Genomic DNA, 72,089 nt, shown 5'->3' with positions numbered 1-72,089 from the left:
CCGTTTGCGATGAAAATATCTGGGTCTATTTAAGTCTCCCTCCTTGAGCTTCGCCGACTCGTCTGCTCTAGTGCCAGCAACCCCCGAATCCACAAATCTCGATCCCCATTCCCGCACCCCCTTCTTGCAAAGATGATGTCGTGGAAACGCTTCGTGAAGGCCCGTACGATGGCCATGCCCCCCCCCCCGAGCGCAATCGCCTACGCCTAGAGTGCCGCCGCATCCGCATTGAGCGCGGCCGCTTATGCCGAGAGGGCGTCCGCGACAGCTGACAGGGCAGCTGCAATAGTCGAGACGGCTGCAGCTGCTGCTGCGATGGCGGCTGCAAACGTCGAGAGCGCTCGAGCTGCCGTCCGTGCCGCTGATGTCACTCTGGCCTGGGTCGAGGCCATCGACGCCAAGATCGAGGATGCACACGCCAAGATATTCCAGGCCACCTCAGACTCCAGCATGCAACCCACATCTGAAAAGGTGGCGGTGGCCATGGACCACCTGCTTCCTCATGAGGTCATCGAGCGGGAGCTGAAGATGCAGGAGGCGATGGAGATCGAGGAGCGCCGGGAGGAGGAGTTGCGCGTGGCCGAGGTCGAGGTATAGAAGAGTCTGTCCATCAAGGAATCGGCGGTGGAGTACCAACGCGAGCTCTCGCGCAGTCACTACTACGACTACTACAACCTTGAGGGCGGTGCCGAGGACGAGGACGAGGACACGGTCGACTTCAGCAGGGGGATGCGGAGTCCACCAACGGCGGTATGTCGCCAGAACAAGTCATCGACATCTCATCTCACATCGGCGATGCATAGGCCGGCGCGGCGGCGGATTTTTAATTATGCGTACTTAGGCTTTGTTTTAATACTAGTCTTTTGTTAGAGCAATGTTTAGGTCAACTGGCTCTGTGTAATTACTGAAATTGCTCGACTGAGTAAGTGTGGTCTGTCTGCTGTACGCTCTTTTGTGTGCCCAAATTAGCAAGCGGTGTTAAATTATGCAATGACATACCCGGGGAAATTTCCACCAAAATTTTAATTATCAAACTCATCCCATGCACGTAAAGCAGAAGAATCGGTTGCGATGCACACAATCGTTCAAAGTGAATGGTCCGGCAGCACCGCGCGTGTTCAAAGTGAATGTGCCCATGCCTTGAGACCAAAATTTGAATTATCAAACTCATCCCATGAGCGTAAAGCAAAAGAATCATTTGTGTTGCACACAATCGTTCAAATTGAATGGCCCGGCGACACCGCGTGCAAAGTGTCCCTCCACATTTCCAAAATTTTGGCATATCGCCAACATATCTACCCTGGCCCCCCTTCCCCTTTTCTCCCCGACCACAAGTCACATTTCCCCTGTTTCCTCCTTCCTTCATTCCTTTCTAAGCTATAGCCGCTTCCTCGCTCTCGCCATCTCGCATCCTACCATCGGGGTCGCCATGGTCTTCTTCAAAGACATCTCCAGCGGTTCCTCCTCTGGCGACTACTCCTTCACCACCCAGGTATGCCTCTCTTCTCTCTCTCGGGCTATGACTTGGAATGAAGGATTTTTACCCGGAGGTCGATTTGAGTCGTTTCTTCCTCTTGTAGCTCCCTAAGACCATCAGTGGCAACGAATGGAGCGGGGTGGCTGAAGATCTATCTGCTTGTGGTCACCATCAATCTCCATGCGTGAAGCTACTTGCGTTTGATTCTGTGGACACTTGGAGGAAGTTTCTGGCATGCACAGAGAAGGTTAGACCCTCTTTCGTTGTTACAAATCATTTGTTAGATGTGATTCAGACACTGTCACGGTCCCAACCCATTCATACCATACCTTCAACCAAACGCGGTGCCATTAGAAAGTGTCACAGTTTGTACCTAGTATCTTAAATTGTTGCCATCTCATCAGCGGTGCCATTAGAAAATTATTTGGCACCACTTCAGCAGTTTGTGCAACCAACTTTGGTCCACACATCCGAGCAGCCAAGCAGTAAAATACTAAATCTTTATGGCATGAAAGAACTGGACATCGGAGCAACTACGTGCTCCGGAGTCCGGGTCCCTGATTTTTTGTCTGCTACATTGGCTCGCCAGTTCAGGGCACCGTTGCGAGATGTAGCAACAGTTGTCTTTACACCAGTTTTGGCATACATAGTGGACGGCCTTAGTGCTATTAGTTCTATGTTACTAAATTTGTGCATGTACACACCTGTTAGTATCAATTTGTTGTCATCCAAACACTGTCGCTATGCTGTTGCAGTTATATTTACCTTCCTCATAAAATGTTCAATTTGTTATTTATTGTACATGAGTAAGAACTTGTAGCGTCGTTGTAGTTAATTATAGCTTCTGATGTTCCAAAATTTGGTTGTTGTCTCATTACCAATTATTTCATTTGCACATTGATCTTTTTGAGAAGATATATCATCATTAACATGTTTCTTTAGTTTTTTCAAAATAAGCATTGGTGATTTTCTATGTTGCTATAAACCCATTTCCCCTACAATTGTTACTGATCTAGTTTTAAATATTGTAGGATGAATGGAAGTGTTCTTACTTGGAGTGGGTTGATCAAGAGTGGCCACAGTCTTTGAAGATGTGCCTAACGAAGCTCTGGAGCATGTATGAGGAAGTGAACACAACTAGGCTTAGAGAAAGTCTTGTCAACGCTGAAGCATATTTCAAGATGCGGGATAAAAAGTTGAAGGTGGAGAATGAACTCAAATTTTTTTAAAGACTTTGCTAAGATGGTGTTGGCGAAGAAGGAGGCACTTTCCCAGTTGGCCCGTGCAAAATGGGTTCTTACTGAATTGAAAGTAGAGGTGGATAAGACGAGCCTGGATGATCTCGATTAGGGAAATGAATATATTGTTCTTATGAAGTTGAACTAGCTATATGTTGTACCGTGTTGTTTTCATGTAGCTACCGTACTGTGGTGTTATAATATATTTATGTGCCTGATATGAAATTGGCAAACAGTTGTTCGATATGAAATGTGAATTTGCGTAATACTAGAATTATTAATTATAAACTAATAAACCTGCTAAATGTGTCATGGACCTTTGCAAACAGTTCTAGCAGTAAAAGCGGTTACGATGGATAGCCCAATGCCACACAGTTTTCTTCATCAAATCGTGTGTGATATAGTTGATAAAAGCAAACAGTTAACCAAGGAAGATCGTGTGTGATAGTTACACCTTTCACACACGATCCTACACATAAAACCGTGTGGGATTTACGTCCGAACGAAAATGTTTTCCCTGGATTGACTGTGTGGGATGTACATAAGAACGAAAACGTATTCCTTGGATTGACTGTGTGTGATATACATATGAACGGAAATGTTTTTCTGGGATTCACCGTGTGGGATGTACATACCTACAGAAATGATTTTCTTAGATTACCGTGTGGAATGTACATACCTATGGAAATGATTTCTGGGATTCATCGTGTGGGATGTACATACCTACGGAAATGATTTCTGGGATTCACCGTGTGGGATGTACATACCTACGGAAATGATTGGGTTTCGATGCCTCACCCGAACGCACACGGCCCCATCCTGGGTCCCAGGAGGGCCTATCCCCAACGATTTCTTGGTCATGTGGGAAGGACACCCTATCACACGCACTCACTTGGCAACGGTTCCAAATGCCGTCATGGAAAGAGGTAAAAAACCGTTTGTTTAGGACCGACGCGCACCAGTGGATGAACCTGAACTTTCAAATCATCTGATGCAAGTGCTGATGAAGCCTTTGAAGCCAGGCCAAGCTCCAAGGACCATGTTCCTAGTGAAGGAATTGCTCTATGTGCCATTGACGATCTACAGAATATTGACCAAAACCCTCAGTCCAATCAAGGGCCACAACTCTCATGACGACGAAGTTGTTGGCATCATGAAGAATCTGCTGTTCAATATCATCCATGGCATTCCTATCAACTACCACGATTTCTTCATGAGTACTTTGGCCAATGTAGCTCTATCACCATTTGAGTTGAAGCCTTACGCTCCCTGGATTATGAGATTCATCAGATCAAGGTCTTCAATCAACTATTAGCCCGACTGTCAAAATCATCTCAGCTACTTGCCGCCTGTTGAAGTCCTCAAAAGGACTATTTCCTCAGCTGATGAGAAGGGCAAGGCTGCTGTCATTGATGAAGGCACTCGTTCATTGGATGGACAGTTTCTTAAAGCTACATCATATTCCACCAATGATGACTCTGCCACACATGATACTGCTGCAAATGCTTCAAAGCAATATCCTCAAGCCACTGCTCTGCGTGTAATGACTGATCGTGAGCTTCTCCTCAGTCTTCATCAGAAGGTCGATCGCAACCACAAGTGGGTCAAGCGTCAGTTTGGTTCAGTTCTTCAGAATATGATGATCACGCAAAACACTGTGAAGAAGAACCATTACTACTTGCATGAAGTTTTTGAACGCACTTTGGCCGTATTGTGTCACCTCTACGGTGATGACGATCTCAAGCAGATGGGCTTCCAATAGAACTTTCACTGGTCTCAGCCACCTTTGAAGAAATTCAAGAAGGTCAAAGTTCCTCACCTGGTCGCCGGTTCATATTCTTCATCGCGCAAGACGGATGAAGCCGAAGATTTGAACGACACCGCGACATGCCCTACTCCAACAGACGACCCCAACAACAATGGCGCTCCTCCATCGACATCATGATGATATTCTTCAGGGGTGTTAGTCCTCATTTTTCGTCCCTTTTGGTCATTCGATGACAAAGGGGGAGAAATTTGAGTTAGTCTTCCAGTGGGTCTCTATATATGGGCATTTTTTCGTTAAGTTACAACTCTTTCTCTTCTCAGGTGTTTGCTCTGATGAGTTGTAGACTTAAGTCCTATGGTGGTCTGATACTTATGCTCTGTTTTCTACATGCTATTTCCTCAAGTTCGTTAATGCACGCATGCTGAATTTCATCAGACACCATATTTCATCATGCATTCCAAATTCTTCATATCATATGTTAAATGCATGTATGAATTACAAGATATAGGGGGAGATCTCCATGATTCTACTCTACAATGTGCATTTGCTATTCAAAGCAAATTCCTCACATATGCACATCTTCAGGGGGAGTTCTTATATATCTTGCAATCAAATTTCTCAATATCAGTATTTACACTTCATATGTTTATCCCCGTTGAAAACATAACCTATATTGTCATCAATCACCAAAAAGGGGGAGATTGTAAGTGCATCCAGTGCCCGTTCGTGGTTTTGGTGTATTGAAGACTTATAGGTTAAGGGACTAATGAGTTTGTGAGTGTACACAAGTCTATGAGTCTATGAGGAGTTTGATATATAGGATGAAAGTCGACCCCTAAAAATGAATGTCTTTAGCTGAAGACTTTCAAAGTGAAGAAATTGGTGTGACCGTGAAGACTTGATATTCATGCGAGGAATATGAAGCGTGAAGACTTTTGTTTTCGTAGTTTCATTTTCTCTTTCTCGAGTCATAGGAAACACCATACTGTTAAAGGGGGTTGAGGTAAAACTAAGGAAAAGTTTCCAAGTGATGCTCATCTCAAAATCCTACACCTACCCAATCCTTTTGAGTGAAGCCATTGGGAATCCCATATAGTTCAGTCAATTTATTCAATGACAGAGACGAAGATCTTCTAGTCACCGAGGAATTTGTTCTGACCGAGGAGTTAGGAATTCACGAGTGTGAATTGCCTACAAGTGAGGAACATGATAGCCCTGAGGAATTTGATAGCTTAAATATCCGACCGTTGATGTGCTAGGCCCCAGTTTTCCCAAAATATCTTCCCACCTAACGGTCATATCATTGAAGGGCATTTATGTCTTATCATGTTGTGATGCTCCCTAGGCTATAAATAGCCGCCCCCTACAACCACTAGTTGGTTGGCTCCTCTGCGAGAAACTGACACTTGTCATTGAGAGCATCCCATACTCCGAGGACTTTGAGCAAAAATCATCAAGTGAGGAAAACCCAAACCCAAACACCTACAAACCCAAAGTGATTGAGAATCACTGAAAAGATTGTTCTGTGTGGAACCGATGCTTGTTACCTTTGAGGACTGCGCATCCTCAAGACGGTTAGGCGTCATGGTCTAGAGCATCCAAGAGGAAATTGTGGATCGCCGAGTGACCGAGTCTGTGAAGGTTTAGAAGTCACCTGAAGACTTATCACGAGTGATTGGGGGAGGTTTCTGTGATCTTAGCTCAAGGAGAATACGGTGAGGACTGTGTATCCTCGGGTTTAAATACCTAGCCGCTCCAACTAGATGTACGACTGTCACCGCAGTTGGAACTAGTCTACCAAATCATCATCTTCACCAAGTGACAGGTTCTATTTCCTCAACCCTTCCATTTCCTCATACATGTGTTGATGAACTTGATTGTTACTATTTGAAGACTTTGACTGAAGACTTTCTCAATGTCTTCAATCCTATTTCTTCAGCCAGTTTGTCTTCAGCCTTCTTATCCCGTGTTCACCCTACTTGTACTTTTTGCTTGTTTTCATTTCATCATGATGACTATGCTACTACTCTGTTATGCTTGCATCTGAGTATTTATTCCGCTACTTGTCGTTCGTGACTTAGGAAATTCCTCACTTTGAATTTCCTCAGTGACGAATTTGTAAAAATCGCCCATTCACCCCCCTCTTGTCGATATAACGCACTTTCACTTTTTTACTTAAAATTGTAGGAGAGGCTCCTAGTATGCTATACTAAATAATAAGGTATATTTACATGAGTGGGAGGAAAAGATCCCCACAAGATAGAAAGAGAAGAAGGAAGCAAAACGAAGAGTCTAAAGAGAATTTACAACAGAAGTGATGTAATCACCGAGATCAGGGGACACCCTATATTTTAACCAAAGTAGACCAGACTTAGTTCTTTCTAGCCAAGACCTATTTGTAGGTTTGATCTGGTTGAAGATTTCCTCCCTTTCCAAATATTCCAAGAAGTGATGGTGAAAATCTCAAAGAAAAGCCTACCAGAGTAGTTATCCTTTGCCCTTCTAGTGGCATCAATCCTAGATATGCCAAAAATGTATGGTATAACAATTTTTGCCCAGTAATTTTCGCTAAAAGGCAAGTAAATATAAGTGTTCAATGACATCTTCATCTCCAGCCATGCATCACACACATGTGTCACTATTGCTTGCACATAATTGTTAGTGCATTGATAGGTACTTTGTAAAAGGAGTACCTTAATTACCCCTAATTTTCATTAGGATCCAACTAAAAAGGGTGGGGAGGACAAAAGATGATGTGCAAGTTCTTGTTGCGCGCACGTACAATTATATATGAAATACATGCCTACAAATATTTGATGAATTGGAACTAACTTATTGTTTCCTATGTTACCACTATTACATAATTTATTCTATCCATGCAACATCCATTATCCATCCCCATGCCTACGCTTTTAATCATTGTTGCTCTCTTTCAGTTACCTTGTGTTGGAAATATGCCCTAGAGGCAATAATAAAGTGGTTATTATTATATTTCCTTATTCATGATAATTGTCTATTGTTCATGCTATAATTGTGTTATCCGAAAATCGTAATACATGTGTGAATACATAGACCACAACATGTCCCTAGTGAGCCTCTAGTTGACTAGCTCGTTGATCAATAGATGGTTACGGTGTCCTGACCATGGACATTGGATGTCGTTGATAACGGGATCACATCATTGGGAGAATTATGTGATGGACAAGACCCAATCCTAAGCATAGCACAAGATCGTGTAGTTCGTTTGCTAAAGCTTTTCTAATGTCAAGTATCTTTTCCTTAGACCATGAGATTGTGCAACTCCTAGATACTGTAGGAATGCTTTGGGTGTGCCAAACATCACAACGTAACTAGGTGGCTATAAAGGTGCACTACGGGTATCTCCGAAACTGTCTGTTGGGTTGGCATGAATTGAGACTGGGATTTATCACTCCGTATGACGGAGAGGTATCTCTGGGCCCACTCGGTGATGCATCATCATAATGAGCTCAGTGTGACAAAGGAGTTGATCACGGGATGATGTGTTACGAACGAGTAAAGAGACTTGCCGGCAACGAGGTTGAACAAGGTATAGGGATACCGACGATCGAATCTCGGGCAAGTATCATACCGATAGACAAAGGGAATTGTGTACGGGATTGATTGAATCCCCGACATTGTGGTTCATCCGATGAGATCATCATGGAACATGTAGGAACCAATATGGTTATCCAGATCCCGCTATTGGTTATTGGCCGGAGAGGTGTCTCGGTCATGTCTACATGGTTCCCGAACCCATAGGGTGTACACACTTAAGGTTCGGTGACGCTAGAGTTGTTATGGGAAATAGTATGTGGTTACCGAATGTTGTTCGGAGTCCCAGATGAGATCCCGAACGTCAGGAGGAGTTCCGGAATGGTCCGGAGGTGAATATTTATATATGGGAAGTCATCATACGGTCACCGGAAGTATTCAGGGGTTTGCCAGTATTGTAACGGGACCACCGAAGGGGTTCCAGGGCTCCACCGGGAGGGTCCACCTGCCCCGGATGGCCCTATGGGCTGTATGTGGAAGGGAACCAGCCCCTAAGTGGGTTGGGCGCCACCCACTAGGGCCCATGCGCCTAGGGTTGGGGGGAACACTAAGGGGGGCGCCCCCCTTGGCTTGGGGGGCAAGCCCCCTCCCCTTGGCCGCCGCCCCCCTCTAGATCTCATCTAGAGGGGACGGACCCCTTTCCCCTTCGCCCTATAAATAGAGGGGAGGAGGGAGGGCAGCAGCACCTCATCCAAGGCGCAACCCTCCCCCTCTCCAACACCCCCTCCTCCTCCGTTGAGCTTGGTGAAGCCTTGCCGGAGAACTGCAAGCTCCACCACCACGCCGTCGTGCTGCCGGAGCTCTTCCCCAACTTCTCCTCCCCCCTTGCTGGATCAAGAAGGAGGAAACGTCCCCGGGTTGTACATGTGTTGAACACGGAGGCGCTATTGTTCGGCGCTTAGATCGGAATCGACCGCGATCTGAATCACTGCGTGTACGACTCCACCAACCGCATTCTTGTAACGCTTCTGTATCGCGATCTTCAAGGGTATGAAGATGCACTCCCCTCTCTCTCGTTGCTAGTCTCTCCATAGATTGATCTTGGTGATGCGTAGAAATTTTTTGTTTTCTGCAACGATCCCCAACAGCGGCATCATGAGCTAGGTCTACGCGTAGTTTCTATGCACGAGTAGAACACAAGTTGTTGTGGGCATCGATTTTGTCAATTTACTTGTCGTTACTAGTCTTATATTGATTTGGCGGCATCGTGGGATGAAGCGTCCGGGACCGACCTTACACGTACGTTTACGTGAGATAGGTTCCACCGACTGACATGCACTAGTTGCATAAGGTGGCTAGCGGGTGTCTGTCTCTCCCACTTTAGTCGAATCGGATTCGAAAAGGGTCCTTATGAAGGGTAAATAGAAAATGGCATATCACGTTGTGGTTTTGGTGTAGGTAAGAAACGTTCTTGCAAGAAACCTATAGCAGCCACGTAAAAACTTGCAACAACAATTAGAGGATGTCTAACTTGTTCTTGCAGCATATGCCGTGTGATGTGATATGGCCAAAAGGATGTGATGAATGATATATGTGATGTATGAGATTGATCATGTTCTTGTCATAGGAATCACGACTTGCATGTTGATGAGTATGACAACCGGCAGGAGCCATAGGAGTTGTCTTAATTTATTGTATGACCTGCATGTCAATGAAAACGCCATGTAATTACTTTACTTTATTGCTAACCATTAGCCATAGTAGTAGAAGTAACAGTTGGCGAGAGAACTTCATGACAACACGATGATGGAGATCATGGTGGCATGTCGGTGATGATGATGATCATGGCGCCCCGAAGATGGTGATCAAAAGGAGCAAAATGATATTGGCCATATCATGTCACTATTTGATTGCATGTGATGTTTATCATGTTTTTACATGTTATTTGCTTAGAACAATGGTAGCTTAAATAAGATGATCCCTCGCTATAATTTCAAGAAAGTGTTCCCCCTAACTGTGCACCGTTGCGAAGGTTCGTTGTTTCGAAGCACAACATGATGATCGGGTGTGATAGATTATAACGTTCGAATACAACAGGTGTAAGCCAGATTTACACATGCAGAACACTTAGGTTGACTTGACGAGCCTAGCATGTATAGACATGGCCTCGGAACACGAGAGATCGAAGGTCGAACATGAGTCGTATAGTAGATACGATCAACATGGAGATGTTCACCGTTGATGACTAGTCCGTCTCACGTGATGATCAGACACGGCCTAGTCGATTCGGATCATGTATCACTTAGATGACTAGAGGGATGTCTATCTGAGTGGGAGTTCATTAAATAATTTGATTAGATGAACTTAATTGTCATGAACTTAGTCTAAATATCTTTACAATATGTCTTGTAGATCAAATGGCCCACGCTAATGTTGCCCTCAACTTCAACGCGTTCCTAGAGAAAACCAAGATGAAAGACGATGGTAGCAACTATACGGATTGGGTCCGTAACTTGAGGATCATCCTCATAGCTGCCAAGAAAGCATATGTCCTTGAAGCACCACTAGGTGAAGCACCTGTTTTCCCAGCAACTCAAGACGTTATGAACGCCTGGCAGTCGCGTAGTGATGATTACTCCCTGGTTCAGTGCGGCATGCTTTACAATTTAGAACCGGGGCTCCAAAAGCGTTTTGAGCAGCACGGAGCATATGAGATGTTCCAAGAGATGAAAATGGTTTTCCAAGCTCATGCCCGGGTCAAGAGATATGAAGTCTCCGACAAGTTCTACAGTTGTAAGATGGAGGAAACCAGTTCTGTCAGTGAGCTTATACTCACTATGTCTGGTTTACGCAACCATTTGTCTCAGTTGGGAGTTAATCTCCCAGATGACTCGGTCATTGACAGGATCCTCCAGTCGCTCCCACCTAGCTACAAGAGCTTTGTGATGAACTACAATATGCAAGGGATGGAGAAGTCCATTCCCGAGTTATATGCAATGCTGAAATCAGCGGAGGTGGAGATCAAAAAGGAACATCAAGTGTTGATGGTGAATAAGACCACTAGTTTCAAGAAGGGCAAGGGTAAGAAGAACTTCAAGAAGGACAGCAAGGGAGTTGCCACGCCTGGTAAATCAGTTGCCGGGAAGAAGCCAAAGAATGGACCCAAGCCCGAGACTCAGTGCTTTTATTGCAAGGCAAATGGTCACTTGAAGCGGAACTACCCCAAGTACTTAGGGGACAAGAAGGCCGGCAATACCAAAGGTATATATGATATACATGTTATTGATGTGTACCTTACCAGCACTCGTAGTAGCTCCTAGGTATTTGATACTGGTGTGGTTGCTCATATTTGTAACTCAAAAAAGGAGTTGCGGAATAAGCGGAGACTGGCGAAGGACGAGGTGACGATGCGCGTCGGGAATGGTTCCAAGGTCAATGTGATCGCCGTCGGCACACTACCTCTACATTTACCTACGGGATTAGTTTTAAACCTCAATAATTGTTATTTAGTGCCAGCTTTGAGCATGACATTGTATCTGGATCTCGTTTAATGCGAGATGGCTACTCATTTAAATATGAGAATAATGGTTGTTCTATTTATATGAGAGATATGTTTTATGGTCATGCCCCGCTGGTCAATGGTTTATTCTTATTGAATCTCGAACGTGATGTTACACATATTCATAGTGTGAATGCCAAAAGATGTAAGGTTGATAATGATAGTCCCACATACTTGTGGCACTGCCGCCTTGGTCACATTGGTGTCAAATGCATGAAGAAACTCCATGCAAATGGACTTTTGGAGTCTCTTGATTATGAATCATTTGACACATGCGAACCATGCCTCATGGGCAAAATGACCAAGACTCCGTTCTTCAGAACAATGGAGCGAGCAACAAACTTATTGGAAATCATACATACTGATGTGCGCGGTCCAATGAGTGTTGAGGCTCGCGGTGGTTATCGTTATGTTCTCACCCTCACCGATGACTTAAGTAGATATGGGTATGTCTACTTAATGAAACACAAGTCTGAGACCTTTGAAAAGTTCAAGGAATTCCAGAGTGAGGTTGAAAATTAACATGACAGGAAAATAAAATTCTTGCGATCAGATCGGGGGGAGAATATTTGAGTCACGAGTTTGGCACACACTTAAGGAAATGTGGAATTGTTTCACAACTCAGGCCGCCTAGAACACCTCAGCATAATGGTGTGTCCGAACGTCGTAATCGTACTCTGTTGGACATGGTGCCATCTATGATGTCTCTTACCGACCTACCGCCATCATTTTGGGGTTATGCTTTAGAGACCGCCTCGTTCACTTTAAATAGGGCTCCGTCGAAATCCGTTGAGATGATACCGTATGAATTATGGTTTGGGAAGAAACCTAAGCTGTCGTTTCTGAAAGTTTGGGGATGCGATGCTTATGTCAAGAAACTTCAACCTGAAAAGCTCAAACCCAAATCAGAAAAATGCGTCTTCATAGGATACCTAAGGAAACTATTGAGTATACCTTCTACCTCAGATCCGAAGGCAAGGTCTTTGTTGCCAAGAATGGATCCTTTCTGGAGAAAGAGTTTCTCTCGAAAGAATTAAGTGGGAGGAAAGTAGAACTTGATGAGGTATTGCCTCTTGAACCGGAGAGTAGCGCAGCTCCGGAAGATGTTTCTATGGTGCCTGCACCGACTAGAGAGGAAGTTAATGATGATTCTCATGAAACTTCGGATCAAGTTGCTACTGAACTTCGTAGGTCCACGAGGACACATTCCGCACCAGAGTGGTACGGCAACCCTGTCCTGGAAATCATGTTGTTAGACAATGGTGAACCTTCGAACTATGAAGAAATGATGGTGGGCCCAGATTCCAGCAAATGGCTTGAAGCCATGAAATCCAAGATAGGATCTGAGGGAGTCCTGGATTAGGGGGTGTTCGGGTAGCCGGACTATACCTTCAGCCGGACTCCTGGACTATGAAGGTACAAGATTGAAGACTTCGTCCCGTGTCCGGATGGGACTTTCCTTAGCGTGGAAGGCAAGCTTGGCGATGCGGATATTCAAGATCTCCTACCATTGTAACCGACTTTATGTAACCCTAACCCTATCAGGTGTCTATATAAACCAGAGGGTTGTAGTCCGTAGGACAGAATCAACTCCATACACAACAATCATACCATAGGCTAGCTTCTAGGGTTTAGCCTCCTTGATCTCGTGCTAGATCTACTCTTGTACTACCCATATCATCAATATTAATCAAGCAGGAGTAGGGTATTACCTCCATTGAGAGGGCCCGAACCTGGGTAAAACAAAGTGTCCCCTGTCTCCTGTTACCATCCGGCCTAGACACACAGTTCGGGACCCCCTACCCGAGATCCGCCGGTTTTGACACCGACATTGGTGCTTTCATTGAGAGTTCCTCTGTGTCATCGCCTTTAGGCCCGATGGCTCCTTTGATCATCAACAACGATGTAGTCCAGGGTGAGACTTTTCTCCCCGGACAGATCTTCGTCTTCGGCGGCTTCGCACTACAGGCCAATTCGCTTGGCCACCTTGAGCAGATCGAAAGCTACGCCCCTGGCCATCAGGCCAGGTTTGTAAGCCTTAACTACACGGCTGACATCCGCGGGGACTTGATCTTCGACGGATTCGAGCCACAGCCAAGCGCGCCGCACTGTCTCGATGGACATGATATAGCTCTGCCACCGAACAGCGCCTTGGAGGCCGCACACGCATCGGATCCGACCATTGATTCGGAGCCTGCTGCACCGATCGAGGATCAGCGGTTGGACGCTGCCTCAGGGGCTGCGATCTTAGAGGCGATTGAGCCGAACTCCAGCCCCGCACTCTGCATAGCCCGTGACTCCGAGGAGCCGGATTCCTCTCCGAGCTCCGAGCCCTCCGCGCCCCTGCCGATCGAATCCGATTGGGCGCCGATCATGGAGTTCACCGCCGCGGACATCTTTCAGCACTCGCCCTTCGGCGACATCCTGAATTCTCTAAAGTCTCTCTCTTTATCAGGAGAGCCCTGGCCGGACTACGGTCGGCAAGGTTGGGATACGGACGACGAAGAAATTCAAAGCCCACCCACCACCCACTTCGTAGCCACTGTCGACGACTTAACCGACACGCTGGACTTCGACTCCGAAGACATCGACGGCATGGATGACGATGCAGGAGACGAACAAGAACCAGCACCTGTAGGGTGCTGGAAGGCCACCTCGTCATATGACATATATATGGTGGATACTCCAAAAGATGGAGATGGCGATGGAACAGTGGGGGATGATGCAGCAAAAGCACCGGCGTCAGCGGCGCCGCTCTAAATCCCGCCAAAGCAAAAATGGTGATTCCGGCACGGGAGATAATACTACCCCGGATAGCGCCGAAGAACACCCATATCAGCAAAATTCGGCATAGGAAGATGGAGAAGCCATCCCTCACGAGAGAGCGGCAAACCGAGAGGTCGAGGATGATAACTATACGCCTCCCTCCGAAGACGAGGCAAGCCTCGATGACGACGAATTCATCATACCATCAGACCCCACTGAACAAGAGCGTTTTAAACGCAGGCTTTTAGCCACGGCAAGCAGCCTAAAGAAAAAGCGGCAACAGCTTAGAGCTGCCCAAGAATTGCTAGCAGACAGATGGACTGAAGACCTTGCGGCCGAAGAGTATGAACTCGAACGCCCCTCCAAGAGTTACCCAAAGCGCAGGCCGCTACCCCGATCAGAGGAGGAAGCACCTACATCACCAGCGCATGACATGGCAGACCGGCCACCTCGCGGTCGCGATAAAGAGGCCTGGCGGCCCTCCACCCAAGCCATGCCCCGACGCCGCTCAACTAAGGCACGGGAAAATGCGCCCGACCTGCGAGACATACTGGAGGATAAGGCAAGACAAACAAGATCGATCTACGGATCGCGCAGGCGCCCTACGGCACGTGACAATGATCTTCACTCCGGATACAACAAATCCGGCCGGGCCGAACACAACAGACATAGCTCTTCCGAGCTGCGTCGTGATATAGCCCAGTATAGAGGCGCCGCACACCCGCTATGCTTCACGAATGAAGTAATGGATCATAAAATCCCAGAGGGTTTCAAACCCATAAACATCGAGTCATACGATGGCACAATAGACCCGGCGGTATGGATCGAGGATTATCTCCTTCACATCCACATGGCACGCGGCGATGATCTACACGCCATAAAATACCTCCCGCTCAAACTTAAAGGACCGGCCCGGCATTGGCTTAACAGCTTGCCAGCAGACTCAATCGGTTCTTGGGAGGACCTAGAAGCCGCATTCCTCGACAACTTCCAGGGCACTTACGTGCGACCGCCGGATGCCGACGACTTAAGCCACATAATTCAGCAGCCAGAAGAATCGGCCAGACAATTCTGGACACGGTTCCTAACAAAGAAAAACCAGATAGTCGACTGTCCGGACGCAGAGGCCCTAGCAGCCTTCAAGCATAACATCCGCGACGAGTGGCTTGCCCGGCACCTGGGACAGGAAAAGCCGAAATCTATGGCAGCCCTCGTGACACTCATGACCCGCTTTTGCGCGGGGGAAGACATCTGGCTAGCTCGCAGTAACAACTTATCAAAGAACCCTGGTAATTCGGATACCAAGGATAAAAATGGCAGGACACGTCGGAATAAGCAAAAATGTCGCGTTAACAGCGACAGCAATGAAGACACGACAGTCAATGCCGGATTCAAAGGCTATAAATCCGGTCAGCAGAAAAAGCCATTCAAAAAGAATACTAAGGGCCCGTCCAGTTTGGACCGAATACTCGACCGCTTGTGCCAGATACATGGCACCCCCTAAAGGCCAGCCAATCACACTAACAGGGATTGTTGGGTGTTCCAGCAGGCAGGCAAGTTAAGGGCCGAAAACAGAGACAAGGGGCTGCACAGCGACGACGAGGAGCCCAAGCCGCCGAACAACAATGGACAGAAGGGCTTTCCCCCACAAGTGCGGACGGTGAACATGATATATGCAACCCACATTCCCAAGCGGGAGCGGAAGCGTGCGCTACGGGACGTATACGCGATGGAGCCCGTCGCCCCAAAGTTCAACCCATGGTCCTCCTGCCCGATCACTTTCGATCGAAGGCACCATCCCACTAGTATCCGTCATGGCGGCTTTGCCGCATTGGTTCTCGACCCAATCATCGATGGATTTCACCTCACAAGAGTCCTCATGGACGGCGGCAGTAGCCTGAACCTGCTTTATCAGGATACAGTGCGGAAAATGGGCATAGATCCCTCAAAGATTAAGCCCACAAGAACAACCTTTAAAGGCGTCATACCAGGTGTAGAAGCCAACTGTACAGGCTCAGTAACACTTGACGTGGTCTTCGGATCCCCGGACAATTTCCGAAGTGAAGAGTTAATCTTTGATATAGTCCCGTTTCACAGTGGCTATCACGCCCTGCTCGGACGAACCACATTCGCAATGTTCAATGCGGTACCACACTACGCATATCTCAAGCTCAAGATGTCATGCCCTCGAGGAGTAATTACGGTCAACGGAAACACCGAACGCTCCCTCCGTACAGAGGAGCATACGGTGGCTCTCGCAGCGGAGGTACAAAGTAGCCTTCTCAGGAAATTCTCCAGTAAGGCCATTAAAAAGCCAGACACTGCCAAGCGCGCCCGGAGTAACCCACAACAGGACCGCCTGGCACACTCTGAGCAAGCGTAGCAATGCGGCCCCAACCCCAGCTCTCGCGGCATAGTGAAACCAGTACCTCACGTACATAACTACGCCCTTGAAGTACCATGGGCACAGGGGAAGGGGCACAATAACGGCACGCCCAAAATACGGCTTAAAACGAACCAGGGGCTGCCGGATTCTTTTTTTAATTTTTTACTTTCAGGACTCCATACTTCGGACGACCTGTTCGGCAATTCGATTACCGCACAAACGATGCAAGATCCAGGGAGGCAGACAAGCCATGCCGCATTATGGAACTCCCAGGTGGTCTCTGTTACGAGAGGTATACCTGTTTTAAATACAATTCCGCGGCCTGCCCCTGTAAGGACATACTGAATAGTCCAATATCTTTTGCTTACCGCACTATTTGTATCGTTCGGCTTTGATAAATAGCCTTTCTATATACAATGCATAGCTTTTTGTCTATTTTTTGCATTATAATCCCCTTTATATATGTTCATTAATAACATGTTGCACCCATACACTGTGGTATGGCAAATACGCCAGGGGCTTCTGTACCCTTTAATATGGTGTGAGAAGTTCGTACACTTTCACAAGTGCGGCACCCCGAAGTTATAGCACTATATGCATCGGCTCCGAATCATGATTTGGTCAATAGTTGGGTTTGCCCGGCTCCTATGTTTTGGTGCCTTACGTTCCGCTCTATCGGCTAAGGTAGCACTAGGAGAACCACTGCGATTGTGCCCCGGTTGAGCTGGGTTAAGCATCTCAGTGGAGAAAGCTAAAATTGACTATCATGATGAGGCGAGAGACCGGTTGCTGTTCGAGAGGTTTTTTGAGTCCCTAAAGACTTATGCCGCTTCGAGCGAGGAGCTGGATGACCCCAGCCAAGGCGTGGATAGCGCCCTGAACTCGGTCTTCCGAACTAGGGGCTTCACCGAAATTTAAAATTATAAAGTTCTATGGCTAAGTGAGAGTGTTCAAGCATTATAGTCCGATTTCCTGGTTCGCCGTGCTGAGCGCCTCCCTCGAAGGACCCAACCATGGGAAAAAGAGCGCTCAGGTTTATCACCGAACACCCCAGCACTAGCGGCATGGTGGCAGAAGCCGACGACCGGCCGTCTCTCAATTTTTGATAAACGGCCGCACAGAAAATAATATTTTAAATTCAATAAGCATTGCTTAGCGCATATGAACAAGTTTTCAGCGCACAGGATAAACATGAGCGAGTTCATTCAAAAATTACATCCTTGGTACACTCATCCGCTACAAGGCGGGCACCCGCAAGAACATCCTTATAGTAGTTCTCGGGCTTGCGACGCTCCTTCCCCGGCGGCGGCCCGTCCCTCACAAGCTTCTCACCGTCCAGCTTACCCCAGTGCACCTTAGCACGGGCAAGGGCCCGACGGGCACGTTCGATGCAGATGGAGCGCTTGATGACCTCGAGCCTTGGACAGGCCTCCACCAGCCGCCGCACCAGCCCGAAGTAGCTCCCAGGCAGGGCCTCTCTGGGCCACAGCCGAACTATGAAGCCCTTCATGGCCTGTTCGGCCGCCTTGTGGAGCTCGACCAGCTGTTTCAGCTGGTCACTCAAGGGCACAGGGTGTCCGGCCTCAGCATACTGAGACCAGAACACCTTCTCCATCCAGCTGCCCTCTTCAGCTCGGTAGAATGCGGCGGCAGCGGATACGCTGCGGGAAAGATCTGCGAATGCCCCTGGAGAGCTCCGGATTCGGGTAAGTAACAAGTAGTTTACTTTTATATTTCTTCTTTGCATAAAGAATGCCTTACCCGCTGCTATCTTTTTCACCTCCTCCAACTCTTGGAGGGCCTTTTGGGCTTCGGCCTTGGCAGACTTGGCAGTCTCAAGGGCCGTCGCGAGCTCGGACGCTTGGGTCTTTGACTCAAGCTCCAAACTCTCATGTTTTTTCATGAGAGCCTGAAGCTCTTGCTGCACCTCGCCGACCTAAGCCCCAAGTTTCTCTCGCTCGGTGCGCTCCGCGGCCGTTTTCTTTTCGGCCTCAGATAGCGCCTGCTTGAGGGTCGCCACCTCAGTCGTGGCCCCTACAATAAGCAGTGCAATCCTGTTATTTTTTGCAATCACGCCTCTCTATAGGCACCCTTTTCAGTAAGGTATTTCTTACCTTCTTTCTCCTCGAGCTGCCGCTTGGCAAGGCCGAGCTCTTGCTTGGTCCGTCCGAGGTCCTATTTCAGGACACCCACCTCCGCAGTCAGTGCGGCGGTGGATAGCAGCGAAGCCTGCATACACATATTGACTCTTTTTGTTAGACTCCTGCGAAATTTACTAGATCCTCTAGCTTTTCTTCCCAAACGCCAAACAGAGCATCAGGGGCTACTATCTATGCGGTAATATTTTTACATATTTTTTACTTACCTCGAAGCCTGTTAGGAGGCTAGCGCAAGCTTCACCCAGTCTGCTCTTGGCGGACTGAACCTTCTGGATCACCGTACTCATAATAGTACGGTGTTCCTCGTCGATGGAGGTGCCTTCAAGCACCTCCAGCAGATTGTCCGGCACCTCCGGTTGGATGGAGGCTGCCGGCTCAGAAGGTTTGCTCCTCTTTGGAGGAGTTCGCCTGCCGCGGTCCGGAATCGTTGAAGATTCCAGCACGGTGTCTAGCTCAAAGCCGGACTTGGAGCCCTTAGGGGTCTGGTCCACTTTACTCCTGGAGTCCGGGAGGTCGCCTTGCGGCTCCTCCAGGACCACTTCTTCCTGCCCCGGAGCTCGTTGCGACGCCACTTCGGCATCATCTGCAGCGCGGGGGGAGACAACGGGCGGAACTGAGTTCATGTCCGAAGAATCCAGGGAGCCGCTCGACGACTCGTTGAGTTCGGCCCGGGGCGGGCTGCATGATCATATTCGACATTAGGGAAAGCTGTGCAACAAAAGGAATATCATGAATTACTCTGGTATCCGAACACTTACAATTTCGCCGGACACTTGGCTCTGTCCGGGCACTCCTCTTCATGCTCGTCGGCGTCGGGGGCGTAGTCTGGCGGAGGGGTTTTCCTCTTCTTGGACCCCTCGGCCTTCCCCCCTGGGGCGGCCTTCCTTTTCTTTCCTCCCCCCGCTGGGGGGGAGAGCTTTCTTCTTCCTCCTCCTCGTTTTCACGGGAGGAGGGCGCCTCGGACTCGTCGGATGATGAGTCCGACAACACCACGTTGCGGGTACTCCTTCCAGTCCCCGTGGTCTTCTTCTTCTTGGCCTTCTTCTCCAGCACCACATAAGGCGCCGGAGCCAGCAGCTTCACTAGTAGAGCTGGGGCTGGGTCTTCGGGCAACGGAGCCGGACAGTTAATCAGTTCGGCTATCGCCCGCCAAGCCTGTCAAAGGTAAAGGAGTTTAGATCCTGCATAGAGTCAAACTATGAAAAAAGCTGAACATCATGTAAAAGGTGAAGATAGCTTACCTCGCTAGCGTGATGCTGCGAGCTGTATCCGCGTCCTTGGAAGCGGATGCGGGAGCCGTGGCACCTTTGATTAGCACCTTCCAGACGTCTTCATACGTCGTGTCGAAGAGCCTGTTAAGGGTTCGGTGCTGTGCCAGGTCGAACTCCCACGGAGTAAAGTCCCGTTGTTGACATGGGAGGATTCGGCGAACGAGCATGACCTGGACTACATTTACAAGCCTGATTGGCTTGTTTACCAGGGACTGGATGCATGTCTTCAGTCCGGTCACCTCTTCCTCGTTACCCCATGATAGGTCCGTCTCTTTCCAGGACATAAGCCGCGTGGGGGGTCCGGATCGGAACTCGGGGGCTGCGGTCCATTTCGGATCGCGTGGCTTGGTGATGTAAAACCACCCGGCTTGCCACCCCTTTAGGGTCTCTACAAAGGAGCCCTCGAACCATAGGACGTTGGCAATCTTGCCCGCCATGGCACCTCCGCACTCCGCCTGGCTGCCGCTCACCACCTTGGGCTTGACGTTGAAAGTCTTGAGCCAGAGGCTGAAATGGGGGCGGACGTGGAGGAAGGCCTCGCACACGACGATAAACGCCGAGATGTTGAGGATGAAGTTCGGGGCCAGATCGTGGAAATCCAGGCCGTAGTAGAACATGAGCCCCCGGACGAAGGGGTGAAGTGGAAAACCCAGTCCGCGGAGGAAGTGGGGAAGGAATACTACCCTCTCATGGGGCCTTGGGGTGGGGAGAAGCTGCCCCTCCTCGGGAAGCCGGTGCGCGATGTCTTTGGACAAGTATCTGGCCTTCCTAAGCTTTTTGACATCGCCCTCTGTGACGGAGGAGACCTTCCACTTGCCTCCCGCTCCGGACATCGCTGGAGAAGGTTGAGATGGGAAGTGCGGGCTTGGGCGCTGGAGCTCGAGTGCGCAGGAGATGGATAGGCAAAGGAGGAAGAAGGCATAGGTAAAAAGGTGGATCCTTATCCCCTTATATGGGCAGACGCGGTTGTGCGTCCCCACCTGCCTAATAAAACTCGCTTGCCTCCCAAGCGCCATGGTAAACGGCGCGGTTAGGGTTACCCACGTCCGTATTGATGAGAATCCCGTAAAAAAGGCACACGATCTCTGCTTTGACAAGATGTGCCAAGGAAACCGCCTCGCAAAACATGCTGAGGTGGAAAAGTAAAAACGATTCGAGTAAAGGACTTGGCCGTAGTGTGATAGTGCACTGCGGAATGCGTCAGCAGATTTGATTTGTGTTAATATTATTCTCTCTATGGCAATATGTGGAAGCTTATTTTGCAGAAACGGACACTATTCTTGGTGTTTACAATCTTCTATGAAGGACTTGGAGGAGGAACCCGCCTTGCAATGCCGAAGACAATTTGCACGCCGGACTTGTCGTCATTGAAGCCTGGTTCAGGGGCTACTGAGGGAGTCCTGGATTAGGGGGTGTTCGGGTAGCCGGACTATACCTTCAGCCGGACTCCTGGACTATGAAGATACAAGATTGAAGACTTCATCCCGTGTCCGGATGGGACTTTCCTTGGCGTGGAAGGCAAGCTTGGCGATGCGGATATTCAAGATCTCCTACCATTGTAACCGATTTTATGTAACCCTAACCCTATCCGGTGTCTATATAAACCGGAGGGTTGTAGTCCGTAGGACAGAATCAACTCCATACACAACAATCATACCATAGGCTAGCTTCTAGGGTTTAACCTCCTTGATCTCGTGGTAGATCTACTCTTGTACTACCCATATCATCAATATTAATCAAGCAGGAGTAGGGTATTACCTCCATCGAGAGGGCCCGAACCTGGGTAAAACAAAGTGTCCCCTGTCTCCTGTTACCATCCGGCCTAGACACACAGTTCGGGACCCCCTACCCGAGATCCGCCGGTTTTGACACCGACAGGATCCATGTATGAAAACGAAGTATGGACTTTGACAGACTTGCCCGATGATCGGCAAGCCATAGAGAATAAATGGATCTTTAAGAAGAAGACAGGCGCGGATGGTAATGTGACCATCTATAAGGCTCCGCTTGTCGCTAAGGGTTATCGACAAGTTCAAGGGGTTGACTATGATGAGACCTTCTCACCCGTAACGAAGCTGAAGTCCATCCGAATCATGTTAGAAATTGCCGCATTCTATGATTATGAGATATGGCAAATGGACGTCAAAACGACATTCCTTAATGGTTTCCTTAAGGAAGAATTGTATATGATGCAGCCAGAAGGTTTTGTCGATTCTAAGAATGCTGACAAGGTATGAAAGCTCCAGTGCTCAATCTATGGGCTGGTGCAAGCATCTCGGAGCTGGAACATTCGCTTTGATGAGATGATCAAAGCGTTTGGGTTTACACAGACTTATGGAGAAGCCCATGTTTACGAGAAAGTGAGTGGGAGCTCTGTAGCTTTTCTCATATTATATGTGGATGGCATACTATTGATGGGAAATGATATAGAATTCTTGGAAAGCTTAAAGGCCTACTTGAATAAGTGTTTTTCAATGAAGGACCTTGGAGAAGCTGCTTACATATTAGGCATCAAGATATATAGAGATAGATCGAGACGCCTCATTGGTCTTTCGCAAAGCACATACCTTGACAAGATATTGAAGAATTTCAATGTAGATCAGTCCAAGAAGGGGTTCTTGCCTGTATTGCAAGGTGTGAGATTGAGCACGGCTCAATGCCCGACCTCGGCAGAAGATAGAGAAAAGATGAGTGTCATCCCCTATGCCTCGGCCATAGGGTCTATTATGTATGCCATGCTGTGTACCAGACCTGATGTGAACCTCGCCGTAAGTTTGGTAGGAAGGTACCAAAGTAATCCCGGCATGGAACATTGGACAGTGGTCAAGAACATCCTGAAGTACCTGAAAAGGACTAAGGATATGTTTCTCATTTATGGAGGTGACGAAGAGGTCGTCGCAAAGGGTTACGTCGATGCTAGCTTCAACACATATCTGGATGACTCCAAGTCACAAACCGGATACGTGTATATTTTGAATGGTGGGGCAGTCAGCTGGTGCAGTTGCAAGCAAAGCATCATGGCGGGATCTACATGTGAAGCGGAGTACATAGCAGCCTCGGAGGCAGCACAGGAAGCAGTCTGGATGAAGGAGTTCATCACCGACCTAGGAGTTATTCCCAATGCGTCGGGCCCAATGACTCTCTTCTGTGACAACACTGGAGTTATTGCCCTTGCCAAGGAGCCCAGGTTTCACAAGAAGACAAGGCATATCAAGCGTCGCTTCAACTCCATTCGTGAATATATTCAATATGGAGACATAGATATTTGTAAAGTGCATACGGATCTAAATGCCGCAGATCCGTTGACTAAACCTCTTCCACAAGCAAAACATGATCAACACCAGAACTCTATGGGTGTTCGATTCATCACAATGTAACTAGATTATTGACTCTAGTGCAAGTGGGAGACTATTGGAAATATGGCCTAGAGGCAATAATAAAGTGGTTATTATTATATTTACTTGTTCATGATAATTGCCTATTGTTCATGCTATAATTGTGTTATCCGGAAATCGTAATACATGTGTGAATACATAGACCACAACATGTCCCTAGTGAGCCTCTAGTTGACTAGCTCGTTGATCAATAGATGGTTACGGTTTCCTGACCATGGACATTGGATGTCGTTGATAACGGGATGACATAGTTGGGAGAATGATGTGATGGACAAGACCCAATCCTAAGCATAGCACAAGATCGTGTAGTTCGTCTGCTAAAGCTTTTCTAATGTCAAGTATCTTTTCCTTAGACCATGAGATTGTGCAACTCCCAGATACTGTAGGAATGCTTTGGGTGTGCCAAATGTCACAACGTAACTGGGTGGCTATAATGGTGCACTACGGGTTGATACATCCATTTCGCATCATGCTTTTATATCGATATTTATTGCATTATGCGTTGTTATTACACATTATGTCACAATACTTATGACTATTCTCTCTTATTTTACAAGGTTTCCATAAAGAGGGAGAATGCCGACAGCTGGGATTCTGGGCTGGAAAAGGAGCAAATATTAGAGACCTATTCTGCAAAGCTCCAAAAGTCCTGAAACTTCATTGAAGATGTTTTCGGAATATATAAAAAACACTGAGAGCAAGAACTTCACCAGGGGGGCCACACCCTGCCCACGAGGGTGGGGGGCGCGCCCCCCTACCTCGTGGGCCCCCTGGTGGCCCTCCGATGACCATCTTCTGCTATATGAGGTCTTTCGATGAGAAAAAAAATCATAAGCCATCTTCTCGGACGAAACTCCGCCGCCACAAGGCGGAACCTTGGCGGAACCAATCTAGGGCTCTGGCGGAGCTGTTCTGCTGGGGAAACTTCCCTCCGGCAAGGGGAAATCATCGCCATCGTCATCACCAACGCTCCTCTCATCGGGAGAGGGCAATCTCCATCAACATCTTCACCAGCACCATCCCCTCTCAAAACCCTAGTTCATCTCTTGTATCCAATTCTTGTCTCCAAGTCCGAGATTGGTACCTGTGGGTTGCTAGTAGTGTTAATTACTCCTTGTAGTTGATGCTAGTTGGTTTATTTGGTGGAAGATCATATGTTCAGATCCTATATGCATATTAATACCCCTCTGATTATGAACATGAATATGCTTTGTGAGTAGTTACGTTTGTTCCTGAGGACATGGGAGAAGTCTTGCTATTAGTAGTCATGTGAATTTGGTCTTCGTTCGGTATTTTGATGAGATGTATGTTGTCTTCCCTCTAGTGGTGTTATGTGAACGTCGACTGCATAACACTTCACCATTGTTTGGTCCTAGAGGAAGGCATTGGGGAGTAATAAGTAGATGATGGGTTGCTAGAGTGACAGAAGCTTAAACCCTAGTTTATGCATTGCTTCGTAAGGGGCTGATTTGGATCCATATGTTTTATGTTATGGTTAGGTTTACCTTAATACTTTTGTTGTAGTTGCGGATGCTTGCAATAGAGGTTAATCATAAGTGGGATGCTTGTCCAAATAAGGACAGTACCCAAGCACTGGTCCACCCACATATCAGATTATCAAAGTACCGAACACGAATCTTATGAACGTGATGAAAACTAGCTTGACAATATTCCCATGTGTCCTCGGGAGCGCTTTTCTCTATATAAGAGTTTGTCCAGGCTTGTCTTTGCTACAGAAAGGATTGGGCCACCTTACTGCACTTTATTTACTTTTGTTACTTGTTGCTCGTTACAAATTATCCTATCACAAAACTATCTGTTACCACTTATTTCAGTACTTGCAGAGAATACCTTGCTGGAAACCGCTTATCATTTCCTTCTGCTCCTCGTTGGGTTTGACACTCTTACTTATCGAAAGGACTACGATAGATCCCCTATACTTGTGGGTCATCACGGGTATCTCCGAAAGTGTCGGTTGGGTTCGCACGAATTGAGACTGGGATTTGTCACTCCGTATGACGGAGAGGTATCTCTGGGCCCACTCGGTGATGCATCATCATAATGAGCTCAGTGTGACCAAGGAGTTGATCATAGGATGATGTGTTATGAACGTGTAAAGATACTTGACGACAACGAGATTGAACAAGGTATAGGGATACCGACGATTGAATCTCGGGCAAGTATCATACCGGTAGACAAAGGGAATTGTATGCGAGATTGATTGAATCCCCGACATCGTGGTTCATCCGATGAGATCATCGTGGAACATGTAGGAACCAATATGGGTATCCAAATCCCACTATTGGTTATTGGCTGGAGAGGTGTCTCAGTCATGTCTACATGGTTCCCGAACCCGTAGGGTCTACACACTTAAGGTTCGGTGACGCTAGAGTTGTTATGGGAAATAGTATGTGGTTACCAAATGTTGTTCGGAGTCCCCGATGAGATCCTAGACATCACGAGGAGTTCTGGAATGGTCCGGAGGTGAAGATTTATATATGTGAAGTCATCATATGGTCACCGGAAGTATTCCGGGGTTTGCCGGTATTGTACCGGGACCACCGAAGGGGTTCCGGTGGTCCCCCGGGAGGGTCCACCTACCCCGGAGGGCCCTATGGGTTGTATGTGGAAGGGAACCAGCCCCTAAGTGGGCTGGGCGCCATCCCCCTAGGGCCCATGCACCTAGGGTTGGGGGGAACCCTAAGGGGGGCGCCCCCCTTGGCTTGGGGGGCAAGCCCCCTCCCCTTGGCCGCCACCCCCTCTAGATCTCATCTAGAGGGGCCGGACCCCTTTCCCCTTCGCCCTATGAATAGAGGGGAGGAGGGAGGGCAGCAGCACCTCATCCAAGGCGCAGCCCTCCCCCTCTCCAACACCCCTCCTCCTCCGTTGAGCTTGACAAAGCCCTGCCGGAGAACTGCAAGCTCCACCACCACGCCGTCGTGCTGCCGGAGCTCTTCCCCAACATCTCCTCCCCCTTGCTGGATCAAGAAGGAGGAGACGTCCCCGGGATGTACGTGTGTTGAACGCGGAGGCGCTGTTGTTCGGCGCTTAGATCGGAGTCGACCGCGATCTGAATCACTGCGTGTACGACTCCACCAAGCGCGTTCTTGTAACGCTTCCGCATCGTGATCTTCAAGGGTATGAAGATGCACTCCCCTCTCTCTCGTTGCTAGTCTCTCCATAGATTGATCTTGGTGATGCGTAGGAATTTTTGTTTTCTGCAACGATCCCCAACACCTTGTACTTGACAACTGCTGGGTATTATTGAATTCCGCTACATCATTGCAATCCAACTAGAATAACTAACATCACTTTTGCTACTAATAAATTCTTTCGAGCAAGTATTTGTTTACAGGTGTGCTTGAATTGGCAACTCAACTGCTAAGGATTTTAAATATTATTTGGATCCCCTTGTGTTGAATTAATTAACTTGGGTTGTGATACTTCCCTTGAAGACTGTTGTGACCCCCTACACTTGTGGATTATCAAAAAATCATACTGTTAGGCAAGGCAAAGATACCCGAATACTCTTGAGGGCGGCTAGGAGAGACCCTAGTCGCCACCCGCCTCGTCCCCCCCATCCCAACCCACCTTGCCACTGTCAGAGGAAGCCGATGAGCAATATCTGCCTGGTGGACTAAGACAGGAAGCTCATCCCCCTACGCTACAGGAGTCCCAGCGGAGGTCGGATGTTGGAGCGGTGGCCCTGGGACATCTCGTCCATGGACATGCTGCAATGGCTACAAGGGCAGCGAAGCAACCGGTCGTGGCTTCAACGATGATGATGCTGACTTGCAATAGTGGCTTTTCGTTCCCTAAATCATGCAGATGGTGAGTTTTCCTGGTTCCTATTCCAAGCAGCAGTGCATCTTCTTGGTCCCTGTATGGATGCGATTTACGGATTGGCATGGTTGCACGCGCATCGGTTATTTTACTCCCAGCGGCACGAATCGAGGCTGCTAACAGTCTCTACTCGCTTAAAGTCTCCTAGCGTGAATAGACTCAGAGGTATGGCTCAAGAGGCCTATACATGGATATAGAGGGGGGCAACAATAATTTTTGGATAAATTGTGAAAGTCAGGACTTGAAATCAAGACCTTATTCCCTAATACCATGTTAAACTTCATGCACTGGCCAACACAACCAAAAGGCTGAACTGATGCAAAAAGCTAGGCAATCCACATATACACTTCAACAAGGTTGACCGCTTTTAACCAGGGGCGGACCCTGACAAAATTCTGACTGGGGGCACACCTTCTATAAAGTTGCTAATTTTTAAGTTTTTTTCTTTCAAAATATGCACAAATACAAATGGAATTCAAAATTTTGAGTGGGGTCCTAGCCCCCTACTCAGTTGTACATGGGCCCGCCCCTACTTTTATGTGATGCCCCAAGACCGGCGCTCTAGATGCCTTCCTTGTTTTCCGAGATTCGTCGTGTGATTTGTTTGGTTCGTTGCATTCATCCTTGCATCATGTGCATTGCATCATCATGTTTTCGAAACTTGCACCTGTCCCGGTCTCCTAGTTCTTTCCGTTGTCTGTTCTGAGCCCAGACACACTGGCACGCGCCCGCGGCACGTCCAAATTATTATTTTATAGGCGGCCGGAAAATGTTCTCAGAATGGAATGAAAGTTGGCGTGTGGTCTTATTATAGTGTAGATAGACCGCTTGTCAAGTTTCATCACATTTGGAGTCCGTTTGATGCCCCAACGGATAACTATAGCGGCATTATAGTCGGTCTAAACGTCAGGCGTTTTCGGTCTCCGGAAATGGTTGCTGGGTTGCATTCCTTCTCTCTCTTCTTAGTCCAACCACACACTTGACCTCGTTCGCCTAACCTCTCTTTGCACAGTGCATCGACCCCTCGCGCGTGTCCGAAACTTCCCCGAACCCGACCCGGGCAGTCGTCACCGATGGGTCCGGATCATCCCCTAACATCTATAAAGTATCATCGGTTTCTCATTGGAATCTTCTAACATATTTATCTGAGACCGTCCGATATTGATCGGAGGGTCCAAACCTAATCCTTTTGTCCCTATATATAGATCAACCTCTACCAAATCAAGCCAAACCCTATTTTCTAGGCATCCTCTTCCCCGCCGCCACTCTCTCTGGATTCCCTCGGGATCACCAACGAACCAACCGCAAGCAGATCCCGCAGCCACCTTTCTTCCTTGTTTTCAGATCCAGCAAATCCACTGCAGCCTCACTCCCAGCCTCCCGCAAGCAGAGCCCCGCTCCTCCCGTGCGCGTGCACCGGACCTCGACCTCGCGCCCTGGTCTACTCCGTCGAGCCTCTCCACTGAGCACCCTCCAACACCTCCCAGAATGGCCCGCGCCCGTGCTCCCGTTGCCCCCTCGTCCAGGAGCTCCTCTTCGTCGCCCCAAGAAGCAGCCGCGCCCGAGCGCTCCTCTCCACGCTGATACGTCTCCAACGTATCTATAATTTTTGATTCCTCCATGCTATATTATCTATAGTATTGGATGTTTATGGGCTTTATTATACACTTTTATATGATTTTTGGGACTAACCTATTAACCCAGAACCCAGTGCCAGTTTCTGTTTTTACCTTGTTTTAGAATATCGTAGAAATGGAAAACCAAACGGAGTCCAATTGACCTGAAACTTCACGGAAGCCACGAGGCAGGGGGGCGCGCCCACCCCCTGGGCGCGCCCTCCACCCTCGTGGGCCCCTCGTGGCTCCCCTGGCGTATTTCCTTCACCCATATATACCCACGTACCCTAAAACTATCGAGGAGCACAATAGATCGGGAGTTCCGCCGCCAGAAGCCTCCGTAGCCACCGAAAACCAATCTAGACCCGTTCCAGCACCCTACCGGAGGGGGCAATCCTTCTCCGGTGGCCATCTTCATCACCCCGGTGCTCTCCATGACGAGGAGGGAGTAGTTCTCCTCGGGGCTGAGGGTATGTACCAGTAGCTATGTGTTTGATCTCTCTCTCTCTCTCTCTCGTGTTATTGAGGTGATACGATCTTGATGTATTGCGAGCTTTGCTATTATATTTGGATCCTATGATGTTTTCTCCCCCCTCTACTCTCTTGTAATGGATTGAGTTTCTCCTTTGAAGTTATCTTATCCGATTGAGTCTTTAAAGATTTGAGAACACTTGATGTATGTCTTGCCGTGCGTATCTGTGGTGACAATGGGATATCACGTGATTCACTTGATGTATGTTTTGGTGATCAACTTGTGGGTTCCGCCCATGAACCTATGCATAGGGGTTGGCACACGTTTTCGTCGTGATTCTCCGGTAGAAACTTTGTGGCACTCTTTGAGGTTCTATGTGTTGGTTGAATAGATGAATCTGAGATTGTGTGATGCATATCGTATAATCATACCCACGGATACTTGAGGTGACATTGCAGTATCTAGGTGACATTAGGGTTTTGGTTGATTTGTGTCTTAAGGTGTTATTCTAGTACAAACTCTAGGGCTGTTTGTGACACTTATAGGAATAGCCCAACGGGTTGATTGGAAAGAATAACTTTGAGGTGGTTTCGTACCCTACCATAATCTCTTCGTTCGTTCTCTGTTATTAGTGACTTTGGAGTGACTCTTTGTTGCATGTTGAGGGAAGGTTATGTGATCCAATTATGTTATTATTGTTGAGAGGACTTGCACTAGTGAAAGTATGAACCCTAGGACTTGTTTCAATGCATTGCAATACCGTTTACGCTCACTTTTATCATTAGTTACCTTGCTGTTTTTATATTTTTAGGATTACAAAAACTATTATCTACTATCCATATACCACTTGTATCACCATCTCTTCGCCGAACTAGTGCACTTATACAATTTACCATTGTATTGGGTGTGTTGGGGACACAAGAGACTCTTTGTTATTTGGTTGCAGGGTTGCTTGAGAGAGACCATCTTCATCCTACGCCTCCTACGAATTGATAAACCTTAGGTCATCCACTTGAGGGAAATTTGCTACTGTCCTACAAACCTCTGCACTTGGAGGCCCAACAACGTCTACAAGAAGAAGGTTGTGTAGTAGACATCACACGCTGGCATCCCCGTCCCGAACCCTCCTCGACGCCTGCATCTCCTCCGGCAGCGCTGTAGTGCCCGCATGCCTCTGGCGAAGCTCCGGAGCCGAGCCGTCGTTGTACTGTTGGACTCCCACCATCGGGGACTGGCTCCCCTCGTCAGATCCGATGGAGCCCCGCCGCCGTCCGCCACCTGCAGGCCCATCTCGCCGAACCTCCCATCAGCAGCGCCTACCTTCGCTGCTCCATCGCCGTTGCCAAGCCCCTTCCCTGTCTCTGCTTCTTTCGAACCAGGGAAGAGGACGAGCGCCCCTGCGTTGACTTCTCGTCGCGATGCTCCAGCCGGCCTCGTCCCTATTCCGAGCCCAGTGCCTCCCCAGCTCACTTGCGCAACCTCCCAAGGCCCATGCCAGATCCGACCTCCCGAGCCGGCCCACTCCTACACTGAACCGGGCCAAATCCCATGGGTGAGGCCACCCCCAACGCCCTTTTTTTCTCTTTTCATGTTGGACCTCTGCTTAGATTCGGCCCATATAGTGTTTTATTCCCTGTCTGCGTTTTAGATATTATCCAGTGTTTTTCCTGTTTTGCAGAAAACCCCCCTAGCTTCATGCATTTAATAACTCACAAACTATGCATCGGATTAAAAAAGATCTATATATGTAAAATGCTTAGTTTTTCATCTAGTTTCATAATATGTCTTTTTCATCCATGTTTAAAATGTTTAAAATGTTGTTTGTTTAAATTTGCTTAAATAACTTATTAAAATGATTTAATTCATAACTATTTAACCGTAGCTCCAAATTTAATAATCTTTATATGTAAATGGGGTAGAAAAATGCATAGACTATCATGGTGACTTTACTTTGCATGTTCAACAACTCTAAAATATGGTTTAGGCCAGAACAGTACCAAACCTAAAATATGCACATGAGGAGTTTTCGGACTTGTTGTTTATTGTTCCGGCCTCATTTAAACTTGCCTAGATGTGTAGTTTACTTTTGCTTCACCCCTTGCCATGCTAACAAACATTTAATGTTGTTGAGTACTTAAACGGGAGAGAACTAAATAATTGTTGTGGTGTTTCGTCAATATGCAACTCGTTGCATATTGAGCTCCACTTAACTTGTAGTTTTGCTTGTGCATTTTGCCATGCCATGCTTCATTAAACCGGACATGCATCATACTTGGTTGTGCATCATGCCATGTTGATTTGATGGTTGTTTACTATGTTGTTTGCTTCTTTCTGGTGTTTCTTCTTCGGGTTAGTTCCGATAACGTCGCGTTTGTGAGGATCCGTTCGACTACGTCCGTTTGTCTTCTTCATGGACTCGTTCTTCTTCCTTGCGGGATCTCAGGCAAGATGACCATACCCTCGAAATCACTTCTATCTTTGCTTGCTAGTTGATCGCTCTATTGCTATGCCGCGCTACCTACCACTTGCTATATCATACCTCCCATATTGCCATGTCAAGCCTCTAACCCATCTTTCCTAGCAAACCGTTGTTTAGCTATGTTACCGCTTTGCTCAGCCCCTCTTATAGCGTTGCTAGTTGCAGGTGAAGCTGAAGTTTGTTCCATGTTGGAACATGGATATTGTTGGGATATCATTATTATCTCTTATTTAATTAATGCATCTATATACTTGGTAAAGGGTGGAAGGCTCGTCCTTATGCCTGGTGTTTTGTTCCACTCTTGCCGCCCTAGTTTCCGTCATACCGGTGTTTATGTTCCTTGATTTTTGTGTTCCTTACGCGGTTGGGTGTTATGGGAACCCCTTGACAGTTCGCTTTGAATAAAACTCCTCCAGCAAGGCCCAACCTTGGTTTTACCATTCGCCTCACCACCACCTACTTTTCCCTTGACAGTCGCGCTCCCGAGGGTCATCTTTATTTTAACCCCCCCCCCGGGCCAGTGTTGGTTCGAACTAGAGTCCTTTGCAGCGCCACCTCAGGGAAACTTGAGGGCTGGTTTTAGTTGTACGGAGCGCTCATCCGGTGTTGCCCTGAGAACGAGATATGTGCAGCTCCTATCGGGATGTCGGCGCATCGGGCGATCTTGCTGGTCTTGTTTTACCATTGTTAAAATGTCTTGTAACCGGGATTCCGAGACTGATCGGGTCTTCTCGGGAGAAGGAATATCCTTCGTTGATCGTGAGAGCTTGTGATGGGCTAAGTTGGGACACCCCTGCAGGGTTTGAACTTTCGAAAGTCGTGCCCACGGTTATGGGCAGATGAGAATTTGTTAATATCCGATTGTAGAGAACTTGACACTTAACTTAATTAAAATGCATCAACCGCGTGTGTAGCCGTGATGGTCTCTTTCCGACGGAGTTCGAGAAGTGAACACGACTTCGGAGTTATGTTTGAACGTAAGTAGTTTCAGGATCACTTCTTGATCACTTCTAGTTCACGACCGTTGCATTGCTTCTCTTCTCGCTCTTATTTGCGTATGTTAGCCACCATATATGCTCAGTGCTTGCTGCAGCTCCACCTCCTCACCCCTTTCCTACCCATAAGCTTAAATAGTCTTGATCTCGCGGGTGTGAGATTGTTGAGTCCTCGTGACTCACAGATACTTCCAAACAGTTGCAGGTGCCGACGATACCAGTGCAGGTGACGCAACTGAGCTCAAGTGGGAGCTCGATGAAGATCATGTTCGTTGTGTTGTTTTGTTTCTAGTTGATCAGTAGAGGAGCCCAGTTGGGACGATCGGGGATCTAGCATTTGGGGTTGTCTTCTTTTATTTTGGTTCCATAGTCGGACCTTTTTTGTATTCTGGATGATGTATGTTTAACTTGTATTTGCGTGAAGTGGCGATTGTAAGCCTACTCTTTATCCCTTTCTTATTCAGTACATGGGATTGTGTGAAGATTACCCCTCTTGCGACAAACCTATCATGCGGCTATGCCTCTAAGTCGTGCCCCGACACATAGGAGATATAGCCACATTGTGGGTGTTACATTTTAACATCCGTATCGTAGGTTCCCAACGGGACACTATGGGTGATTGGATGTCTCCCCTCTCAGTGCAGAGGTTTGGAGTGTTCCACATGGTCCAAGATGGTGTCTGCCACAAAATATTAGGCGACTCTACTTTGCATGATATGTGGGTTCTGCCTTATCCAAGTTGCCTGTGACGCCCGGATAATTAAGCTACAGTGATCCCCCGCTAATGATGCCACGTCACCTCAGTTATTGTGGATAAACTCTCACCAGTTCAAAACCTAGTTCAAACTTCAAATTTAAAACAAAAGCAAACAATAAAAGTTTTCCAATAATAAAACTAAAATGTTCGGAGTGAACCAAATATTGCATAGGTAAATTTGGTGGAGAAACCACACTTTTATAAAAGTGTAAAATACTCTAGAATGTTTTAAACAGTAGCAAAAACAATTAGTTGAATGCATTTTACATTAAATAAAATATTAAACTATTTTATTTAGTTGCCCAAACTTATGTGGCAGTAGCCTATTTATTAACACTAAAGTAGGGACTACTTTTATAGTTTATAAAACTAAAGTAAAATAGGAACTTAAATTAAAACAGAAAAGAAAATAAAGAAAAAGGAAAAGAACAAAAACAGAAAACAAAACTAACTGAAAAAGAATGAAAAGGAAACCCCACCCCCTGGGCCAACCGACCCAATAGGCCGGCCCAGCCCAACTTGCCCCTCTCCTTCCTCCTCTGTTCATAAAGGGGAGGTGGACGTCGGGCGGCCGCCCTTGGCCGCGATAACCACGTGCCGGCCATCCGCCGCGCCTCCGTCGACCTACAAAGCGTCGCCCCGCACCCTGAAACCCTAGTCTTGCCACTTCCTCCTCGTGCCCCCCTACGCCCTCTCTCTCTTGTTCCCGAGCTCGTCCGCCCGCGGCAGTCGCCGTCTCGTCGTTGTTACCGCGGCCACCGGCCACCCCGAGCGCTGCCTGGAAGTCCAGGAGGTCCACCGTGGCCTTCTCCCCCCCGCCTCCACCACCGGATCGAGGCTGGGGCGCCGCGAAGCTGCTACTCGCGCCCGTTCCCCTTCGTCGGTGTTTGCCTCGGCCGCCGCATCGATCTGCCGTCTCCGACCATCCCCGGCACCCCCGAGCCTTCCCTGCAACACTGTGAGCGGTCGTCGCCTCTCCCCTCTCTTCCCTGCCCCTCTCCGCGCGCGTAGCTCGCTCCCTACGACGTTTCCGCCATGGCCGAAGCTCCTCATCACCGCCACACTAGCTGTCATCGCTGTCGTCGGTTTCGTGCCCGGCCGAGCACGGGAACGTGCTCAGGCCGTCACGCCGAAGCTGCTCGTGCCCTCCGCTCATCCTCCCGACCCCCCTTTCACCGGATCTGATCGCGCTCGTACTCCGACGACCACCACGGAGCTCGCCGTTGCCGATTTAGGCCGTCTCCGGCCACGCCGATGCTACCATCGGGCGCGGCTTTGCGCCCCTGTTCGAACGAGCCAAACCCCGGGCCCGGAGACCCCCTATCGACGTTTTCCGGTGGATGCCGAGCCACGCCGCCGCAGAAATGGCTCGCCGGAGCTCCCTCCGGTGCCGCCGCTGACGTGGCCGGTCACTAGGGCCCACCTAGGTCACTGCCAGTGGGTCCCCTGGCCCCAGTTGACTGGGTTGACCCAGTCAACTGAGTTGACTGGGCAGCCCCAGCCACTGACATGCGGGCCCTACTGCATATTCAGTTAACTAAAACATAATTATAATTAAAACTTAATTAGTTTAGTCAATTACCTATGACAGGTGGGGTCTAGTAGCTAATTAGCCCAGATTAGTTTTTTAATCCACTGTTAGACTAACATAGTCTGACATGTGGGTCCCACTGGACCCACAGGTCAAGTTTGACTCTAATTGACCACACTGTTGACCGTTGACGTCACACATACGTCATGCTGACGTCATCCCAAACTATTCTGGATAATGTTGATTTAATTAATTAAATAAATCCTAAATTTGATTTAAATCTTTTAAAATTAATATAAAATAAACCGTAGCTCGGATGGAAAAACTTTGTACATGAAAGTTGCTTAGAACAATGAGACGAATTCGGATACGCAACCCGTTCGTCCGCCACGCATCCCTAGCATAGCAAACACGCAACTTTCCCCCTCCGGTTCATCTGTCCGAAAACGCGAAACACCGGGAATACTTTCCCGGATGTTTTCCCCCTTCACCGGTACCACCTCGTACCGCGTTAGAGCACCCCTAGCACCGATACTTGTCATGTCATGCATCGTTATGCATCTGTTTGCATTGTATTCATTGTTTCTTCCCCCTCTTCTCTTCGGTAGACTACGAGACCGACACTGCTGCTGGTGCCCCATCCGACTACGTCACCGACGACCCCTCCTTGTCTGAGCAACCAGGCAAGCCCCCCCTTGATCACCAGGTATCGCCTACTCTTCTCTATACTGCTTGCATTAGAGTAGTGTAGCATGTTACTGCTTCCGTTAATCCTATCCTGATGCATACCCTGTCCTTGCTACTACTGTTATTACCTTTACCTGCAATCCTAATGCTTAGTATAGGATGCTAGTTTATCATCAGTGGCCCTACATTCTTGTCCGTCTGCCATGCTATAGTACCAGGCCGTGATCACTCGGGAAGTGATCATGGGTATATACTTATAGATATATACATGCTATACAGGTGGTGACTAAAGTCGGGTCGGCTCGTAGGAGTACCCGCGAGTGATTCCGATGTTGGGGGCTGAAGGGGCAGGTGGCTCCATCCCGGTAGAGGTGGGCCTGAGTTCCCGAAGGCCCCCGACTGTTACTTTGTGGTGGAGCGACGGGGCAGGTTGAGGCCACCTAGGAGAGAGGTGGGCCTGGCCCTGGTCGGCGTCCGTGGTTATTTCAAAATAACATGCTTAACGAGATCTTGGTATTTGATCTGAGTTTGGCTACTGGCCTATACGCACTAACCATCTACGGGGACAGTTATGGGCACTCAACGTCGTGGTATCAGCCGAAGCCTTCGTGACGTCAGCGACTGAGCGGCGCGCGCCGGGTTGGACCGTGTAATGCAACTTCCTTTGTAATGGAGGTTGCTAGGTCTGCTCTCCAGTCGCATTCGCAATGTGCAGGTGTGCAAAGGGCGATGGGCCCAGACCCCTGCGCCATAGGATTTAGACCGGCGTGCTGACCTCTCTGTTGTGCCTAGGTAGGGCTGCGATGTGTTGATCTTCCGAGGCCGGGCATGACCAAGGAAAGTGTGTCTGGCCAAATGGGATCGAGCGTGTTGGGAAATGTGGTGCACCCCTGCAGGGAAGTTGATCTATTCGAATAGCCATGTCCCTCGGTAAAAGGACGACCCAGAGTTGTACCTTGACCTTATGACAACTAGAACCGGATACTTAATAAAAGACACCCTTCCAAGTGCCAGATACAACCGGTGATCGCTCTCTCACAGGGCGACGAGGGGAGGATCATCGGTTAGGATTATGCTATGCGATGATACTTGGTGAACTTACCATCTACTCTCTTCTCCTGCTGCAAGATGGAGGTTACCAGAAACGTAGTCTTCGAAAGGACTAGCTATCCCCCTCTTATTCCGGCATTCTGTAGTTCAGTCCACATATGATATCCTTATTCCATTTGATACCAATGCATACATATGTAGTGTAGCTCCTTGCTTGCGAGTACTTTGGATGAGTACTCACGGTTGATTTGCTCCTTCTTTTCCCCCTTTCTATACCCGATTGCTGCGACCATACGTTGGAGCCCAGGAGCCAGACGCCAGCGTCGACGACGACGACTACTACTACTCGGGAGGTGCCTACTACTACGTGCAGCCCGCTGACGACGACCAGGAGTAGTTTAGGAGGATCCCAGGCAGGAGGCCTGCACCTCTTTCGATCTATATCCCAGTTTGTGCTAGCCTTCTTAAGGAAAATTTGTTTAACTTATGTCTATACTCAGATATTGTTGCTGCCGCTGACTCGTCTATGATCGAGCTCTTGTATTCGAGCCCTCGAGGCCCCTGGCTTGTAATATGATGCTTGTATGACTTATTTTTATTTGTAGAGTTGTGTTGTGATATCTCCCCGTGAGTCCCTGATCTTGATCGTACACGTTTGCGTGTATGATTAATGTACGGTCAAATCGGGGGCGTCACAAGTTGGTATCAGATCCGACTGCCTGTAGGAATCCCCCTTCCACACTCCTTGGCCGAAGTCGAGTCTAGACATTACAAAAACTTTTACTAACATGGCTGTGTGCCTTACGGGCCCATGTCGCCATTGGGTGGTACTAGGATCTTTTACTCCTCGATCTTTACTCTGGGACTCTGATCTCTCTTCTATTCGGGTTAAATGATTTTGCTAAAAACAAAACTAACTTTAGGTTCTCGAAAATACTTTCTCCCGGAGAGCCCTCACTTCAGATGATCGCATGTTGCAGTAGAAGATTCCGAAGTTACTCTACCATGCTCTCTCGAGTCTTTGTGCCATCGCATTTGCGATTTCCTTCCACCGTCAACCCCTATGAAAACTGCATACACTTTCCATTCATACAATCATTCCCCATTGATCTTGTTATTACAAGGTGCCCCGAAATACTCTCTGTTGTCCCGAGAATCCTTTGAGCTTACTGCCTTGCAGTTCTTTACCACGTGAATACCCCTACGGATAATTCCTCACACTTACCGAGTATCTGGTCATCCCCAGTTGCTCTGATGTTTCACAAAAGTCTTCAAAATACTATTCGATCCTCCAAAAATCCTTAACAGCTTATTGGTCTACAAATACTTGTTTGCTTGCATTCTGGGTGCTTCCCATATGTCTGGCAATATTCATTAGTCTCCTTTGACACCGTCATTTAATCCTATTGATTCAACATGAGTGCGAATGCACGCAATCATCGGTTTACCCTTTTAAATTATCTTTTCGGCTCAAATTTCATCTTGAACATGAGCTAGTTCTCAACCAAACTATTAGCCGTCGATTGTACCCCTAAGGCTATTCAACTTATCCATCCCTAATGAGAACATTGCTTCTGATCCCTTGATTTGAAAATCATAATTCTTTTGCATTTGAGCTCTGGATTAGTCAGTTGTTTCTATAATCCAATGCCTTTGCATTGTTACTTCCTCTTATTGAGTACCGATACTCACATCAGATTCCTGGTGGTCCGCGAGACCAATTGCTTGGTTATTATCCGACAGTGTCCTTCATATCCAATAACCTTGAGAGTTTCTCCCTGATACATAATGCCTTTGGTAAATTGTGTCTTCTGCCTTTGTCAAGTTATATCCTATGCTTTTGTCAACCATATGCTCTGCTTCGAGCATGTGTTAATTGATCCTAAAGTTCATGATATATGTTCTAAGATGCCCCGATGGGTTGAACCTATCCTTTTTCTAATCTGTGTGAACCCGGAAACTACTACGGGTCATACTCTACTTTGTTATGTCAGATAAGACTTCAACACTACAACTTCGTCGAAGGCGAGAAGTGAATGAAAGGTTATGCATTAGAGAAGTGGGAGTCGACCTTGAACTTTGTGTTCATGCCCATGGACATGATGTAGATCCTATCATGGAAACTTCTTGTAATAATAACTCTTTCCTTGATAAATATCATCTAGAATCTGGGAATTGATCCTTTGCAACCGTGGTTCCGACCATGATTGTTCTGCTTTGACTCTATTTCTCGGACAAGTTAAAGTACTTGCCTTCTGCAGATCAGTACGCCTTCCCAACCTCTATTTTGTTCTACCTTCGAGTATTACCCCATGGTATCTCGAGGATATCAACCCATTGCACTTCATTTTATGAATTTCTGATGAAGTAGTACCTTTCCCCATCATAGTCACTCCACGGGTTCTGGGTTGTCGTCAACCGAGATCACCGATTTGCGAATCGAATCAACACTGAGATTTAGTACTCTCAGTACTTTGTTGTTGAGAAGTTTAATACTCCATCACGTCACTCCTAGCCTGATCGGCTACATCATTATCGTGCTAATTTAACTATGCTACCTGGTCCTTAATCACGGAGCACAACTTTTGATGATGAGCTAAGCTGACGTCAATTTCCTCGTCTTATCGTTCCACCTTGAACAACAAGCGTGATTCCGAGTTGGTGTCCTACCTGTGGTTCAAATAATCTTTTGCTGCATCAGTCCTTTTACTTGTTGTAGTGGATGTTCGATTACTTCTTCCTAGAGCCTCTCGACAAAATTTGTCGTGATCATTATCAACATTTTGACTCCTTCCAGGTTTCAAATTGAATTCATGATGAGAAATACCATCCTTGCCCTCGATGAATTTTATTATCATCGACCACTTTATTGCCTTCCCACCAACACAAGCTTGTTCGTGTTTGGTGTTATACCTTCAGTTCCTTGCTATCCAGCAATTGGTTTTCTTTACCTTGGAACATTACCATCTATTATGTCATCAATGTTGTGAGAATTTCACCACCTCTTAAGAATTCGTGATACAGTGATGCTTCTCGCCATCACCATTCTTTACTTGGTCCCCGTGTTGAGTGAACTCCGTTGTGCAAATTTAATATCTCTAGCAACCCTATTGCTTCAGAGTTATTGGACAATAATTCCAAGTTGGTGTGTTGGTTGCCCAATCGCCATTCCGACGTTGGTCGTGCAACCCAACCCATATTTCGGGTGCACCTTTCAACCAATGTTTAATTGTGTATGGTTCCCTCCAGCATACATCATTAAGTCATTTGATCTGACTAATGTTGTCTCCTTGTTCACATAATTGTGGAAATCCATCTTTTGGAAATCTCATTGAATTGTCGCTGAGTTCATCAGCCACCTCCTCATTCTCTCCTTGATTTAATGACGAACTCTTGTTTTGGAACTCGCTTCCATAGTTCAATTCCCGAGAATCTTACAATGTCATCTCGGCAATTTGTGTTGCACCTTTCTTCTCAGGCATCCTGAGTCTGAGTTATCCTGACACCAATCAGATCTGAATCTCGGTCAGATATGATGGTTGGAGCTTATTTCCAAGAGTTATAACAATGGTGTTTATGTGACCTGGTAAGGTGATGTCATGCCTAGCACACCTGGCCGGAGGTCCTATTGTTATAGATTCCTTTTTAGCAATGTTAACCATTCTTCCATGAGGAAATTGAAAGACTTATTCTATAAGATGTTCCTGATGAAACCATTGAGTATCCAGAGTCCGGCCTTTGCTTGAAAACCATGTCAATGCTATCTCGAAGCATGTCTGTGGTACTCTGATCTTCAATAAGAACATTCGAAGCACAATGCTAAAATTCTTTATCAATTATCCAACCACCGTTGTATGGGTAATGTCATGAAATTCCTCTCCCATTACCTAAATGGTTTTCTACTTTCTATCCTGTCATGGATATCATGCTCCGTTTGTCCTTGGGAAGGATATACCCCTGAAATATGTGTGTATACACATTTTCATTTCCATTGTTCTGTTTAAACTTGATAATCGCATTTTACTTTCCATTGTCTTGTTTAACCTTTCTTGTAATCTGACTTAACTGAGCAGTGATACTTCCCTGCTTATTAAACACCTCGTTGTACAACTCTGTCAGTAAGACCCTGTTACTTTTGTTGATGACATTCTGGTAACCACCGATGGACGAGAACTTTGCCTACTGGTCCGCCTCGTTTCTACGAGCAGGAAAATGGTTCTCTTCGTCCCTCGCCCTTGGTACCAACGATGTTGCCAACATAACTGACCGGTTATTCTCTGACGTGCCTTGCTTACATGATCGTGCAAGACGTCACCCCTCTTCCTACTTTTTACCCACATGGTGGGCCCATAACCCACAGGTCCACTGGATTGAAAACCTGACTCTTCTGTACACCCCTGTTCGCAAGGTTGTTCCTCGCGCGTGGCCTCCTATGTAATTCATGGACCACCTTCCCAGTGATCTATTCTGGTATCAGACACAATACTTATTCTCGTTGCTCTGTACCCCTTTCACACTTTGTTTCAGGCAACGACCGATTGCCTATCCACTTGAAAATTCTTGTTGCACCTTCTTACCTTACTCTCGATTTGTTTTATTTGTTCAACTCGAGAGAAACTCACGTGTTCATTCATGGGATAACCCCCAGATGATTACCCCTATAGCATTCTAACGTTATCATGTTGCCCCTTACTTATTATTAAGTACAATGGAGTTCCCGAAGAAAGGATGATGACTTCATCATGATGACCTGAAGCCGAGGTATGAAGACATCAATGTTATGGATCGAACACTTAGAGAAGAGAAACCAAGACCGAGAAGACTCGTTAGAATTTCGTAACCAAATCTTTTCCCCATTAGTCCCCCTCTTGAATCTCGGGACGAGATTTCTTGTAGTGGAGGAGAATTGTGACGCCCGGATAATTAAGCTACATTGATCCCCCGCTAATGATGCCACGTCACCTCAGTTACTGTGGATAAACTCTCATCAGTTCGAAACCCAGTTCAAACTTCAAATTTAAAACAAAAGCAAACAATAAAAGTTTTCAAATAATAAAACTAAAATGTTCGGAGTGAACCAAATATTGCATAGGTAAATTTGGTGGAGAAACCACACTTCTATAAAAGTGTAAAATACTCTAGAATGTTTTAAACAGTAGCAAAAACAATTAGTTGAATGCATTTTACATTAAATAAAATATTAAACTATTTTATCTAGTTGCCCAAACTTATGTGGCGGTAGCCTATTTATTAACACTAAAGTAGGGACTACTTTTATAGTTTATAAAACTAAAGTAAAAGAGGAACTTAAATTAAAATAGAAAAGAAAATAAAGAAAAAGGAAAAGAACAAAAATAGAAAACAAAACTAACTGGAAAAAAATTGAAAAGGAAACGCCACCCCCTGGGCCAACCAACCCAACAGGCCGGCCCAGCCCAACTTGCCCCTCTCCTTCCTTCTCTTTTCATTGAGGGGAGGTGGACGCCGGGCGGCTGCCCGTGGCCGCGATAACCACGTGTCGGCCATCCGTCGCGCCTCCGTCGACCTACAAAGCGTCGCCCCGCACCCTGAAACCCTAGCCTCGCCACTTCCCCCTCGCGCCCCCCTACGCCCTCTCTCTCTTGTTTCCGAGCTCGTCCGCCCGCGGCAGTCGCCATCTCATCGTTGTTACCGCGGCCACCGGCCACCCCGAGCGCTGCCTGGAAGTCCAGGAGGTCTGCCGTGGCCTTCTCTCCCCGCCTCCACCACCGTATCGAGGCTGGGGCGCCGCGAAGCTGCTACCCGCGCCCGTTCCCCTTCGCCAGCTTTTGCCTCGGCCACCGCATCGATCTGCCGTCTACGACCGTCCCCGGCACCCCCGAGCCTTCCCTACAACGCTGTGAGCGGCTGTCGCCTCTCCCCTCTCTTCCCTGCCCCTCTCCGCGCGCGTAGCTCGCTCCCTACGCCGTTTCCGCCATGGCCGAAGCTCCTCGTCTCCGCCACACTAGCTGTCATCGCTGTCGTCGGTTTCGTGCCCGGCCGAGCACGGGAACGTGCTCAGGCCATCACGCCGAAGCCGCCCGTGCCCTCCACTCATCCTCCCGGCCCCCTTTCACTGGATCCGATCGCGCCCGTACTCCGACGACCGCCACGGAGCTCGCCGTCGCTGATTTAGGCCGTCTCCGGCCACGCCGATGCTACCATCGGGCGCGGCTTTGCGCCCCTGTTCGAACGAGCCAAACCCCGGGCCCGGAGACCCCCTGTCGACGTTTTCTGGCTGATGCCAAGCCACGCCGCCGTAGAAGTGGCTCGCCGGAGCTCCCTCCGGTGCCGCCGCTGACGTGGTCAGTCACTGGGGCCCACCTGGGTCACTGCCAGTGGGTCCCCTGGCCCCAGTTGACTGGGTTGACCCAGTCAACTGAGCTGACTGGGCAGCCCCCAGCCACTGACATGCGGGCCCTACTGCATATTAAGTTAACTAAAACATAATTATAATTAAAATTTAATTAGTTTAGTCAATTACCTATGACAGGTGGGGTCTAGTAGCTAATTAGCCTAGATTAGTTTGTTTAATCCACTGTTAGACTAACATAGTCTAACATGTGGGTCCCACTGGACCCATAGGTCAGGTTTGACTCTAGTTGACCGCACTGTTGACCGTTGACGTCACACATACATCATGCTGACATCATTCCAAACTATTCTGGATAATGTTGATTTAATTAATTAAATAAATCCTAAAATGATTTAAATCTTTTAAAATTAATATAAAATAAACCGTAGCTCGGATGGAAAAACTTTGTACATAAAAGTTGCTCAGAACGACGAGACGAATTCGGATACGCAACCCGTTCGTCCGCCATGCATCCCTAGCATAGCAAACACGCAACTTTCCTCCTCCGGTTCATCTGTCCGAAAACGCGAAACACCGGGAATACTTTCCCGGATGTTTTCCCCCTTCACCGGTACCACCTCGTACCGCGTTAGGGCACCCCTAGCACCGATACTTGTCATGTCATGCATCGTTATGCATCTGTTTGCATTGTATTCATTGTTTCTTCCCCCTCTTCTCTCCGGTAGACTACGAGACCGACGCCGCTGCTGGTGCCCCATCCGACTGCGTCACCGACGACCCCTCCTTGTCTGAGCAACCAGGCAAGCCCCCTCCCCCCTTGATCACCAGATATCGCCTACTCTTCTCTATACTGCTTGCATTAGAGTAGTGTAGCACGTTACTGCTTCCGTTAATCCTATCCTGATGCATAGCCTGTCCTTGCTGCTACTGTTGTTACCTTTACCTGCAATCCTAATGCTTAGTATAGGATGCTAGTTTATCATCAGTGGCCCTACATTCTTGTCCGTCTGCCATGCTATACTACCAGGCCGTGATCACTCGGGAAGTGATCACGGGTATATACTTATACATGCTATACAGGTGGTGACTAAAGTCGGGTCGGCTCGTAGGAGTACCCGCGAGTGATTCCGATGTTGGGGGCTGAAGGGGCAGGTGGCTCCATCCCGGTAGAGGTGGGCCTGAGTTCCCGAAGGCCCCCGACTGTTACTTTGTGGCGGAGCGACAGGGCAGGTTGAGGCCACCTAGGAGAGAGGTGGGCCTGGCCCTGGTCGGCGTCCGTGGTTATTTCAAAATAACATGCTTAACGAGATCTTGGTATTTGATCTGAGTCTGGCTACTGGCCTATACGCACTAACCATCTACGCGGGGACAGTTATGGGCACTCGACGTCGTGGTATCAGCCGAAGCCTTCGTGACGTCAGCGACTGAGCGGCACGCGCCGGGTTGGACCGCGTAACGCAACTTCCTTTGTAATGGAGATTGTTAGGTCTGCTCTCCCACCGTGTTCGCAATGTGCAGGTGTGCAAAGGGCGATGGGCCCAGACCCCTGCGCCATAGGATTTAGACTGGCGTGCTGACCTCTCTGCTGTGCCTAGGTAGGGCTGCGACGTGCTGATCTTCCGAGGCCGGGCATGACCCAGGAAAGTGTGTCCGGCCAAATGGGATCGAGCGTGTTGGGAAATGTGGTGCACCCCTGCAGGGAAGTTGATCTATTCGAATAGTCGTGTCCCTCGGTAAAAGGACGACCCGAGGTTGTACCTTGACCTTATGACAACTAGAACCGGATACTTAATAAAAGACACCCTTCCAAGTGCCAGATACAACCGGTGATCGCTCTCTCACAGGGCGACGAGGGGAGGATCATCGGTTAGGATTATGCTACGCGATGATACTTGGTGAACTTACCATCTACTCTCTTCTCCCGCTGCAAGATGAAGGTTACCAGAAGCGTAGTCTTCGAAAGGACTAGCTATCCCCCTCTTATTCCGGCATTCTGTAGTTCAGTCCACATATGATACCCTTATTCCATTTGATACCAATGCATACATATGTAGTGTAGCTCCTTGCTTGCGAGTACTTTGGATGAGTACTCACGGTTGCTTTGCTCCTTCCTTTCCCCTTTTCTATACCCGATTGCTGCGACCAAACGTTGGAGCCCAGGAGCCAGACGCCACCTTCGACGACTACTACTACTACTCGGGAGGTGCCTACTACTACGTGCAGCCCGCTAGTTTAGGAGGATCCCAGGCAGGAGGCCTGCGCCTCTTTCGACATGTATCCCAATTTGTGCTAGCCTTCTTAAGGCAAATTTGTTTAACTTATGTCTATACTCAGATATTGTTGCTTCCACTGACTCGTCTATGATCGAGCTCTTGTATTCGAGCCATCGAGGCCCCTGACTTGTAATATGATGCTTGTATGGCTTATTTTTATTTGTAGAGTTGTGTTGTGATATCTTCCCGTGAGTCCCTGATCTTGATCGTACACGTTTGCATGTATAATTAGTGTACGGTCAAATCGGGGACGTCACATTGCCCCATGTGATTGATCAAAATCGGTTACGTGGGCAGTCTGGACTCTTGATGGCATGGAATCGGGGAGATGGCGAGTGTACCTACGACACTGCTCAACAACATGTGTTAGGTGGGCATGGTTCTAATTGTGTCGTTAGGTCTACCAGAAATGTGCGTCTGAATGACTGTGCGATATTGGATCGACAAGTGGTGGCAGAACAAGGTGACATCATCTAGGAGGTGCTTTTCTATGTACATATTTGAACTTCTATTCTTTTATTAATAATGTACACCGTACAACCGATTGTTCTATGGGTTTTGCTTCAAAACAAAGGAGATGCTTTTCTAGTGCATGGGCACGAGTTCCAGGGCTGAAAACCCATGATCTATCAGGTCCGATTTTCATTGGTTCAACCTGTCGTTCACGAGGCGCTCCCTTGTTGAAGGTATTGCCTGGAGTTTACTAGACTCTTCTCCGAGGTGAAAACCAATGGTCTGGCCTCGATGATCGGATCCAGCGACGACAGGGTCCGTGCCTTGTTTCATTTATGGAGGCGCCGTTATTGAAGCATCTATCTTGGTACTTTGGGTTGCCATCATTAATGGTTGTTGATGTTGTTTGTTGCAGCTGTCGTGTTGATCTTTTTTTTCTTTGTTTTGTAATAATTTAGCTATGTGCATCCTCGATGTTTTGGGTAGCTCTTGAGTCATTTTGGTGTAGAGGCCATAATATCTTTTTGATATTATTATTATTATTCCTTTGTCAAAAAACTTCATGAAAGTGAACTTCAACAGTGCCGCTAGAAGCCAAGACGACAGCTCATCATAATATCTATCAGGTTCCATCCACCTACGCGTGTTGTATCCCCCAGATTTCCTTGTTTCTAGTTTCTAGTATATGATGCGACTATTCTGGGTTGATCAAGTTTGTTTTGACACTATAATAGAAATAATGCATAATGAATAATCAACCTGTGATGCTTTTATAAATGGGAATCAAATTTTAATTGGATGGTTAGAAGGTTGGTTGTACGTGCAGCCCACCAGGGATGATTCTTTTCACCATAATGCTGGCATTTGGTGATTGGTGTGAGTTCTCTTTCTGCAGGGAGTGAAGCACTCGATATGATGTGCAATCTGTTATCCCAGTCGAAGAAACTTACTTTACTTCACTTCAACGATTAGCACTAGAAAAATATGATGTGAAACACTTGATATGATGTGCAATCTTATACCAGTCGAAGACATTTTTTAGATGAAGAACTGTCCTTGCATAATCCAAGGAACACCAAAGGCTTGAAATCTTATAAAACAGGACTACTTGCTACTGCCTCCTATGGACTTGGAGCCTTTGGTTACTGGGTGCAACCAATGGGAGATGGTAACTCGGGCTATATTCAACCGGTTCGGATGGCGGTCGCATAACAGGATAGAGGGCTAGAGAGCTTGTCCTTATTATCACCGTATCGGTTGTTTTATTTTTTTAGGCCCTTTATTTTTTCAGATCTTTATGCTATGACTTTGCTCCGTTTGCGAGCTGTAAAACCTTTATGATCATACTTTCTGAATTTTTAATAAAAGGGTTGCATGCATCATCATGATGCAGAGGCCGGGGATATACCTCCATTTCCAAAAAAAAAAACTTGCTACTGCCTCCGTCCCAAAATAAATGTCGTGGTTTAGTTCAAATTTATCCAAATTTAAACTAAACCCACGACATTTATTTTAGGACGGAGGGAGTACTATATATATGTCCCTACCACGGACTGGATGATTGGTCCATGAAACAACATCAGGTAGATTGTTCAGCAGTATTTTGCTGCTACCGCCAAGCAAAAACATGCGTCTCCGGAAGGTTTCTGACCCAAAAAGAAGAAGAAAAAAACAACAACAACCAAAGCTAATGCATGACATGTTCCTCAAGGAGCAGGTCGATTCGAATGTATAGAATTCATAAGATAGTCTGTTAGGCGGGAAGGCACTTGAAGAAACTAACTGCTGATTCCAGAACTGGCTGGCACTTCCGGAGCCTTGTCTGGATTCCCTTGTACAAGCTCGAGCATATATGTACAGTTGCTCCTGAGCTTTTCAGAGCTTAAGGAGTGATGTATGTACAGCTTTGAAAATACCAGTTTGAGCTCATGACCGTTGCTTCATTTCTAAGTTGCCGTCGTGGTCGTTGGTTCGGCGCCGATTCAGTTCTCTGATGACAGACACAATCAACAGTCACCGATGGTAATTTTCTTCAGTAGGTGGTTATGAGTGTTCTTTTTCTCAGGAAACCCGATATTCAACAAGAGAGCTGACAGACATAATATGCTGCCAACTTGTCGCCGTCATGTAGGAATCTTGCACTATTTAGTCTTCAACTGCCGTGTTGAAGACAAAACTAGGAAAAGATGTTGTGATGTCCCTGAATTATATGACATGGAGAAGAAATCAGTAAAGTAAACAACGACAAATCTATTCTTTGAAGAACAATGACAAGAAATCTCTGGATAGCTATAAACCATGCTGGCTGTAATTTACAAAACAACAATTGCAGTTAATTGGTTGTAGCTTTCAAACTCAAACCTAAGATAGGGTAGGGTCATGTTCTTTAACAGATTAGGGTGGCGCAATACAAATTCCTTCCATTCTTCTTGGCTGATTTTCCCATCCCTATCAGTATCAGCGTCTTCAAACGTCTGAAACGTCAAGTAACACTTACATCTACTGAAATTTTTCTGAAACTGAAACTGAAAACCATGCATCCACACAAGATGATTAAGAAAATTTACCAGAGATGGCCAAGCAAGTTATTGTTTACCTTATCTATGATGGCCTCAAGAAGCTCGTCAGACAATTTCATATCAGATTCATTCAAAATGGCAATAACCATTTGCATAACCTAAAGAAACAGGCATGCCAATGGATCATCTTGCCGAGGATCAGCTTAAAAGGAGAATTACATCCATAATAGATATAAAAATAGAACATGATAATGAACTAACCTCTTCACGCTCAATAAATCCGGTTTGCCTCAAATCATACAGCTTAAATGCAACTGAAAAAGAAAACAGAAAGAGAGCGGCCCCTTTAAATATCTCATCACATTAATATGGGCAGGTGATTTCAGCAGGAACCGTACTTACAATTAATCTTATCCTCCACAGGTGAACATGGATGGAAGACACTGAGAGCATGAATAAACTCATCAAACTCTATTACTCCATTCTTCTTTTCATCAAACAAATCAAAAACCTGGATTACAGAGAACAACTTTAGCCGTGTGTTTTATTTCTAGCAACATGTGATGTGAATAATTCCATAATAACAAGAACAAGAATTCAGAACTTTGTGTAAATAATGAACTTCATAGCATTTAAAGATAGAAAAATGATTCAAACACTCACCCTGTCAATAAAAAGATTCTGCCCGCTAGGAGTCTTGAATAATGCTAGCTGCAGTTCTTCCTAAACAACATTTCAACAGATGAAACAGATAAGAGGAAAAAATCGACAGTTCCAATCACACTAGTATTCGAGAAGATAGGACATTCAAACTTTGTTTATTACTCACGATGTTCTTAAGCCACTAGTATTTTTTATCCCAAGACGTTATATGTGCACACCAGTCAAGTAAATGCAAAATTACGATAGTGTTAGCTTGATAAAAAACTTATATGCACTCAATACTTGACCAATCACCATTATGTTGGATCACTTGGGATGACACAAGAAGGAACATGACAACCACACATACAGAGATGCAGGCTTTAAGGTTGATTGTGCACATGGAAGCCACACAACTTGCTAACCTGGAAAAATTCTATGTGCTGTCAAACCAATTTTATAATACTCCCATGTGCACTGGTCATGTCTGGATACGTTAGCAGTCGGCCCAACACTTCGTGATCAGATGCTAAGTTGCACATCACACTGGTGTCCAAAAAAAAAATTTGGTTGCGCATCGCTCTCGTATAACCAGATACTCCTAAACGATCATGTATATCTATCAAAGTGTCACTATACATGCGGCCAGTAAAACCTATTCCTTTCAGGCTGCAGCCTGCAGGCAGAACCCAGTTACCCACGACCACGGGATAGAACACGGCTTGAGGTTTTAAAAACATATAAACTGCTCCCTGCACTGAAAAGAAGAGCGAGAAGCAAGCAATTCATCACTAATTTACTGATCGGAAGAAGCGCTAGATGTAAGAACTGAAGCGGTTTTTGGAGGTACCTTGTGGATGAGCCCGTCGTCGATGATGGAGCAGCTGATCTTCTTGTAGAGCTCGAACAGCGCCTCCACCTCGTTCACCGAGACTTCGTTCAATTTCAAAAGGAAAAGAGAGAGAGGGAGGGAGAACTGGATCAAACGACATTGCAAAGAACGGCAGGTAAGAACTAAGAACCCGGAAGGGGGGAAGAGGGATTTAAGTACAGCAACGGGACTCCTCGGCGAGGCGGGCAAGGTTGCGGAAGTCGAGGGAGGTGCAGCCTGGCCCGACGCGGCGGCGGAACAGGTGATGGCTCTTCTTCTTGGCCGTGAGGAAGGACGAAGCAGAGGATTCTCTGCGCAGGCGCGAGGAGGAGGACGAGGAAGGGCAGATGTCGGCGAGGCAGTCGGCGAGGACGAAAAAGACGGCCTCGGCGACGGCAACGAAGGGCAAGAAGGCGGCGCAGAGCCGCTCCCCCACCGTCAGCGAGCTCCCCGACCTCTGCAGACAAACACGGGAAATCGCAGCTCATAAAAGACATTCGGATTTCGTCCGTCCAAATCAGAAGAAGAAGGCGGGAAGCGCAACGCACCACGTCCCCGGAGCCGGAGGAGAAGCGCGAGTCCATGGCGGCGTACCCCACCACCGCTCCCTCCCCTTGCTCGTTTAACGGCTCGCCCGCGTGACCGGCCGTGTCGTTTTGAGGGCTCGGGCATTGTGCTTGTAGGAGTACTAGGTAGAGTTCAGTGGCAGTGTGACGCCGGCTCGCTTTCAGCTGAGATTTCCTTGCCGTAATGATCATTTCCTTCAGTTTGTGTCATGCTCGGACGCACAAACCACAACCCGCTTTTAGTTTTTCTTTCTTCTTTTCTCTCTTCCCTTTTAGCAGTTTCTTTTCTTCTCTTCTTTGCGTGCTGTATCTGCTTTTGTCGATTTGGGAATATCCTTTTTCTTAACACATGTAGGACGGCCAAAAACATGACGGCGTGCGTGACACAAGGATACCGCAAGTAAAGCAGCTTTCTTAATCTTTTTTTAAGCCTAAGGGCATCTTCAAAGCGGACTCTCAGACCGCCTGTATCCGTCCTGATCAAGCGGTCCAGACGCATTTTGTCATTGCTCCACAGATCGGTCTCAACTCTGTTTTCTCGTAAACCAAAGGCAAATCTATGGGGATGAGGCTTTACAGGAGTCCGGACCGTTGGCACGCGCGCGTCAACACCTCGGTCCCAAACGAAACCCTCTCGCACGCGTCGACCGAGAATGCTGCTCGCGCCACGTCCGGTCTCCGCACTTGTTCAATGCTAGAGCGGCGTGACCGGACGGCTCTCCCCGCATTCAAATAGGTTGCCCGTCTGTCCGCCTGACGGCATTAAAGAAAGCACAACTGCGGAGAAACCCACTCTGGCGTCCGCATTCACACATCCTATCAGTTGGCCTGGCCAGCGCCCGCTATTTATAGATGGCCAAGCCGACACGATCCGCACCGCACCACACCCCACCTCCGCTCCTGATCTCCTAGTTGCTCCACGTCTACCATGACCTCGAGCTCCAAAGCGTTATGGGACAGCCTCTTCACCGCACAAAAGCAGGAGCTGGCCAACTAGCAGGCTTGTCGTGCCAGTTGAATAGAGGCAAGCTTGCCGGCGAGCTCACCGGCGGGCAGCGACGCCAACGAGAGGATGGACGAGGCATACGACGACAAGCCGACACCACCGCCCTCGTCGGTCCATGTCGGCATATCATTGGAGCACGCCTGAGCGCACTTCAACGTCGTATTGGCAGAAAAGCAGCAGGCTCGCCGATGTCGATGTTCCGACAAGCACAGGAGGACTAATGATACAACCTTCGGCTCCTCGATGAGCACCGACTCGTGAAGGGACAAATCACCGGGGAGTAGGCGAATGACTGTGCCATCGTGGCCATGGTCGGAGAGGATCCCAGATTCCTAGTTGAGCAACATACGTTGTACTAGTCCATGCGTAGCACCCGCGAGATCCGCCGCAAGCGATGGCTGATACGTCCATTTTGCATCATGTTTTCCTACTGATATTTATATTATTTTTGGGTCATTTCACTTTATGATGCAATTCTCATGCCTTTTCTCTCTTGATTTGCAAGCATTGAATGGAGAGGGAGATTACTGGCAGCTGGAGTTCTGAACCTAAAAGAGCTATAATAGAGATAACTATCTACAGAGCTCCAAATGACCTAAAAATTCACGATGAACTTTTATTGAATATATAAAAAATACTAGAGCAAAGAAACACCAAGGGGGGGCACCAGTTGCCCATAAGGCAACAGGGCTTGGTCACCCCCTGGGCGCGCCCTGATGCCTTATGGGCCCCTGCTACCTCTTGAGCACTTGCGTTGGTTTTTCCTTGAAGAGGAAAGGGTGATGCAGCAGAGTAGCGTAAGTATTTCCCTCGGTTTTTGAGAACCAAGGTATCAATCCAGTAGGAGGCCACGCACGAGTCCCTCGTACCTACACAAACAAATAAATCCTCGCAACCAACGCGATAAGGGGTTATCAATCCCTACACAGCCACTTATGAGAGTGAGATCTAATAGATATGATAAGATAATATTTTTGGTATTTTTATGATAAAGATGCAAAGTAAAATAAATGGCAAAGGAAATAACTAAGTATTGGAAGATTAATATGATGGAAGATAGACCCGGGGGCCATAGGTTTCACTAGTGGCTTCTTTCGAGAGCATAAGTATTCATGGAGGGTAAACAAATTACTATTGAGCAATTGGCAGAATTGAGCATAGTTATGAGAATATCTAGGTATGATCATGTATATAGGCATCACGTCCGAAACAAGTAGAATTACTTCACAGATCGACCGCTATCCAGCATGCATCTAGAGTATTAAGTTCAAGAGAACAGAGTAACGCTTTAAGCAAGATGACATGATGTAGAGGGATAAACTCATGCAATATGAAATAAACCCCATCTTGTTATCCTCGATGGCAACAATACAATACGTGCCTTGCCGCCCCTACTGTCACTGGGAAAGGACACCGCAAGATTGAACCCAAAGCTAAGCACTTCTCCCATTGCAAGAAAGATCAATCTAGTAGGCCAAACCAAACTGATAATTCGAAGAGACTTGCAAAGATAACCAATCATACATAAAAGAATTCAGAGAAGATTCAAATATTGCTCATATATAAACTTGATCGTAAACCCACAATTCATCGGTCTCAACAAACACACCGCAAAAGAAGATTACATCGAATAGATCTCCACAAGAGAGGGGGAGAACTTTGTATTGAGATCCAAAAAGAGAGAAGAAGCCATCTAGCTAATAACTATGGACCCGTAGGTATGAAGTAAACTACTCACACTTCATCGGAAGGGCTATGGTGTTGATGTAGAAGCCCTCCGTGATCGATGCCCCCTCCGGCGGAGCTCTGTAACAGGCCCCAAGATGGGATCTCGTGGATACAAAAAGTTATGGCGGTGGAATTAGGGTTTTGGCTCCGTATCTGGTAGTTTGGGGGTACATAGGTATATATAGGAGGAAGGAGTACGTCGGTGGAGCAACAGGGGGCCCACAAGGGTGGAGGGCGCGCCCAGGGGGGTAGGCGCGCCCCCTACCTCGTGGCCTCCTGGTTGATGTCTTGACGTAGGGTCCAAGTCCTCTGGATCATGTTCGTTCCGAAAATCACGTTCCCGAAGGTTTCATTCCGTTTGGACTCCGTTTGATATTCTTTTTCTGTGAAACCCTAAAATAGGCAAAAAACGACAATTCTAGGATGGGCCTCCGGTTAATAGGTTAGTCCCGAAAATAATATAAAAGTGTAAAATAAAGCCCAATAATGTCCAAAACAAAATATAATATAGCATGGAACAATAAAAAATTATGGATACGTTGGAGACATATCAAGCATCCCCAAGCTTAATTCCTGCTCGTCCTCAAGTAGGTAAATGATAAAAACAGAATTTTTGATGTGGAATGCTACTTAGCATAATTTCAATGTAATTCTATTAATTGTGGTATGAATATTCAGATCCGAATGATTCAAGACAAAAGTTTAATATTGACATAGAAATAATAATACTTCAAGCATACTAACTAAGCAATTATGTCTCTTCAAAATAACATGGCCAAAGAAAGTTATCCCTACAAAATCATATAGTCTGGCTATGCTCCATCTTCACCACACAAAGTATTCAAATCATGCACAACCCCGATGACAAGCTAAGCAATTATTTCATACTTTTAATGTTCTCAAACTTTTTCAATTTTCAAGCAATACATGAGCGTGAGCCATGGACATAGCACTATAGGTGGAATAGAATGGTGGTTGTGGAGGAGACAAAAAGGGAGAAGATAGTCTCACATCAACTAGGCGTATCAATGGGCTATGGAGATGCCCATCAATAGATATAAATGTGAGTGAGTAGGGATTGCCATGCAACGGATGCACTAGAGCTATAAATATATGAAAGCTCAACAAAAAGAAACTAAGTAGGTGTGCATCCAACTTGCTTGCTCACGAAGACCTAAGGCATTTTGAGGAAGCCCATCGTTGGAATATACAAGCCAAATTCTATAATGAAAAATTCCCACTAGTATATGAAAGTGATAACATAGGAGACTCTCTATTATGAAGATCATGGTGCTACTTTGAAGCACAAGTGTGGAAAAAAGGATAGTAGTATTGCCCCTTTTTCTTTTCTTTTTTCTTTTTTTGGGCCTTTTTGGGACAATACTCTATGAATGATGATCATCACATTTCTATTTATTTACAACTCAATGATTACAACTCGATACTAGAACAAAGTATGACTCTATGTGAATCCCTCCAGCGGTGTACCGGGATAGCAATGATGCATGAGTGACTTATATGAAAGAATTTATGAACTGTGGCTTTGCCACAACTAAAATGTCAACTACATGATCATGCAAAGCAATATGACAATGATGGAGCGTGTCATGATAAACGGAATGGTGGAAAGCTGCATGGCAATATATCTCGGAATGGCTATGGAAATGCCATGATAGGTAGGTATGGTGGCTGTTTTGAGGAAGGGTATGATGGGTGTATGATACCGGCGAAAGGTGCGCGGTATTAGAGAGGCTAGCAATGGTGGAAGGGTGAGAGTGCATATAATCCATGGACTCGACATTAGTCATAAAGAACTCACATACTTATTGCAAAAATCTATTAGTTATCAAAGCAAAGTACTATGCGCATGCTCCTAGGGGGATAGATTGGTAGGAAAAGACCATCGCTCGTCCCCGACCGCCACTCATAAGGAGGACAATCATTAAATACATCATGCTCCGACTTATTAACATAACGGTTCACCATATGTGCATGCTACGGGAATCACAAACTTCAACACAAGCATTTCTCAAATTCACAATTACTCAACTAGCACGACTCTAATATCACCATCTCCATATCTCAAAACAATTATCAAGTTTTAAACTTCTCATAGTATTCAACACACTCATAAGAAAATTTTATTTATTTAATCTTGAATGCCTCAAATAATTAAAGAAAATTACCATGCTGTTTTGTAGGACTCTCAAAATAATCTAAGTGAAGCATGAGAGAACAATGGTTTCTATAAAACAAATCCACCGACGTGCTTTAAAAAATATAAGTGAAGCACTAGAGCAAAAACTATATAACTCAAAAGATATAAGTGAAGCACATAGAGTATTCTAATAATTTCCGAATCATGTGTGTCTCTCTCAGAAAGGGGTGTGCACAAGGATGATTGTGGAAAACTAACAAATAAAGACTCAAATAATACAAGACGCTCCAAGCAAAATATAGCTCCAAGTAAATTTACCGATAGAAGTAGACGAAAGAGGGGATGCCTTCCGGGGCATCCCCAAGCTTTGGCTTCACTACAAAAAAATACACTTCCGTTATGATACATGTTTGTCACAGTAGGTCGCGCTTTTTGTCATGCATGTACATCCATGACAAATTTATGATAGAATCAAGATAGTCATACCTGTGCTGTCGTAGAAGTGTTCCATGACATTACCAAAATTATCATCACGGAAGTGTCCACTTCCATGACGATAAATCGCGCGTCATAGAAGTGCTTTCGTCAAGGGTGACCGACACATGGCATCCACCGTAACGGAACGCCGTTAAGCTATCGGGTCGGGTTTTGGATCCGATAACTCGTTAACAGCCCCAACCAATGGGAAATTTCCGCGTGTAAAATTCGTATTGGCCGGACGAAACACGTGTCAGCTCGTCAGTGGGTCAGATAGGCGCCTATGATACATCGACACGTGGCATGGCCCAATAGAGGCCCATTCCTGTGAAAAGGACAGCCTGTTTGACTTGGTCAAAAGGTGGCGGGCCGGCCCATGTAAAGCCTGTTAACGGCCTATTCGCATATAGCCCATTTACAGCCCGCTAACCCAAGGCCCGTTACGCCCTTTCCGAATTAGGCCCAGTAGCGTCATCTGGGCCACCCAATATGATTCTAGCCTGTGTTCACTTCTGGCCCATGACGTATTTCGGCCCATATGAGGCCCTATGTAACTCTTGGCCTACTAACGGCCGTGGTGAAACTGGCCCGTAATGAACAGTGTATCACTTTACACCCATTAATGGCCCGTGGTGAAACTGGCCCGTAATGAACAGTGTATCACTTTATACCCGTTAACGGCCCATTATTCCATTGGGCCGTTTCCAACCCATGTTATCTTTTGGCCTTCTCAGAGCCCATTTATTCTTGGGCTCATTTCCAGCATTCGTTTACTTACGGCCCGTTACTGTCATTTTCTGCTTGTGGGCCAAATTTAGCCCGTGGTTACAGTCGGCCCGTTTGTGGTCCGTTAATACGTTGGGCCGTTTTCATAGCATCATCAAATACAACCTATTAACGATGGCCCGTTATGGTCGGCCCATGAACGGACGATTCCAACTCTAGCTCGTTTACGGCCATAATGCGGCCTGTTATTGGCCCATGTTTGGCCATCGATCATACTGCCCGTATAAGGCCCATTGATCATACGGCCCGTAGAAGGCCCATTATTTCTACGGCCCGTAGAAGGCCCATTGTTTCTACGGCCCGTAGAAGTCCCACTGTTTTTACGGCCCGTAGGAGGCCCAGTGTCACTACAGTAAATATTAGCCCATGGTTATTGTGGCCTAGTTTTAAAAAATAGGTAATTGCAGCCACTAGCAAACCGCAGAAAAAGAACTGCAATGACTAGAAGCAAACAAAATAAACAAGACAACAAGGAAATAAATAAGCAAGCAACTTACGCTAGGCTATCACACATATTACATCCACTGGGCATCAAAGTTCGCCACCAATGCAAATAAACGCGCCGACAAAAGAATATACAAAACTAAGAGCACTTCAGAAGGCACTTGGCCTGGCCAGGTCGCCCCCCCCAAACAGCTGAAGAAGCTGAGTAGACCTCAATTGTGTCAACGATAGATGCATCAACACTAGATTTAAGGCATGATGGTGTGCACGGCAGTCCTCTGGCATCTTCATTGCATCTTTAAATTCAAGTCGGAGCTGAGCTGAAGCAAGCCTTTCCGCTTTAAGTTGAGACTGAAGAAGTCGAACTGATTGAGGCAGCGACTGCATAGAGGTTGTCTCACACCTGCTGGTGAGTAGCTTCAACTCACTGTCTTCATCAAGACAGGACCTTGGGGTCATCTCGCTGTCCTCAAGATGGTTTGGCTCACTATCTTCCCTAAAGTTCTGCCTGGCGTAAGAGATACGAGTCTGAAAGAGAAACAAGGAGACATGTAACAGGTTTCACAATTATATAAGCAAATAAATGGATCTGTTCTGCATAAGGAACATGTTTTTACAACTACAATTTAAAACTGGTAGTTGTTGCAAACATCCAATCAGATGTAAACAGCAAAGCAAACAACAGTGGAGGAAATGATGCCTATCCAAATCTATACTAGAACAAAGTTTGAAGGCTTGAGAAGGATGAACTTACATTACATGTTAACACGGGCTGGACAAAGCCCTTCCCCATGTTGATGGAAGGATAATTCAATAAATTCCCCAAAGAAAATTCTTTATAAGCGTTGCCATTATTCTACATTTTGCAAAGAGTAAATATAGATCAAATAATATTGGAAGAAACATAGGATAATGAAGCTCAGGTGCAGACTGATGATACATAATCAAATAGTAATTAATTAAGTACAGTGTTACAAGGCAAAAGGGAGAGAGGTACTGACAAGAGCAATGCAGAGCCCATTATTGTTTTGAGATCGTATGATCCTTTGAGCAAGGAGATTCATCTGAAATTAGTTTTCATACAAGAGAGAAGGTAAGGCACAAGTAGAAATTTAGGAGTTCAAATTTTGAATTGATATCATAGACAGTACCTGACGCTGGGCTCCCAGCAGTTCTAATAGGGGTTTGGCCACTGGAGTAGGGGTAAAGTGTGGTACAGTTGGGCCTGTGTTTTCTGTGGCTGCTGATCTATCTGATTTAATAGGTATCACTACCTTTTCCAAATACCTAGTTTGTACTCCTTGACGACCTGCACTCACCCTCTTCCTTTTGGACACCTATTACGAAAGAACAACATTTGACTGGAAAAACATAGTGTGACGACACATGGAATAGGTACAGAAAATGGATAGGTACGGCATATACTCATATATGATGCTTAATCTAAGCAGATGGTGTAACAAAGTAGAAGTAATGCAAGAGGTCAGAAGCAAAATATGTGCGACCAATACAACTTTGCAAAGTTAGAGCAAGCACCTTGATGGGTGAATAAGATAGGCCATCCTCCACCATGCCAAGTTTGTTAGGCAGTGGATCATTCCACAATATTCCTCTCATGCGCCCATTCTCATATTCATTTTGATAATGTTCAATATCTGACATGCATGAAAACATAAAAACAAGTGAGATTTTCTTTGTAATGCAGAAGTGATTCTAATCCAATACTGCCTCCCTGTAAACCCCTTTGTGCTATCTGTGCAATTCTTTTAAAAGATGCCATGCATGCTGTAATTTGTTGTGTGCATTAATATAATGTGGCCTACTACTCAAAATATGAGAGCTCCAGAAGTGATGACACTTCGCAGATGATAGCTTCAACATATAGTAAAGAAGAACAAGTCGACCTGACCTGACAGATTCAAAATATACTAAGGGAGAACAACTCGACCTGACCAGTCGACTGCAAGAGAAGAGTATCATCTTCAAGAAGAGCAGAAGAGTAGAAGAGCAAGCAGATTGAAGATATTACAAGTCTTTTAATACAATGTCGGTTGGCCACCCATGATGAACCAGAGTGCACCGAGAAATACTATTCTTTCCGATCTCTCCATATGTGGCTCACATGCATTTCGAAACTAAAGTAGGAACATTTAGCTAACCAATTAAACATCTCTCAGTTTTACTAATATCAGCAATAATATCAGATATGAATTTGTACAACTAAACTTGTTTAGCTCGATGGGTGGAAAAGTGCTATTACAACACGAACTACGTAGGCTGATTGTGGTCATCATAAAATGGGGAAAACATAAGCATGATGAGTACAATGTTGACCGTGGCAGTGGGATGGTGGATCTGAAGCTGCAAACCGTGCAAAGGGTAGTTAGCAACCGATGTTTTGTTTGAAATAACAACTAAGATTTGGTATGGACAAGAAAGCACGGTCAACAAGTGACAAAGAAATGCAATTATGATGTCTCTCTATATGTCGCGACATGCATTTGGAAACTCGAGTGGGACCTTTAGCTAACCAATTAAATTTGTCGGTTAACTAATATCAGTATCATATCACAATCATATTTGAACAACTAAGCTTTCGAATTCTGAGTGTTGTGTTGTTTAGCTTGAAGGGTGGAGTAATGCTAGTACGACAGAAAGCACCTACGCAGATCATAGTAGAGTAGATAAAAGGGGAAAACCCTAAGCATCAAGAGAAAAATTAGGAAAGTGGAACTAGCTGGACCAGTGGGTGGCACACATGCTTTTCGAAACGAATATAGGAACATTAGGTGACCAATTAAATGTTCTCTGTTTTAGTGATATGAGCATCATATCAGATTTGTATTTCAACACATAAGCTTTGGGTTGAGGTCTTGAGGAGCAGTGCTGGCACGACACGAAGCACCTACGATGATGGTAGTGAATATAAAGGGGGGAAACTATAAGCTTTACGAGTATAGTGCCCGTGCCATGGCAGATCTGAAGGTGCAAACCGGACAAAGCTACTTCGCAACCAATGTTTGCTTTCAACTAGCCACTACGATTTGGTACGGACAAGAAAAGTACAGTAAACAAATTACGATCTATTTTCCGAGTGAGATCAATAACTTAAGCACATATGGAAGAGTACCACCTCTCTTGCGACGCCATGTAGGCCTATGCTGATACGTTGAGGGTGCTGCGGGTGCGATGGCTGTCGGCGGTGGGTAAGAAGACTTTAGATGACAGATGGCCGGGTCGGGGGATATATCCTGTTGCCGTGGATGAGGCGGTCGTAGGAGCGGCAACGACAAGGTGGACGACGGCGCCGATGAAGCGAGAGGAGGCGATGAAAGGATCCTGGTCCAGTGTCGTGGATGAGAGACGTCCATCTCTTGCAGTGGACGACGGGGTAGGGGTAGCGGCTCCGGCAAGGTGGAGGATGGGGTGGCGGACGGAGGAGGCTGGCCGCAGTGCAGAGGTTGTCGTGCCGCCGACAGTGTATGAATGGAGAAATGGAGGGGATGGGGATCTCAAACTTTGGGACGCGCTTCTCTGAAATGGGGGAAAGTTACGAACTTATCCCCCGTTTAAAATTTCGGACATCGCGTCGGTTGGGGATAGGGCGGTAATCTCGCATCTCCCTAATATTTGCCGGTAACTATTTCGGGCGAGGAGAGGGTGTTTTGCCGCCCACTGTTGGTGCCCATGGTGTATGAACGGGGCTGACAGGTAGGGCGGTTGTGTCACGTCTGATGGAAGTTACACATCTTCCCCTATTTAAAATATTAGCCTACATCGATTTCGGGCGAGGAGAGGGTGTTTTTCCGCCCATGGTTGGCGCCCACGGTGTATGAACGGGGCTGACAGGTAGGGCGGTTGTGTCACGTCTGATGGAAGTTACACATCTGCCCCTATTTAAAATATAAGCCTACATCGATTTCGGACGAGGAGAGTTTGTTTTGCCGCCCACCGTGTATGAATGGGGAAATGGGGGAAGAGACACATGTCTTTCGGACGAGCTTGAATCAAATGTGTTTTGCCGCCCATGTTTGGCGCCCACCGTGTCTGAATGGGCTCAGAGGCCGTCGTGTCACGTCTGATTGAAGTTACTAGTCTACCCCTATCGACAGCAGTGTAAGATAAGGATGTCAAGTGTCAGGGGTAGACAGTAATTTCCATCTCGCAAACACTTGCTTAGAGCAGCCCACAAATTATAGTGGGTGTTTAGCCGCTTCGTTCAAAACTTGGGAGAATTAGCATTCACGTTTGCCCTGGGACCTGGCAAACTAAATTCAAATCCAATTTGTATTCGATTACGTAATATCCACAGATAATTATACATTTTGTTATTTATTTCTTCAAAACCACAACAAAGATTTATTCCACCTTTATATATGATTATGATTTAGAAATGCCGTGATCTTAGAATTTAGTAGGTTGGGTACACTCTGAGTCAAACAGTTATTTCATCCAATACAATATTCTCACACGACAAACAGTTCACCTTATGTCAATCATACAAGTTCTGAGGATTACTGTCGGTGTCAAAACCGGCAGATCTCGGGTAGGGGTCCCGAACTGTGCGTCTAGGCCGGATGGTAACAGGAGGCAGGGGACACGATGTTTTACCCAGGTTCAGGCCCTCTTGATGGAGGTAAAACACTACGTCCTGCTTGATTAATATTGATGATATGGGTAGTACAAGAGTAGATCTACCACGAGATCGAGGAGGCTAAACCCTAAAAGCTAGCCTATGGTATGATTGTATGTTATGGTTGTTGTCCTACGGACTAAAACCCTTCGGTTTATATAGACACCGGAGAGGGTTAGGGTTACATAAGGTCGGTTACAAAGGAGGAGATATCCATATCCGTATTGCCTAGCTTGCCTTCCACGCCAAGTAGAGTCCCATCCGGACACGAGACGAAGTCTTCAATCTTGTATCTTCATAGTCTAACAGTCCGACCAATGGAGATAGTCCGACTGTCCGGAGACCCCCTAATCCAGGACTCCCTCAGTAGCCCCTGAACCAGGCTTCAATGACGATGAGTCCGGCGCGCAGTATTGTCTTCGGCATTGCAAGGCTGGTTCCTTCTCCGAATACATCACAGAAGAATTTGAATACGAGGATAGTGTCCGAACCTGCAAAATAAGTTCCACATTCCACCGTAGAGAGAATAATATTTTCGCAGATCTTTGCTGACTTGTCTTAACAGTATGACGTCATGTCATGGCCCGGTGATTATTCGAACCGTTCCCTTTAACCAGCCCCGCACATAATGTGAGGCAGTTTCTCGACACGTCTTGTCAAAGCAGAGATCGTGTCCCCTTATTACGGGATTCTCATCAATACGTGCGTGTGTAACCCAACTGCGCCATCAATTGCGGCGCTTGGGGGATAAGCGAGTTTTACCAGGAAAGTGGGGATGCTTAGCTCCGTCCGCCCATATAAAGGGATAAGGATTCACCTTTCTATCCACGCCTTCTTCCTCCTTTGCTCATCCGTTTTCGCACACTCGAGCTCTAGCGCCCAAGTCCACACTTCCCACCTCAACCTTCTCCAACCATGTCCGGAGCGGGAGGCAGGTGGATGGTCTCCTCCGTTATGGAGGGAGACATCAAGAAACTGAGGAGAGCCGGATACCTGCCCGACGACATCGCGCACTGGCTCCCAGATGAGGGGCAGCTCATCCCCACCCCCAGTCCCTATGAGAGGGTAGTATTCCTCACCCATTTCCTCCACGGACTGGGATTCCCTCTCCATCCATTCGTCCAGGGGCTCATGTTCTATTACGTCCTGGATTTCCACGATCTGGCCCCGAACTTCATCCTCAACATCTCGGCGTTTATCGTCGTGTGCGAGGCCTTCCTCCGCATCAAGCTCCACTTCGGCTTATGGCTGAAGACCTTCAATGTCAAGCCGAAGGTGGTGGGCGGCTGCCAGGCGGAGTGCGGAGGCGCCATGGTGGGCAAGATGCCCAACGTAACATGGCTCAAGGGCTCCTTTGTGGAAACCATAAAGGGGTGGCAATCGGGGTGGTTCTACATCACCGAGCCGCGCGACCCTGTATGGGCAGTGGCCCCCGAGTTCCGATCTGGCATCCCCACGCGGCTCACCTCCTGGAAAGAGAAGGGCCTGTCCTGGGGTAGTTCGGAAGAGCTGACCGGACTCCAAACATGTATTCAAAACATGTTGAACAAGAAGCTCAAGCTTGTCAACATAGTCCAAGTTATGCTCATCCGCTGGATCCTCCCGTGCCAACAACGGGAGTTCAACTTGTGGGAGTTCGACCCGGCGCAGCACCGAACTCTGAACATGCTCTTCGACACGACTCATGAAGATGCCTGGAGGGTGCTGTTCAAAAGTGCCGAGGTCCCCCTCCTATTACTGAGGATCGCGGATTCAGCGCGAAGCGCCAAGCCAGTGCGGTAAGCTGGCTTACCTTTCACAGGATACTTATTTTTTTATAGATTGACTCTATGCGGGATCTAAACTCCCGTACCTTTGACAGGACTCGCAGAAGATGGCCGGACAGATCGACTGTCCGGCTCCTTTGCCCGAAGGCCCGCAGACACTCTTCTGGCGAAGATGTTCACTCCGGCCACTTATACGGTGCCGGAGAAGACCAAGAAGGCCAAGGGAACCCGAAAGAGTTCCTGACGCCAGGCGTCGTCAGACTCACCGTCCGATGACTCTGCGGCGCACTCTTCCCTCAAAGACGAGGAGGAAGAAGAAGAAGATGCTCCCCCACCGACTGGGGCAGACAGGAAAAGGAAGGCTGCCCCAACTGGGGGGCGAAGGGTCCAAGAAGGGAAGGACTCTCCTTCCGGACAGCTCCACCGCCGCCGACAAAGGCGAAGACGAGTGGTTGCCCAGGGCCAAGCCCCCAGGGAGATCGTAAGTATTCGGATACCAGAGTAACCCATAGGATTCCTTTGTCGCGCTGCTTTCCCTAACGCCGAACACAATTATGCAGGCCGCCACGAGCCAGTATCAATGTATCGTCGGACGGCTCCTTGGGCTTGTCGGGCATGGATAGCGATCCAGTCCCGACCGCCACCTCCCCTCATCCTGCCGACGACGCCGAGGTGTTGTCTCAAGAAGCACCCGATCAAGGGGAGACAGTCCCGTAGGTGCCTCAAGGCAACCTTCCGGACTCCGGGAACCGAGGGGACGGGGCCCCTGAGAGCGCCGAGTTCGGCCGTCAGCCGAACACCGCGCCGGAACCTCCAGCGGTTCCAGGCTCGAGCAGGCAACCTCCTTCTAAGAGGGGCAAGACGCCTGTGTCGGTGACCTCTGTCCATCCAGAGGTGCCGGACAATCTGCTAGAAGCGCTTTGCAGCGCTTCCATCAACGAGGAGCACCGCACTATCATGAGTGTGGTGATCCAGAAGGTTCAGTCCGCCAAGAGCGGATTGACTGAAGCCTGTGCCAGCCTTCTAACAGGCTTCGAGGTAAGTGTTTTAAAATGTAGTAGAAATATTACCGCATAGACAGTAGCCCCTGATGCTTTGTTCGGTGTTCACAAAGAAAAGCCGAACAGAGGATCAAATAATATCGCAGGAGTCTAATATAAGTGTGTCAATATGCATATGCAGGCTTCGCTGCTGGCGTCCGCCGCACTGACTTCCGTCCAGGAAAGAGCCCGACCTTTCTAAGACGCAGCTCGAGGAGAACAAGGGTAAGTAATACCCTGTCTATAGATATGTATATATAAAAGAGGACGCGATTGCAAACAGGATCATCGTATGTTTGCCAGGGGCCACGACTGAGGTGGCGACCCTGAAGCAAGGGCTAACCAAGGCCGAAGATAAAGCGGCCAAGGAGCGCACCGAGCGAGAGAAGCACGAGGCTCGAGTGGGCGAGGTGCAGCAAGAGCTCCAGGCTCTCGTGGCGAAGCACGAGGCGTTGGAGCTTGACTCAAAGACGCGGGAGTCTGAGCTTGCCGCGGCCCTTAAGAGTGTAAAAAGTGCCAAGGCCGAAGCCCAAAAGGCCCTCCAAGAGATCGACGCGATGAAGAAGATAGCGGCGGGTAAGGCTTTCTATATGCAAAGCAAGCATGTAAAAGTAAATTACCGATTACTTACCCGGATTCGGAGCTCTTCAGGAGCATTCGCAGTTTTGCCCGCAGTGTGTCCGATGCCGCACAATTTTACCAGGCCGAGGACGGAAGCTCGAAGGAGAAGTTGTTCTGGTCTTAGTATGCTGAGGTCGAACATCCGGTGCCAATGAGCGACCAGCTGAAGCAGATGGTCGAGCTACATAAGGCGGTCGATCAGGCCATGAAGAGCTTTATAGTCCGGCTGTGGCCTGGCGACGCCCTTCCGAACAGCTTCTTCGGCCTGGTGAGGCGGCTTGTAGATGCCTGCCCGCGGCTGGAGGTCGTCAAGCGATCTGTTTGCATTGAAGGTGCACGTCGGGCTTTCGCCCGTGTGAAATTGCAGTGGGTCAAGCTGGACGCCATGAAGCTGATCAAGGAGGGGCCGCCGGAGGGCAAGGAGCACCGCCACCTCGAGATGTATTACGAGGGTGTTCTACCGGGTGCCCGTCTCATAGCAGACGAGTGTTCTAAAGATGTAATATTTGAATGAGACTTGCTCGTTTTATCCTGTATGTATGAAAACTTGTTTCATATGCGCTATGCAACGCTTGTTGGAATTTAAAATATTACCTTCTGTTTGGTTGTTTATCCAATCTGAGAGATGGCTAGTCCTCGGCTTCTGCCCCCATGCCACAAGTGCTGGGGTGTCCGGGATAAACCTGAGAACTCTTGTTCCCATGTTTGGGTCCTTCGAGGGAGGTGCTCAGCACATCGAACAAGGCAACCGGACTAATAATGCTTTATCACTCTCACTTAGCCATAGAATTCTATAATTTTAAATTTTGGCGAAGCCCCTAGTATTCGGAAGGCCGAATTTGGGGCGCGATACACTCCTTTAAGCCGGACAGGGACGGCCCCTCGTTCTAAGCGGCATAAGTCTTTAGGGACTTGAAAACCTTGCCGAATAGCGACCAGTCTCTCGCCTTATCATGACAATCAGTTTTAGCTTTCTCTACTAAGGTGCTGAACCCAGCAGAACCGGGGCACAATCGCAGTAGTTCTCCTAGCTCTACCTTAGCCGATAGAGCGGAACGTAAGGTACCAAAACATAGGAGCCGGGCAAACCCAACATTTGACCAAAGACATGATTCGGAGCTGATGCATATAATGCTATAAGTTCGGGGTGCCGCACTTGCGAAAGTGTTCAGACTTTTCACACCGCATTGTGGGGTACGTAGGCCCCTGGTGTATTGGCCGTACCATAGTGTACGGTTGCAAGGCGTCATTAATGAACACACACACACATATATATATATATATAACAAGAATGCAATAATAGTCGTAATGTCATGCATTGTTTATTAAAAAAAATTGCGTTAAAGCAGAGTGATACAGATAGTGCGATAAGCAAAGAGTAAGACTATGTCCCTTCCAAGGGCAAGCTGAGGAATTATATTAAATTGAATATTTCACTCGTTATTGTAATCAACCTGGGAATTCCATGGTATAACGTAGCTGTCTGCCTCCTTGGTTGCTGCATCATGTGTTCGGCAATAGTGCTGCCGGACAGTGTTTCCAGAGATCAAGGTCCAGAAAGAAAAGGAAAAATAACCAAACGGGAAGCCCCTAGTGTGGTTTAGGCCGCGTCTTGGGGCGTGCCGCAGTTGTGCCCCCTCCCCACCTGTGCCCATGGTATTTTTAATGCATAATTATGTATGCGCGACACGAGTTTCACCGCTGGGCTGGGATTGGGGTGGCCGCCGTATTGCTACGCGAGCTCAGATCGCGCCAGGCAGTCTATTTTCCGATTGCCCCGAGCGCGCTTGAAGGTGTCCGGGCTGTGAAGCGCCGGACTGGTTGATTGCCTTGAGAGGCTGCTTTGCGTTTCTGCTGCGAGGGCTACGGTGTGCTCCTCTGTTCGGAGAGAGCGCTCTATGTTTCCATTGACTGTAATAACTCCACGAGATCCTGGCATCTTGAGCTTGAGGTATGCATAATGCGGTACCGCATTAAATCTAGCAAATGTGGTTCGCCCGAGCAGCGCGTGATAACCACTGCGGAACGGGACTATATCGAAGATTAACTCTTCGCTTCAGAAGTTATCCGGGGATCCGAAGACCACTTCCAGTGTAATTGAGCCTGTGCAATGGGCCTCTACACCTGGAATGACGCCCTTAAAGGTCGTTTTTGTGGGTTTGATCCTTGAGGGGTCTATACCCATTTTGCACACTGTGTCATGATAAAGCAGGTTCAGGCTGCTGCCTCCATCCATAAGGACTCGAGTGAGGTGAAATCCGTCGATAATTGGGTCTAGGACCAGTGCGGCAAATCCGCCATGACGGATACGAGTCGGGTGGTCCCTGCGATCGAAGGTGATCAGACAGGAGGACCAAGGGTTGAACTTTCGGGCGACTGGCTCCAATGCATATACGTCCCTGAGCGCACGCTTCCGCTCCCTCTTGGGGATGTGGGTTGCGTATATCATGTTCACCGTCCGCACTTGCGGGGGAAACCTCTTCTGTCCTCCAGTGTGCGGCTGCCAGGGCTCCTCCTCGTCATTGCTATGCGGCCCCTTGTCCTTGTTATCGGCAATTAACTTGCCGGCCTGCTTGAACACCCAACAATCCCTGTTGGTGTGATTGGCTGGCTTGTCTGGGGTGCCGTGTATTTGACACGAGCGATCGAGTATATGGTCCAAGCTGGATAGACCCGGCGTACTTTGTTTGAATGGCTTTTTCCACTGACTGGGTTTAGAGCCTTTGAATCCGGCATTGACTGTCGTATCCTTAGTATTTTCGCTGTTAATGCGGCGCTTATGTTTGTTGCGACGTGACCTGCTATTGCCGTCCTTGGTATCTGAGGTACCATGGTTCTTTGATATGTTATTACCGCGAGCCAGCCAGCTGTCTTCTCCCGCACAAAAGCGGGTCATGAGCGTCGTGAGAGCTGCCATAGATTTCAGCTTTTCCTGACCAAGGTGCCGGGCTAGCCACTCATCTCGGATGTTGTGCTTGAAAGCCGCTAAGGCCTCCGCATCCGGACAGTCGATGATTTGATTTTTCTTTGTAAGGAACCGAGTCCAGAATTGCCTGACCGACTCTTCTGGCTGCTGAATTATGTGGCTCAAATCATCAGCGTCTGGTGGTCGCACATAAGTGCCCTGAAGTTGTCGAGGAATGCGGCTTCCAGATCTTCCCAACAGCTAATGGAGTCCGCTGGCAAGCTGTTAAGCCAATGCCGCGCTGGTCCTTTGAGTTTTAGTGGGAGGTATTTGATGGCGTGTAAGTCATCACCGCGGGCCATGTGGATGTGGAGGAGGAAATCCTCAATCCATACTACGGGATCTGTTGTGCCGTCGTATGATTCAATATTTACAGGTTTGAAACCTTCTGGGAATTGATGTTCCATTACTTCTTCTATGAAGCATAAGGGGTGTGCGGCGCCTCTGTATTGGGCTATGTCGCGACGCAGCTCAAATGGGTCTTGCCCGCTATGTTCGGCCCGGCCGGATTTGCTTTTACTGTATCCGGCGTGACGTTTATCGTCTCGCAGAGTGGTGCGCCGTCGTGATCCGTAGGTCAATCTTGCATGCTTCGCTTTATCCTCCAATGTGTCTCGCAGGTCTGGCGTATCCCCCCATGCCTTTTTATTTGAATGGCGTCGGGGTGGAGGCTGAGCTTTTGGCTGGAATGCCTCTCTATCGCGGCCACGAGGTGGCCGATCAGCCGTATCATACGCTTCTTCCTCCAATCGGGGTAGTAGCCAGCACTTTGGGTAATTCTTGGAGGGGCGCTCGAGTTTATATTCCTCGGCCGCGAGGACTTCAGTCCATCTGTCAGCTAACAGATCTTGATCAGCTTGAAGCTGCTGCTGCTTTTTCTTCAGGCTATTTGCCGTGGCCATAAGCCGGCACTTGAAGCGCTCTTGTTCGACAGGATCCTCTGGTACGGCAAATTCATCGTCGCCGAGGCTTGCCTCGTCTTCGGAGGGGGGGGTGTAATTGTCATCCTCCTCCTCTCCGTCTGCCGCTCTCTCAGGAGAGCTGGCTCCTTCATCCTCCTGCTCTAAGTCTTGCTGGAGGGGATTGTTGTTGTCTTCGGCACTATCCGGAGTGTTATTATCTCCTGTGTCGGTATCACCACTTTTGCTTTGGCGGGACTTAGAGCGGAGCCGCTGACGTCGGCGCTTGGGTTGCTTCTTGGAGGGGTCATCCTCCGCTATCTCGTCGCCATTGCCTTTGTTGGGTGTATCCACCATGTATATGTCATATGACGAGGTGGCTTTCCAGTGCCCTATAGGCGCTGGTTCATGTTCGTCTCCTACATCATCGTCCATACCGTCGATGTGTTTGGAGTCGAAGTCGAGCATGCCGGTTAAATCATCGACAGTGGCTACGAAGTGGGTGGTGGGTGGGCGTCGAATTTCTTCGTCGTCCGCATCCCAACCCTGTTGGCCATAGTCCGGCCCGGGCTCTCCTGACAAAGAGAGAGACCTTAGTGAATTCAGAATGTCGCCGAAGGGCGAGTGCTGAAAGATATCCGTGGCGGTGAATTCCATGATCGGCGCCCAATCGGATTCGATTGGCAGGGGCGCGGATGGTTCGGAGTCCGAAAAAGAGTCCGGCACCATGGAGTCACGGGCTGCGCAGAGGGTTAGTCTGGTCTTCGGCTCGATCTCCGTTGAGACTGCAGCCCCTGAGGCAGTGTCTAACCACCCGTCCTTGATTGGCGCAGTGGGCTAAGGGTCGGAGCTGACGCGGGCGCGGCCTCTGGGGTACTATTCGGCGGCAGAGCTAGGTCATACCCATCGTGATAGTGCGGCACGCCTGGCTGTGGCTCGAATCCGTCGAAGATCAAGTCTCCGCGGATGTCGGCCGTGTAGTTCAAACTTCCAAACCTGACCTGATGGCCAGGGGCGTAGCTTTCAATCTACTCTAGATGGCCAAGCGAATTAGCCTGCAGTGCAAAGCCGCCGAATACGAAGATCTGTCCGGGGAGAAAAGTCTCACCCTGGACCGCATCGCTATCGATGATAGTAGGAGCCATCAAGCCTAACGGCGACGTCGCAGAGGAACTCTCAATGAAAGCACCAATGTCGGTGTCAAAACCGGCGGATCTCGGGTAGGGGGTCCAGAACTGTGCGTCTAGGCCGGATGGTAACAGGAGGCAGGGGACACGATGTTTTACCCAGGTTCGGGCCCTCTTGATGGAGGTAAAACCCTACGTCCTGCTTGATTAATATTGATGATATGGGTAGTACAAGAGTAGATCTACCACGAGATCGAGGAGGCTAAACCCTAAAAGCTAGCCTATGGTATGATTGTATGTTATGGTTGTTGTCCTATGGACTAAAACCCTTCGGTTTATATAGACACCGGAGAGGGTTAGGGTTACATAAGGTCGGTTACAAAGGAGGAGATATCCATATCCGTATTTCCTAGCTTGCCTTCCACGCCAAGTAGAGTCCCATCCGGATACAAGACGAAGTCTTCAATCTTGTATCTTCATAGTCTAACAGTCCGGCCAATGGAGATAGTCCGACTGTCCAGAGACCCCCTAATCCAGGACTCCATCAATTACCTCGCCTAAAAAATTCGGATCATTACAACACATGGACAACATAGGTGGTCTTGCAACATAATCCATTCAGAGACATGACACAACATGCAAGTACAATAATCTAATGAAAATTTCAACTGGTATCTAAAGAAGAACCGGGATTATCTTGGGCTTCAAATAGCAGAAACAACAGGACCTCCTCCGTCTTCAAATGCAACATTCTTACTTCCTCCAATTCTTGGGTTGCTTGCATAATGCGTGCCGCTAATTCCGTAATTTCGAGCCTCAAGATAAATATTACCTCATTCATGGCAGCCACACCATCTCTTTCTGCCTCTAGTAGAGCCTCAAGCACTATAATATCTGTGCTCAGACTGCTCTCTGGTGGCGTTGCCTCTTAACTGCTACCATCTGGTAACATGGATGGGGCACTGCTTCCACAAATAGATTCTGGGGTTGTACATTGTGTCTTAGTGTGAATGGCATCCTGAAAGGTTTCCACTGGACATCAGTAAGAGATAGTTATCGTATGATCTAGGCAGTAAGCTTACATGGTAAATGATGGACGAATTATTGCCGAGCATGGCAAACTATATTTAAATGGTTCGAAGCAGCATCAGCCAAAAAGAAATTAAAATGGTAAGATGAAACTAGGGATGTAAGTGGCAAATAAACGAAATCCTGGCTTAAAAAATGTACCTCTGTTTAAATGAATTACAAAAGCTAATGATGGAGTCGAATTCCAAAATTCCAATCTTAGGTTTGTAATTCTGGTACATCAAGGTATATCACGCATGTTCAAAAGTATCGTTATCTCATAGTACAAACTGTGAAACAAATTGATCAACCATGAGTGCACAATATCTCAATTATGCTAAAATCCCTCAAATATAGACACCTCACTCTTTATCTGAAGTCAACCCCCCCCCCCACCACACACGCACAGACACAAAGAGAAGTCGTTCTCTCCCCCAAACACCAACACACGAGCACATTAACACCCCTCTCTCTTGTAAAGTCCGGACCCCAACATAGGTCTCTATAACTTTGTCTCTCGGGCATGCACACATCTCTTCCCTCACTCTCTAGGTCTCCCGCTATCTCTCTTACCCAAGCACACACACTATGTAGAGTGTATATTTCCCATACACACAAAACGTCGCCCCCAAACGTCTATCTCCCTAGTTATGTGGTTCTCGCGCACTCACCTCACACACCACCCCACTGCAAACAAGCACAGTTTGTCTCCTTGTGCACCACTCTCCTCTTTCTATCTCTCTCACATGCG

General features: G+C 47.4%; 1 protein-coding gene across 3 annotated transcripts; it reads right to left on the bottom strand.

The window, feature by feature from the left end:
- Positions 1-47,549: 47,549 nt before the first annotated feature.
- LOC119268248 (calcineurin B-like protein 9) lies at positions 47,550-50,818 on the bottom strand. Of its 3 annotated transcripts, XM_037549836.1 has the most exons (9): positions 50,603-50,807; positions 50,235-50,511; positions 50,034-50,116; positions 49,205-49,264; positions 48,944-49,052; positions 48,803-48,855; positions 48,619-48,699; positions 48,384-48,496; positions 47,550-48,222 (listed from the first exon to the last, which is right to left on the bottom strand). In XM_037549836.1, exons 1-9 carry the CDS (start codon positions 50,636-50,638, stop codon positions 48,168-48,170), a joined length of 867 nt encoding a protein of 288 aa, XP_037405733.1. In that variant the 5' UTR covers positions 50,639-50,807; the 3' UTR covers positions 47,550-48,167. The 3 variants fall into 3 exon arrangements, with proteins under 3 accessions (XP_037405733.1, XP_037405735.1, XP_037405734.1); XM_037549838.1 differs by lacking the exon at positions 48,384-48,496 and having other exon boundaries at positions 50,603-50,817; XM_037549837.1 differs by lacking the exon at positions 47,550-48,222 and having other exon boundaries at positions 48,229-48,496; positions 50,603-50,818.
- Positions 50,819-72,089: the final 21,271 nt, after the last annotated feature.

The sequence above is a fragment of the Triticum dicoccoides genome, chromosome 3A, assembly GCF_002162155.2.
Source record: "Triticum dicoccoides isolate Atlit2015 ecotype Zavitan chromosome 3A, WEW_v2.0, whole genome shotgun sequence".
Lineage (NCBI taxonomy): Eukaryota > Viridiplantae > Streptophyta > Magnoliopsida > Poales > Poaceae > Triticum > Triticum dicoccoides.
This window is presented reverse-complemented; position numbering and strand designations above follow the sequence as displayed.

Excerpts from the sequence above, each read along its gene's own strand:
- LOC119268248 (XM_037549837.1), bottom strand. The coding sequence starts at position 50,812 with ATGATCATTACGGCAAGGAAATCTCAGCTGAAAGCGAGCCGGCGTCAC. Across the intron at positions 49,265-50,033 it reads ACGACGGGCTCATCCACAAG|GAAGAACTGCAGCTAGCATT; the intron begins GTACCTCCAAAA and ends AATGTTGTTTAG. Across the intron at positions 48,700-48,802 it reads GATTTATTGAGCGTGAAGAG|GTTATGCAAATGGTTATTGC; the intron begins GTTAGTTCATTA and ends CTGTTTCTTTAG.